We start from the raw sequence: 72089 nt of genomic DNA on the forward strand, positions 1-72089 counted from the left end.
AATTCCAATACCCTTTGCCTTTGCTTTCTGATCTGTTTGCTAGGATTAAGGGGGCTAGTTGGTTTACTAAGATTGACCTTCGAGGGGCATATAATCTTGTTCGTATTAAGCAGGGTGACGAATGGAAAACAGCGTTTAATACGCCCGAAGGCCATTTTGAATACCTTGTGATGCCATTTGGACTCTCTAATGCTCCATCTCTGTTTCAGTCCTTCATGCATGATATATTTCGGAATTATCTTGATAAATTCATGATTGTATATTTGGATGATATTTTGATTTTTTCAGATGATTGGGAGTCTCATGTGAAACAAGTTAGGATGGTATTTCAGATCCTTCGTGATAATGCCTTGTTTGTGAAGGGGTCTAAGTGCCTCTTTGGAGTTCAGAAGATTTCTTTTTTGGGCTTCATTTTTTCCCCCTCATCTATAGAAATGGATCTGGTTAAGGTTCAGGCCATTCATGATTGGATCCAGCCCACATCCGTGAAGAGCCTTCAGAAATTTTTGGGCTTTGCTAATTTTTATCGCCGTTTCATTGCCAACTTCTCCAGTGTGGTTAAACCCCTGACCGATTTGACGAAGAAAGGCGCTGATGTGACGAATTGGTCCTCTGCGGCTGTTTCTGCCTTTCAGGAGCTTAAACGCCGATTTACTTCTGCCCCTGTGTTGCGTCAGCCGGATGTTTCTCTTCCTTTTCAGGTTGATGTTGACGCTTCTGAGATTGGGGCAGGGGCCATTTTGTCTCAGAGGAATTCTGATGGTTCCTTGATGAAACCGTGTGCCTTCTTTTCTCGAAAGTTTTCGCCTGCAGAACGCAATTGTGATGTCGGCAATCGTGAGTTGTTGGCTATGAAGTGGGCATTTGAGGAGTGGCGACATTGGCTTGAGGGGGCCAAGCACCGTATTGTGGTATTGACCGATCATAAGAATCTGATTTACCTCGAGTCTGCCAAACGGCTGAATCCTAGACAGGCCCGATGGTCCCTGTTTTTCTCCCGTTTTGATTTTGTGGTCTCGTATCTTCCGGGTTCTAAGAATGTTAAGGCTGATGCCCTCTCTAGGAGCTTTTTGCCTGATTCTCCTGGGGTCCTTGAGCCGGTCGGCATTCTGAAGGAAGGGGTGATTCTTTCTGCCATCTCCCCTGATTTACGACGGGTTCTTCAGGAATTTCAGGCTGATAAACCTGACTGCTGTCCAGTGGGGAAACTGTTTGTTCCTGACAGATGGACTAGTAAGGTGATTTCTGAGGTTCATTGTTCTGTGTTGGCTGGTCATCCTGGGATTTTTGGTACCAGAGATTTGGTTGGTAGGTCGTTTTGGTAGCCTTCCTTGTCACGAGATGTGCGTTCTTTTGTGCAGTCCTGTGGGACTTGTGCACGGGCCAAGCCTTGCTGTTCCCGCGCTAGTGGGTTGCTTTTGCCTTTGCCAGTCCCTGAGAGGCCTTGGACGCATATTTCTATGGATTTTATTTCGGATCTTCCGGTTTCCCAGAGGATGTCGGTTATCTGGGTGGTTTGTGACCGGTTTTCTAAGATGGTTCATTTGGTACCTTTGCCTAAATTGCCTTCCTCTTCTGATTTGGTTCCGTTGTTTTTTCAGCATGTGGTTCGTTTGCATGGCATTCCGGAGAATATTGTGTCCGATAGAGGTTCCCAGTTTGTTTCTAGGTTTTGGTGGGCCTTTTGTGCTAGGCTGGGCATTGATTTGTCTTTTTCTTCCGCATTTCATCCTCAGACAAAAGGCCAAACCGAGCGAACTAATCAGACTTTGGAAACTTATTTGAGACGCTTTGTGTCTGCTGATCAGGATGATTGGGTGGCTTTCTTGCCATTGGCCGAGTTTGCCCTTAATAATCGGGCTAGTTCTGCTACCTTGGTTTCACCCTTCTTTTGTAACTCTGGTTTTCATCCTCGTCATTCTTCAGGGCAGGTTGAGCCTTCTCATTGTCCTGGGGTGGACTCTGTGGTTGACAGGTTGCAGCAAATTTGGGCTCATGTTGTTGACAATTTGGTGTTGTCTCAGGAGGGGGCTCAGCGTTTTGCTAACTGTCGTCGGTGTGTTGGTTCTTGGCTTCGGGTTGGGGATTTGGTCTGGTTGTCTCCCCGTCATGTTCCAATGAAGGTTTCTTCCCCTAAGTTTAAGCCTCGGTTTATTGGCCCTTATAGGATTTCTGAGATTATCAATCCAGTGTCTTTTCGTTTGGCCCTTCCAGCCTCTTTTTCCATCCATAATGTTTTTCATAGATCTTTGTTGTGGAAATATGTGGTGCCCGTTGTTCCCTCTGTTGATCCTCCTGCCTCGGTGTTGATTGATGGGGAGTTGGAGTATGTGGTTGAGAAGATTTTGGATTCTCGTTTTTCGAGGCGGAAGCTTTAATATCTTGTCAAATGGAAGGGTTATGGCCAGGAGGATAATTCTTGGGTTGTTGCCTCCGATGTTCATGCTGAGGATTTGGTTCGTGCCTTTCATTTGGCTCGTCCGGATCGGCCTGGGGGCTCTGTTGAGGGTTCGGTGACCCCTCCTCAAGGGGGGGGACTGTTGTGAATTCTGCTCTTGGGCTCCCTCCGGTGGTTATAAGTGGTAGCGCTGCTGTCTCTGGATCGCAGCATTCATCAGGTGGGTCCACTTTTTGCAAATTCTGACTGGGCTATTTAGTCTTGCTTGACCCTTTAGTCAGTGCCAGTTGTCCATTGTTCCTGGAGGATTCACATCCCTGCCTGGTCTCTCCCGCTTTGCTGTTCATTTCAACAAAGATAAGTTCTGGCCTTGATTTTTGCTGTCCACATGCTGTGGCCTTATTGTTCAGTTCTTTTCCATGTTTTTGTCTTGTCCAGCTTGGTCTGTATAAGGATTTTTTTAGCCAAGCTGGTATCTCTGGAGATGCAGATATACCCTCCATATCTTTAGTTAGATGTGGAGATTTTGTATTTTCTGTGGTGGATATTTTCTAGTGTTTTAATACTGACCGCATAGTACTCTGTCCTATCCTTTCTATTTAGCTAGAAGTGGCCTCCTTTGCTAAATTCTGATTTCAGTCTGTGTATGTTTTTTCCCTCTCCTCTCACAGTCAATATTTGTGGGGGGCTGTCTATCCTTTGGGGATTTTCTCTGAGGCAAGATAGTTTTCCCTTTTCTATCTCTAGGGGTAATTAGTCCTCCGGCTGTGTCGAGATGTCTAGGGAGTGAAAGGTACATTCCACGGCTACTTCTAGTTGCGGTGTTAAGTTCAGGGTCTGCGGTCAGTACAGGTACCACCTTCTCCAGAGTACGTCTCATGCTGCTCTTAGGCCACCAGATCATAACAGCCTACATACAGTGTTTGCTACCAAGAACCTGGTGATTCCCTGACTGCTTTGGCCTTGCGATGATACCTCCACATTTGCTGCAGGTGGTGTCCTAAACGGTGGGCTTACAGTGAGGGAAGCAATGTAGCGTTGCTGACTACCATCATTCTGAGCGGGTGCACCAACGTTACTGGACATTTGGTGGTTAGTCCAGGCTTGCAAGTGCATGCTGGTTAAATGTCTATGCATGCACGTTGTATTTAAATTTAGGGGATTCTTCCCTCTGCTAAAGGTCTTTGAGCATTTCTTACAGATAACTTTGAACTGATCATTCGGATCTTGGTTAAAAAATTGCCACACTGCACTCTTCCTACTATCGAATACCTTTTCAGGCATTGCACACTGTGCTACTTCCACCGGATGGCCACGCTGTCCTAAAACTGTTTTTGTTTTAGACACACGTTTTTGGCCTGATACGGGCCTGCCAGATGACAGCTGTTGCGATGTTGATGCCTGCTGCGGATCATCCTCCTCCGCTTCAGAGCTACTGCCAGCAGCACCCTGTTCCCCCAATGGCTGCCAATCTGGGTCAACAACTGGTCATCTATCACCTCCTCTTCAATGTCCTGTGCACCTTCCTCTGTGTCACCGTGTAAGGTGCTATAGCGTTCGGGACGGGGCACCATAGTCTCATCAGGGTCAGATTCTGGCTCAGTACACTGCGAGGGCAATGTAGTGATCTGAGTCAATGGAACAGCATAATAATCTAGCTGTGGCTGTGCATCTGTGCACTCCATGTCCGATTCATCTTGTAATGGGCTGTTAACTATTTCCCTTTCTAACCCTGGCACAGTATGTGTAAAGAGCTCCATGGAGTAACCTGTAGTGTTGCCTGACGCATCCTTCACTTTTGCTTTGGGTGAAGGACACAAGGAAGCGACTTGTTCCTGACCGGGAGCATCCACTGACGACTCACTGCTTTTATATTTCGAACTTTCTGAAGAGGAGGCGAAAGAGCTAGAGGCTGAGTCAGCAATGAAAGCCAAAACTTGATCCTGCTGCTCCGGCTTTAAAAGCGGTTTTCCTACTCCCAGATAAGGGATCCTTCGAGGCCTTGTGTAGCCAGACAATGACGCTGTCTGAACAACTCGAGCCTTAGGTGCTATTTTGCTTTTCCCACTACCACCAGATGCTCCACCACCACCACCACCACCATCATTACCAGCTGGCAATGACCGCCCACGGCCTCTTCTACCAGACTTCCTCATTTTTGGGAAAATGTAACCAAACTAACAACCATTATATGGTACTGTAAAACAAGGTAGAAGGTGTATATAAACTTGTTGAGAATTTAAATCTCCCTTTTTTGTGTGGGAGACTGCTGCAGAAACCAGGCCCACTGTATTACACTACACAATGTAAGTGGCAGAACGTGGCTGGGAGATATACGACAAACAGAACTGATGCAGATCCACTTACTGGCAATTTAAATCTCCCTTTTTTGTGTGGGAGACTGCTGCAAAAATCAGGCCCACTGTATTACACTACACAATGTAAGTGGCAGAACGTGGCTGGCAGATATACGACAAACAGAACTGACGCAGATCCACTTAGTGGCAATTTAAATCCCTTTTTTGGGGGGTGAGACTGCACCCAAACTCAGGGCCAGTGTATTACACTGCACAATGTAAGTGGCAGAACGAGGCTGGCAGATATACAAAAAACAGAACTGATGCAGATCCACCTAGTGGCAATTTAAATCTCCCTTTTTTGTGTGGGAGACTGCTGCAAAAACCAGGCCCACTGTATTACACTACACAATGTAAGTGGCAGAACGTGGCTGGCAGATATACGACAAACAGAACTGACGCAGATCCACTTAGTGGCAATTTAAATCTCCCTTTTTTGTGTGGGAGACTGCTGCAAAAACCAGGCCCACTGTATTACACTACACACTGTAAGTGGCAGAACGTGGCTGGCAGATATACGACAAACAGAACTGACGCAGATCCACTTAGTGGCAATTTAAATCTCACTTTTTTGTGTGGGAGACTGCTGCAAAAACCAGGCCCACTGTATTACACTACACAATGTAAGTGGCAGAATGTGGCTGGCAGATATACGACAAACAGAACTGACGCAGATCCACTTAGTGGCAATTTAAATCTCCCTTTTTTGTGTGGGAGACTGCTGCAAAAACCAGGCCCACTATATTACACTACACAATGTAAGTGGCAGAGCGTGGCTGGCAGATATACGACAAACAGAACTGACGCAGATCCACTTAGTGGCAATTTAAATCTCCCTTTTTTGTGTGGGAGACTGCTGCAAAAACCAGGCCCACTATATTACACTACACAATGTAAGTGGCAGAACGTGGCTGGCAGATGTACGACAAACAGAACTGACGCAGATCCACTTAGTGGCAATTTAAATCTCCCTTTTTTGTGTGGGAGACTGCTGCAAAAATCAGGCCCACTGTATTACACTACACAATGTAAGTGGTAGAACGTGGCTGGAAGATATATATAAAAAAAAGGGACTGTACTACAATAACAATCTCCCTACAATGATCTCAGGAAAAGTATGGCAGCCAGCAATAAAAAGGATTGCTGCACACAAAAGTGTGGACAAATAAACAATAGAACTGTGCAGAAAGGAGCAACAGGATTTTTGCTTTTAAAAAAGCAGTTGGTTTGCACAGCGGCATACAAACAGCAATGCAGCTATCAGGGAGCCTTATAAGGCAGCCTAATAAGCTACAGAGCTGATGCACAAAAATATAGCCTCCACTTTCCCTGCAAAAAAAAGGTGGTGTTGGACAGTGGAAATCGCTACAGCACAAGCGGTTTGGAGATTAATCTTCCCTCCCTAACTATATCCCTGCTTCTGACGAAGCTGCAGCAACCTCTCCCTATGCTCAGATCGGCAGAAGTAAGATGGCGGTCGGCGTGCATGCCCCTTTATAGCCCCTGTGACGCCGCAGAAAGCAAGCCAATCACTGTCATGCCCTTCTCTAAGATGGAGGGGACCAAGACCTATATCATCACGCTGCCCACACTCTGCGTCCTCCTTCATTGGCTGAGAAATGGCGCTGAAAGCGTCATATGAAACGCGACTTTGGCGCAAAGATCGCCGACAGCATGGCCGATCCCACACTGGGATCGGGTCGGGTTTCATGAAACCCGACTTTGCCGAAAGTCGGCGATTTTTCAATTTGTCCGATCCGTTTCGCTCAACCCTAATCCTGAACGTGTCCCCATTCCTCATTCGCTCTCTCCCCAGAGACAGGGATAATGCGCAGGCCTCCCTTCTTGACTTGGCCGCAACCACTGAGGTCTTAAACTTACGAAAGTCTGGGGTTTCCTCCTCTTCGAGTTGCTCATCGAGATCCCCCATTGGAGTCTCCACAGTCTCTCTTGACAGCCCATCAGCATTTGCATTTTTGGTAGCAGAGCGATAACGGATGGTAAAGTCAAGCTTGGCTAGGCGAGCCACCCACTGTTGTTCTAAGGCCCCCAATTTAGCATTCTCAAGGTGGGCCAGGGGATTATTGTCTGTTCGAACTTGAGTCTTGGTCCCTGTCAAGAAGCCCGCAAACTTCTCTGTCATGGTCCACACCAGGGCCAGGAGCTCTAACCGGAAGGAGCTGTAATTGTGAGGGTTTCTTTTGCTGTCTCACAGGGACCTGCTGGCATACCCGATGACTCTCTCATGTCCATCCTGTATCTGAGAAAGTACTGCACCAAGTCCATGAAGGCTACCATCTGTGTACAACAGGATGGTTGATCGAAGTCTGCGCAGGCCAAAATCAGGGCTGAGGTAAGGGCATTATTTATAGCCTGGAAGGCCTCATCTTGTCTCTGGGCCTAAGGGATGTACTGGGTCTTCGGTACTCCAGCGGTCCCCCTCAGCAGCTCATTGAGAGGACCCGCCACCTTCGCGAAGCCTTTAACAAACCGGCGGTAGTACCCGGCGAGCCCCAGAAAGGCCTGGAGTTCTCTCACTGTTCGAGGGACTGGCCACTTCTGAATAATAGCCACTTTTTCTGGTGAGGGTAGAACTCCATCTTGTGACACTATGTGGCCCAGGTTCTCGAGCTCTCTCTTGAAAAGGTGGCACTTCTTTGGCCTCACCTTCAGGTTATGAGCCCGGAGTCTTCCTGATAAAGGCCCATTAGGCCGAAACGTCGGTGTATTAAATGACTGGTCATAGTTTATAATAAATCAATTATTTTTCAACATCTATTCTTAGTAGTTCTCAGATTATTATACTATACTAGCCACACTGCAGTTACAGCTCATTGCCAGCGGGAAGGGGGAACTGATATTAACCCCTGCTGGACCTGAAAGGAAAAACTATAATTTAAAACAGAGTGAAACCACAGCTGCCACAAATCCAAACATGGATTGTGACAGTACCCACCATTCAATGAGGGGCCTCTGGACCCTCAATACCAGACCTCACCAGAAACGATATACGGTGGGGATTCCTCAATCCACCAGAGTCCATCTCTGCAGGCACCTGATCCTCAGGTTTCCAGCAAACACAGCCCAATGGAGATGGAAATAACGTAGACTCCGGAGGTGCCAGAAATCTCCAGAGCGCTGACCTGGGGAGCATGTTGTGTATGTGCATTACTGGGGTAACTCCAGCAGGAAAATCTCCGGGCTGAGAATGACCAACACCCGATATGGCCCAATCATCCTAGAACTCTAGGTCCCAGAAGCATGCTTTCACCTGATGTTTTTGGTGGACACCCACACGTACTCCTTCACACCCAGGTCTGGACCTGAGTGATTATTGCCACGCATGTGTTTGCCACAAGATGATGAACTCTTTGAGGAACCGATAACAGAGGTGTCCCCTTGTGTCACCAAACTCATACCCCCACTACACACAGAGGGAACCACCACCCTCCCCTGACCACACCTCCTAAGAGGACTCTGAGACTCAGGGTTTACTTGTGGTGAGGATTGAGTTTTGAACCTACACCCTGGCAGCTCCATAGCTGCCTCCATTGGAGACGAATGGGTAGGTTTAAGAAGGACAGTAGAGACAGTAGCTCTCAGGCAGCAGTCTTTGCAAGACTGGTCCCAACTGACCACCTCCCTGGACTGCAAATCTATGACCAGGTTGTGTTTCTTCAGACAGGGAAGGCCTAGGATGATGGGAGTTGGGATACCCTCCAAGACATTGCATAACAGGGACTCCTCATGAAGAGTTCCTACACGCAGGTTACTATCTACGACTTGGGTCACTCTCCCCTGCCTGAGAGGAACAGAGTCAATTGCCTGAACCCTAATGGGTCTCGCCAGCGTCATACCCATCAGGCCATGGGTCTGAACAAAGCAAGCATCCACCCAATTGACTCCTGCTCCACTTAGCCTCAACTTCCTCTGCTGCAGCGCACCGCACAGCAGAATAGAGGCACCAGGATCATGAGCTCACAAAACCAGCTGATACACCACCGCAGTCAGCGAGCTCCTTCCGCCGCCGCTTGGTCACTGTCGATTGCTCTATTAAAGACAGTCAGCTGATGCATCAGGTGACCATTTAAAGAATGGTGGGAGTCACCGCCCACATCAGCTGACGTAGCCACACTGCAGTTTCAGCTCACTGCCAGCAGGGGGAGAAAACTGATATTGACCCCCTGCTGGTCCTGAAGGGAAAAAGCTATATTTAAAGGGAACCTGTCACCACGTTTTTGGAAGATGGGATAAAAATAGCGTTAAATAGGGGCAGAGGTGGGCGTTACATTAGTGTGTTTGTTATGCGTTTATTACCCACCTAAGTTGCCGAAATACCTTTGCAAAGTCTCCGTTTTCGCCTGTCAATCAGGCTGGTCTGGTCAAAAGGGCGTTGTCTTCCCCCAGATTTTGCGTAGTTTTCCGTTGGTGGCGTAGTGGTGTGCGCATGCCCAAGGTCCCGAATCCTCTGCCAGGGGATTTAAAAGAGCGCGCTGTTCGTTATTTCATTGGTGATCGGTGGGCGCGGCCATCTTCCTTTGGCCGCGCGTGCGCAGAAGCGGCGCTCTGCTGGCCGCGGCTTCAGGAAAATGGCCGCCGCGATATCCATCTGCGCACGCGCGGCATCCCGCGGCCATTTTCCTGAAGCCGCGGCCAGCAGAGCGCCGCTTCTGCGCACGCGCGGCCAAAGGAAGATGGCCGCGCCCACCGATCACCAATGAAATAACGAACAGCGCGCTCTTTTAAATCCCCTGGCAGAGGATTCGGGACCTTGGGCATGCGCACACCACTACGCCACCAACGGAAAACTACGCAAAATCTGGGGGAAGACAACGCCCTTTTGACCAGACCAGCCTGATTGACAGGCGAAAACGGAGACTTTGCAAAGGTATTTCGGCAACTTAGGTGGGTAATAAACGCATAACAAACACACTAATGTAACGCCCACCTCTGCCCCTATTTAACGCTATTTTTATCCCATCTTCCAAAAACGTGGTGACAGGTTCCCTTTAAAACAAAGTGAAACCAGAGCTGCCACAAATCCAAACATGGATCGTAACACAGTGCCTGGTTTTCTCCACACATACCGCTTAGAATTATCACCCAAAATCTCATCAGACCATAGAATTTTATTTCTCATAGTCTGGGAGTCCTTCATATGTTTTTTAGCAAACTGTATGCAGGCTTTCATATGTCTTGCAATGAGGAGAGGCTTCCGTCGGGCCACTCTGCCATAAACACCCGACTGGTGGAGGACTGCAGTAATAGTTTACTTTGTGGAACTTTCTCCCATCTCCCTACTGCATCTTTGGAGCTCAGCCCCAGTGATCTTGGTGTTCTTCTTTACCTCTATCACCATGGCTCTTCTCCCATGATTGCTCAGTTTGGCTGGACAGCCAGGTCTATGAAGACTTCTGGTGGTCCCAAACTTCTTCCATTTAAGGATTATGGAATTCACTGTGCTCTTAGGAACCTTGAGTACTGCAGAAATTCTTTTGTAACCTTGGCCAGATCTGTGCCTTGCCACAATTCTGTCTCTGAGCTCCTTGGCCAGTTCGTTTGACCTCATGATTCTCATTTGGTCTGACATGCACTGTGAGCTGTGAGGTCTTATATAGACAGGTGTGCGCCTTCCCAAATCAAGTCCTATCAGTTTAATTAAACACAGCTGGACTCCAATGAAGGAGTGGAACCATCTCGAGGAGGATCACAAGGAAATGGACAACATGTGTCTTAAATATGAGTGTCTGAGCAAAGGGTCTGAATACTTGTAATACTTATGACCATGTGATATTTCAGTTTTCTTTTATAATAAATATGCAAAAATGCCTACATTTCTGTTTTTTTCAGTCAAGATGGGGAGCAGAGTGTACATTAATGAGAAAAAAAGTGAACTTTTTTGAATTTACCAAATGGCTGCAATGAAACAAAGAGTTAAAAATTTAAAGGAGTCTGAATACTTTCCGTACCCACTGTATATATATATATATATATATATATATATATATATATATATATATATATTCACCCCTCCGGTCCATCACTGCCAGGGTTCCCCAATAACACCAGAACGGTATGATGCTACCAGTTCCTCATTAGATATAAGTCCGGTACGTTAACAAGCTTATATCTGGCCAGAAAGCAACCCCAGGTAGCGTATAAGTACTTGCTGGACTCACAGACGTGGGAAATCAGGATTCGAGGTAAAAAGCAGCCCAAAATTGATTGATATTTTAATTGCCAAATGGAGCACTAGATAATACAAATATATACAGAGTACCATACAGATATTACAGCCAGAAGTACATATAAAGGTAAGGTACAGGTATGGGATTACAGTTAGCTGTATGTGTCAAGTTACCTGTTCTTGTAGCATGTGGATCCAGGGAAGCACTCGTATCCATAGGTACGTTCTTAGTTTCTGGTCCGTCTCCACACATGAGGTGACGTGGCTTCTGTGGGAGAACAATAACAGTGGCTATATGTGTGTAGCCACTTATCAACTGCATCTTCTCCATTCCCGGTCTCGCGGTAATCGGGCTGCACAGAGATGACATCCAAGTGCAGTTTGATGTTTCTCATGCACCCTTAGAATTGTATTGGTGCACGTGATCCAGCTATCAGATGCACTCGCAGCATGCAGCTATTGGTTTCTCATGCCAAATCGGCATCAGAAAGAAATCACAAATCTGCACTGTTCCACAGCATAACATTGAATAAGGCGATGAAAATGGAGCGGCCCCCAAACGCAGGGCAGCGGGGTACTCGGTACTGGGTCCCTCGGTCTCGGTTCTGGGGGTGTCATGGTGGCCCGACCTGGTCCGTGGCCCTGCTAAGGGGCACCCAATTAAAGGTGTAGGTGAGAGTTTGTCAAGTGTTCATGACGCCACCTGTGGTATTCGGTCAGGGTGACCGACGCTGCCAGGGGTCCGCTGGGGTGATGGAATGGCAGCTAGATGGTAACCTTCTCACAGGTGAAGTAGGTCCCCAGGGCTTCCCTTGATGAGTAGATGGTGATGGTGTAGGTCGCAGTAAATGACGAGGACACAGGGTTGCAGTCTCTTTACCTCTTTACTGAAGGCTTCGGCATCCGCAATCCAGAGCACTGCTAACAGGGCTGGCTGAGACCGGCCGGTCCGAAAGCACATCCAGAGTTCCCTTTGCAGGTGGAAATCAGTGTCCTTCCTACCAGCGCCTGGGTGTTGTAGTACTTCCCTGCTGAGCACCACGGGATAGTCCTCACAACTGTCGTGTATGTTTCTGTTCTCTCTCTCCGTCCCCCAGATAGTTTGGATAGGACGCACCCGTATGACGGGGTAGGCCTGGAGTTATTTTATAGGGACCCTAGAGACACCCCTCTCCCACAATTGCCTCCATTGTCTGCATAGGTGTAAAGGTGAGACAGCCAACCTAGAGTTAACTGCCCTGCCGCAGTTCAAAGTAATGCGTAGAGCCTATTACTCCCTCGGCGCTCCGGCCGGCGGCTACGCGCCTCAGAAGGATGTTGCCGATTTTGGGGCACGACTCCTCCTGGTTCTATCTCCTTTGTGCTCTGATCTCGTTTCTCACTTCTCCACAATATACTTCGCTTCGTGTCCTTTCTTACGATGCCGCCGCAATGAGGTGCAGGCACGGCTCCGTAACGTTCTATCTCTTGCTAGGCCTCTGTCAGGATCCCACCCCTGACAGGGACCTCCCTGAGTCTTCCCAAGCAACTCTCTCTCTCACTAGATGTTACCTGGGCAAAACCCAGTCAGCTTCTCCCTAACTTCCTATCCAGCCCCCAGTTTTACCCGAGTGTGAGGAGTGGCCTAATACATAGAACCTTTTGCTCCCCCTGGTGGCCGGAGTGTGAAGTGTAGTGTGTGACTGTGATACCTGGTCAGGTGAACTCCTTTAGTGCCATCAGACATACCATCACTCCCCCTTGTGGAAGAGCGACAATACTGCAATGACCAGGACTCTGGGGCGCTGCAAAAACATCATATCTATCCTTAAATTGTATAATTAAAAATGTCTGCTCAGAGTACAAAAAACAAGCCCTCATACAGCCCCATGTCCAGAAAATGTAAAACATGATGACACAAGCAAAAATTTATTTTTCTTACATATTTCCAGTTTTTTGCTACCACTTTCTGTTTTGCGTTTCCGTTTTTTGCTCTCTGTGTTCATAAAGCCAAAACTTTTTTTATTTTTCATTCAATATGGCCATTTAAGGGCTTGTTCTTTGCTGGACGAGTTGTTACTTTTGAAGGACACCATTGGGTTTACCATATCTTCAAAGTGCGGTGAACTTGCAAAACAGTGTAATTTCACAATTTTTGTTTATTTTTTTTTCTTACAATATTCACTAAATGCTAAAACTTACCTGACATTACGATTCTCGTACGACTGTCAGTGGAAGAATAAAAAAAAAGTTATGAAGCTTAGAAAAAGGGATAAAAGTGCAAAAATAAAAAAATGGAAGTTATAGGAAGGGTTTAAAAAAAATGTATATATATTTTTTTTATTAATGACCTCACAAGTATTTGTAATAGGTGCATGTTTTATTGATCAGTTGTGACTCAGTATTCTGTTTCCTGATGAAGCTGGAAAGACAAAACTACTCTGGCTCGATTCATACATTTTTTAATGTTCTGCAATTATAGATATGCAACGTGATGAATTTTAATCTTGGAAGTTTTGCAAATAAAGGTGGAGATGGATTATTATTTTTTAATCAGGTGCCAACCTTAGTCTGTGTTATCGCTTCTGTATTTATTCTTCCGTCCGCACCACCATCCACCTCTCATTGGACCCAAGTGTTGAGCAGATCTGCATTACTAAGGGAAAACTGTACTGAAAGGAAAATCCACAGTTTGACAGCAGCAGAGGAGAGAGAGCATCTTTAAGAAGCACACCGACGCAGAAGGACAACCTCAGAAGTCAGGAAGCTCTACTGATGGATATCATGGAGTGGTGAGAAATATAAAACTGACCACCTCCTGGACTTAATTACTGGGGGAAAAGATTCTTTATTACTGTCCGCATATTCTTATTAGCTCCAAATTATTCCATATCAGATCTTATTGATTTATATTCCAAACAATTCTGTTTTTGCGTTTCCGTTTTTTGCTCCCTGTCTTCATAAAGCTAATACTTTTTTCATTTTTCAGTCAATATGGCCATTTGAGGGCTTGTTTTTTGCGGGACGAGTTGTTACTTTTGAACGACACCATTGGTTTTACCATGTCTTTTACTGGAAAACGTGAAAAAATTCAAAGTGCGGTGAAATTGCAAAACAGTGTAATTTCACAATTTTTGTTTGTTTTTTGTTTTTACCATGTTCACTAAATGCTAAAACTTACCTGACATTACGATTTTCGTACGACTATGTCAGTGGAAGAATAAAAAAGTTATGAAGCTTGGAAAAAGGGATAAAAGTGCAAAAATAAAAAAATTGGAAGTTGTAGGAAGGGTTTAAAATAAATTTATATTTTTTTTTATTAATGACCTCACAAGTATTTGTAATAGGTGCATGTATTAGGGTACGTGTCCACGTTCAGGATGGCCGGCGGTTTGGACGGAGTGGCAAACCTGCTCCACCCAAAGCTCCACACCCTTCTGTAGACGCGATGATGCCGGATGTGTTCATTACACACATCTGGCATCATCGCACCCCACACATAGGGCCCTGTGTTTTACCTTGCGGCGGCGCAGCGTCACCGCAAGGTAAACGGACATGCTGCGATCTTAAAAGATGCGCCGCATGTCCGGAATCGCAGGGCCGACGGGTGCGTGTTACCACGTATAGTGGAGACGGGATTTCATAAAATCCCCTCCACTATGCTGTAACATCTGGACGCTGCGTGTTTGATGCTGTGGCTCTACGCAGCGTCAAACACGCAGCGTTTCCTGAACGTGGAAACATACCCTGATTGATCAGTTGTGACAGTATTCTGTTTCCTGATGAAGCTGGAAAGACAAAACTACTCCGGCTCGATTCATACATTTTTTATGTTGTGCAATTATAGATATACAATGTGATGAATTTTAATCTTTGAAGTTTTGCAATAAAGGTGGAGATGGATTATTATTTTGTAATCAGGTGCCAACCTTAGTCTGTGTTATCGCTTTTCTTTTTATTCTTCCGTCCGCACCACCATCCACCTCTCATTGGACCCAAGTGTTGAGCAGATCTGCATTACTAAGGGAAAACTGGACTGAAAGGAAAATCCACAGTTTGACAGCAGCAGAGGAGAGAGAGCATCTTTAAGAAGCACACCGACGCAGAAGGACAACCTCTGAAGTCAGGAAGCTCTACTGATGGATATCATGGAGTGGTGAGAAATATAAAACTGACCACCTCCTGGACTTAATCACTGGGGGAAAAGATTCTTTATTACTGTCCGCATATTCTTATTAGCTCCAAATTATTCCATATCAGATCTTATTGATTTATATTCCTGAATTTGGGTAGTTCTTGATTTGAGCTGTTGTATTTGTACATCTCTATTGTTTATTGCTTTATTATTTCTATGATACTTAAGGCAATTGGCTCTGACCAACGGAGATCTATTTTATCAGTCTAAAGTCTAGTTATGATTGGTACATTGTGATATTGCAATATATTACAAGGATAAAAACTTTGATGGAGTGTTTCTTAATAATAATAATAATTTTATTTATATAGCGCCAACATATTCCGCAGCGCTTTACAAATTATAAAGGGGATTTCTTAACCCCCGAGGGTGGTGTGCACGTTAATTACCAGGCCAATATTTGCAATTCCGACCACTGTCCCTTTATGAAATTATAACTCTGAGACGCTTCAACAGATCCCTGTGGTAAAATTTATTTCGGTATGACTTGCGTTTATTTGTGAAAAAACAGAAATTTGGTGAAAATTTGGAAAATTTTGCAATTTTCAAACTTTGAATTTTCATGCCCTTAAATCATAGAGATATGTCACACAAAATACTTAATAAGTAACATTTGCCACATGTCTACTTTACATCAGCACAATTTTGGAACCAACATTTTTTTTTGGTTAGGAAGTTATAAGGATTAAAAGTTGACCAGTGATTTTTCATTTTTCCAACAAAATTTACAAAACCATTTTTTTAGGGACCACATCACATTTAAAGTCACTTTGAGGGGTCTATATGAAGGAAGATACCCAAAAGTGACACCATTCTTAAAACTGCATGCCTCAAGGTGCTCAAAACCAGATTCAGTAGACCCCTCAGGGAACTGCTCTAGATGTGTGGTGAGCACATTGAACCCTCTGGTGCTTCACATAAGTTTAAAACGTTGAGCCGTAAAAATAAAAATAAAAATCGAATTTTCCCAACAAATATATGTTCTCAGCACAAAATATTGCATTTTTATAAGGGTAACAGGAAAAATTGCACCAAACTATTTGTTGTGCAATTTCTCCTGAGTACGTCGTTACCCCATATGAGGGAGAAAACCACTGTTTAGGAACACAGAAGGGCTCGGAAGGGAAGGAGCATTATTTGACTTTTTGAATGTAAAATTTCCTGGAATCATTAGTGTATATTATGTCCCATTTGCAGAGCTCCTGATGTGCCTAATCAGTGGAAACACCCACAAGTGAACTCATTTTGGAACTAGATGCCTCAAGAAATGTATTTAGATGCGTGGTGAGTACCTTGAACCCCAGGTGCTTCACAGAAGTTTGTAACGTTGAGTCATGAAAATAGTAAAATCACATTTTCCTCACAAAAATGTTGTTTTATCCCCAAGTTTTTAATTTTTCTAAGAGCTAATAGGACAACATACTGAGGTCCATTTTTTCCTGAGTGTGCCAATACCCTACATGTAATCGGGAAATAATTTTCAGGCACAGTGCAAAGCTCAGAAGGAAGGAGGGCCAGATTTTACTGTTATGGTTTGCAGGTGCCATGACCCACTGGGAGAGCCCGTGAGGTGCCAGAACAGCAGAACCCCCCATAAGTGATCCTATTTTACAAACTAAACCTCTCAATGAATTCATCTAGGGGTGCAATAATCATATTGCCTCCAGGGGTATGTCACATAATTTTATATCATTTCGTTTTAGCCCAATATTTTAAATTTTCACACAAGAAGTGGGTAAAAATGGAACCAAAATTTGTCCCACAATTTCTAATGAATGTGGCAATACCCCATATGTGGCTGTACAGCACTGCTTAGCCATACAGAGAGACTCGGGAGGAACGGAGTGCTATTTGCCTCCTGTGTCACTATAATGAGGCAGCAGAGTTACTCTGGACTCCATCTAGCCTCTGTTCAGCGGCGTCCTTCTTTTCAGAATTGCACAAAACTGTGGCCGACAGCACCACCATCGGATCACAGGTCAGATGGCGTCAACAGTGCCTCCATCTGCCTCAATACAGGGAATCTTCCGAAAGAGGTTCTGTCTGAATCACGTATTTCAGAGATTTCCATGGAAACCCTGGTATAAGTGGAGGGCCCGCTAGGACCGTGGGGTACTCGGTACCGGGTCCGGTGGTCATTAAAGGGGTAGTCATGTTGAAGAGAGGAACCTGATGCATCAGCTGACTATCGGTGACAGAGCAATCTACAGTGACGAAGCCTGTAGGAAGGAGCTCGCTGGCTCCTGTGATGTATCAGCTGGTTTTGTGAGCTTTTGATCCTGGTGCCTTTATTTTGCTGTGCGATGCGCTGCAGCAGAGGAAGTTGAAGCTAAGTTGTGTTTTTACCACTTCCCTTTCGTGTTTTTCACTATATCTTGTGTGGTATTATCTGCAGTGGGGAGGCTAGCTCCCCTTGCCAGCCAGCGCACTAGCCAGAGCAGTATTAGGTGACAGCGAGGGATGAGGGTCCTGATGGGGTTGGGGAAGGACCCACTTATGGCGTTAGGAGAGTGCAGGGACAGGCTCAGGTTTGAGCTCAGGTGGTGACCATTCCCCATTTCCCTATCAGAGGGCCTTCCTCTCCCCATTTCCATCCTGTTGTTAGTGTGTTGCACAGTCCACTGACCGAACCCCTGTTGGGTCGTGTCACATCATGACATACTGCTCATCACCTGCCCAATACAATCCCAACAGTGAAACCTGGTGGTGGCATCATCATGCTATGGGGGTGTTTTTAAGCTGCAGGGACAAGATGACTGGTTGCCATTGAAGGAAACATGAACGCGGCCAAGTACAGAGATATCCTGGATGAAAACCTCTTCCAGAGTGCTCTGGACCTCAGACTTGGCCAAAGGTTCACCTTCCAACAAGACAAAGACCTTAAGCACACAGCTAAAATAACAAAGGAGTTTATTTTTTTTTTAACATATTTCAAATTTTTTGTTACCACTTAACCCCTTCACGAACTTGGGTTTTTCTGTTTTTGCATTTCTGTTTTTTGCTCCCTGTGTTCATAAAGCCAAAACTTTTTTCATTTTTCAGTCAATATGGCCATTTGAAGGCTTGTTTTTTGCGAGACGAGTTGTTACTTTTGAACGACATCATTGGTTTTACCATGTCTTTTACTGAAAAACGTGGAAAAATTCAAAGTGCGGTGAACTTGCAAAACAGTGTAATTTCACAATTTTTGTTTGTTTTTTGTTTTTGCCATGTTCACTAAATGTTAAAACTTACCTGACATTACGATTCTCGTATGTCTATGGCTATGTTCACATTTGCGTTGTTGTGTGCTGCGTCGGCGACGCAACGCACAATGCACGCAAAAACGCATGCGAAATGCAGCAAAACGCAGCGTTTTGTGATGCATGCGTTCATTTTTTTTGCGAAAAAAAATGCAACATGCTGCGTCCTCTGCGCCCTGACGCTTGCGCCAAAAAACGCATGCATCACAAAACGCAACACAACGCATGTCCATGCGCCCCCATGTTAAATATAGGGGCGCATGACGCATGCGTCGCCGCGGCTGTGCCCGACACAACGCAAATGTGAACGTAGCCTATGTCAGTGGAAGAATAAAAAAGTTATGAAGCTTGGAAAAAGGCATACAAGTGCAAAAGTAAAAAATTGGAAGTTGTAGGAAGGGTTTAAAAAAAATTAAATATTTTTTTTATTAATGACCTCACAAGTATTTGTAGTAGGTGCATGTTTTATTGATCAGTTGTGACTCAGTATTCTGTTTCCTGATGAAGCTGGAAAGACAAAATTAGTCCGGCTCGATTCATACATTTTTTAATGTACTGCAATTATAGATATGCAACGTGATGAATTTTAATCTTGGAAGTTTTGTAAATAAAGGTGGAGATGGATTATTATTTTTTAATCAGGTGCCAACCTTAGTCTGTGTTATCGCTTCTGTATTTATTTTTCCGTCCGCACCACCATCCACCTCTCATTGGACCCAAGTGTTGAGCAGATCTGCATTACTAAGGGAAAACTGGACTGAAAGGAAAATCCACAGTTTGACAGCAGCAGAGGAGAGAGAGCATCTTTAAGAAGCACACCGACGCAGAAGGACAACCTCTGAAGTCAGGAAGCTCTACTGATGGATATCATGGAGTGGTGAGAAATATAAAACTGACCACCTCCTGGACTTAATCACTGGGTGAATAGATTCTTTATTACTGTCCGTATATTCTTATTAGCTCCAAATTATTCCATATCAGATCTTATTGCTTTATATTCCTGAATTTGGGTAGTTCTTGATTTGAGCTGTTGTATTTGTACATCTCTATTGTTTATTGCTTTATTATTTCTATGATACTTAAGGCAATTGGCTCTGACCAACGGAGATCTATTTTATCAGTCTAAAGTCTAGTTATGATTGGTGCATTGTGATATTGCAATATATTACAAGGATAAAAACTTTGATGGGAGTGCTTGTTAATAATAATAATAATAATAATAATAATAATAATTTTATTTATATAGAGCCAACATATTCCGCAGTGATTTACAAATTATAAAGGGGATTTCTTAACCCCCGAGGGTGGTGTGCACTTTAATGACCAGGCCAATATTTGCAATTCTGACTAGGGTTGAGCGAAACGGGTCGGCCATTTTCAGAAGTCGCCGACTTTTGGCAAAGTCCGGTTTCATGAAACCCGACCCGACCCCTGTGTGGGGTCGGCCATGAGGTCGGCGATCTTCTGAATCTGGTATCGGAATTCCGATACTGAGTTCCGATATGTTTGCGATATCGGGAATCGGTATCGGAATCCATATTTAAGTGTAAAATAAAGAATCAAAATAAAAAATATTGATATACTCACCCTCGGACGCGCCCTGGTACTAACCGGCAGCCTTCCTTCCTAAGAATGAGCGCGTGAATGACCTGCGGTGACGTCGCGGCTTGTGATTGGTCGCGTGAGCGGTCACATATACCTAATAGGAATATACTCACCCTCGGACGCGCCCTGCTTCTTTCCGGCAGCCTTCCTTCCTAAGAATGAGCGCGTGAAGGACCTTAGATGACGTCGCGGCTTGTGATTGGTCGCGTGACCGCCCATGTGACCGCTCACGCGACCAATCACAAGCCGCGACGTCACCGCAGGTCATTCACACGCACATTCTTAGGAAGGAAGGCTGCCGGTTAGTACCAGGGCGCGTCCGAGGGTGAGTATATCAATATTTTTTATTTTGATTCTTTATTTTACACATTAATATGGATCCCAGGGCCTGAAGGAGAGTTTCCTCTCCTTCAGACCCTGGGAACCATAGTATCCCATTGCACTGCATTGGGTTTCGTGTTTCGGCCGACCCCGACCCCGACTTTTTTATAGGTTCGGCCGATTTCACTCGACCCGACTTTTGAGAAAGTCGGGTTTCGTGAAACCCGACCCGATCCTATAAAAATAAAAGTCGCTCAACCCTAATTCTGACCACTGTCCCTTTATGAAATTATAACTCTGAGACGCTTCAAAAGATCCCGGTGATTCTGAGAATGTTTTGTCATGAGATATTGTACTTTATGATAGCGGTAAAATTTATTTCGGTATGACTTGCGTTTATTTGTGAAAAAACTGAAATTTGGTGAAAATGTGGAAAATTTCGCAATTTTAAAACTTTGAATTTTCATGCCCTTAAATCATAGAGATATGTCACACAAAATAGTTAAATAAATAACATTTGCCACATGTCTACTTTACATCAGCACAATTTTGGAAGCAACATTTTTTTGGGTTAGGAAGTTATAAGGATTAAAAGTTGACCAGTGATTTTTCATTTTTCCAACAAAATTTACAAAACCATTTTTTTAGGGACCACCTCACATTTGAAGCCACTTTGAGGGGTCTATATGAAGGAAGATACCCAAAAGTGGCACCATTCTAAAAACTGCACCATTCAAGGTGCCCAAAACCAGATTTAGTAGACCCCTCAGGGAACTGCTCTAGATGTGTGGTGAGCACATTGAACCCTCTGGTGCTTCACATAAGTTTAAAACGTTGAGCCGTAAAAATAAAAAAAAATAAAAATTTTCCAACAAATATGTTCTCAGCACAAAATATTGTATTTTTATAAGGTCAACAGGAAAAATTGCACCAAACAATTTGTTGTGCAATTTCGACGATATATCACCGTGCTACTCCATACATGTGTGGAGGACAATGGTAGTAGGGGGGTAATGGTGAAGGTGAAAAATTTGTAAAGGAAAAGAAACTTACTGCGATTATGTCAAAATAACGGTTCTGATGAAAAGGTACTAGGTTTAAGAAGGTGATGGTCCCAGCATTTGGTGGAGTAGGGTCTAGTGTGCCCTATAAGCAAAGGGAGTTTTTGATATTAACAATAAAACTTTTAGGCTGTGTGCACACGTTACTGATTTTTCGTGGGTTTTTCACGTTTTTTCGTGATAAAAACACTATAAATCCGCAAAAAAACAGCATACAATATGCATCCCATCATTTAGAATAAATTCCGCAATTTTTGTGCACATGATGCGTTTTTTTCCACGAAAAAAAAAGCATCGCGGTAAAAAACGCAGCATGTTCATTAATTTTGCGGGTTTTTTGCGGATTTCCCACTATAAAATGCAGTGGGAAATGTCCGGAAAAAAACGCACCAAAAACGCATGCAGATTTCTTGCAGAAAATTTCAGATTTTTCTCAGGAATTTTCTGCAAGAAATCCTGAACGTGTGCACATAGCCTTAATATGCAGTAAATAGTGGTGGTATGTCTGTAATCGTACTTACTGGAGTGCCGTGAGGCAGTGTGACCCCTTAAAGAATTGGTGTAGATAGATAGGTTGGTAGTTAATCCGTTGATGCTGCGTTAGTATGCTGCCATTCACAGGGAGGTATGATGTCCTGTTAGCATAACGTGTGGTCGCTAGGACTGGCTGTTCGGAGTATAGTGAACTCAGTGATTAAGTGGTTCTGCCGTGAGTGGAAATATCAGGATTCAAAAGCAGAGACCTGTTATACTTAATCGGGCTTCTACGCGGTACTCACTGTGTGGAGCCTGGATGCAGAGGAGGCGAGCGATGTGCCTATGTCTGGATAAGTAACCGTTGTGCTGCAGAAGGTGTCCGCATTAGGTGTGCGGGGAACCGCTGCCCTGGAAGCCGGTAATGATCACAGGTGCCCCGGCCGGAAGCACGCTGTGTCTGCGGCGGGAATTAAGTGAGCGGAGTTTCGGGGTGACATCACCTAAGTGTGGACCGGTGTGCAGGAGGAACAGAAAACCAACGCGTTTCGAGGGTCAGCAGCCCTTTTCGTCAGGGTAGTTACTGCCTGCGTCTTACATCGTTCTTAATATAGGTGCAGGGTTGTCGGTTTTTTTGTTGTTTTTTTTTTCTTCCTTTTTCCCTTCCCTTTCACTGAATGCAGCTGCGGTTAGTTTGGTATAGGATGGAGTTCAATAAAGGATCAATGAGTGTAAATGAGGGAAATTAGAAGACTGAAGTGTTGGAAGAGGTGCTTGTTAAAAATTGTCCAAGAAAATAAACAAAAAAACAAAAAAAGGAAACTAGGCACTATAAAATCAAAAACTTTATTTCTATGCTGTTAAAACGTATAAAACATATTGTGGCATGTTGTGACGGGTGAATAAAATGAGAAGCTGTCGCGAGACAGTAGTAAAAATAAAAATAGTACTATGTGTGTATTTACCTTCATAAAAATATAGGATGCTAAAATGCATAACCTTATTTGTTAGATTAATATCATGTGCATATATAGGGGGCTTTAGAGGGGTTAGGCTACTTTCACACTAACGCCGTGCACTGCAGGATGCGTTTTTTTCTCCATTGACTTGCATTAGCGACGCAGTGTGACGCATTGCCACACGTCACAACCGTCGTGCGACGGTTGCGCCGTGTTGCATCGGACCGTCGCCACCAAAAAACGTTCCTTGTAACGTTTTTTGGTGCGTCGTTCCCGTCTTTTCCGACCACACATGAGCGACCGGAACTCCGCCCCCTCCTCCCCGCACCTCACAATGGGGCAGCGGATGCGTTGAAAAACAGCATCCGCTGCCCCCGTTGTGCGGCGCTTGCACAGAATGCGTCGGTGCGCTGCAACGTCGCATTGTGACGTGCAGTGCACGACGCTAATGTGAAAGTAGCCTTAATCCTCGGTCCTAACACTATATTGCCATATGGATAAGATAATGAAATGATAAAATGATTAAAAAATAAATAAATAAATAAATAAATAAATAAAACGATAAAATACAATTTCTTTGTAATAGGGGCTATATAATGGTTTTCTTTGGTGCATTCTATTCAGTATTAGGGAAAAGTCGCATTAATAGTCCCCAGATCTGGGTTTGTAATAGCCCAGGTCTTTTACTGCATATTAAAAGTTTTATTGTTAATATCAAAAACTCCCTTTGCTTATAGGGCACACTAGACCCTACTCCACCAAATGCTGGGACCATCCCCTTCTTAAACCCAGTACCTTTTCATCAGAACCGTTATTTTGACATAATCGCAGTAAGTTTCTTTTCCTTTACCAATTTTTCACTTTCACCATTACCCCCCTACTACCATTGTCCTCCACACATGTATGGAGTAGCGCGGTGGTGATATATTGTCGATTTTTTTCTTCTTCTTTTTAGGCTTTGCTTTCCAGCAGGCACACACAGAACCTGCTCTAATCACCAGCAGCTCTCTACACTAATCTCACCCTTGGGCCAGTCCTTTGCAGAGCACCAGAGTTTACATTTATACTGTTGTGTAATTTCTCCTGAGTACGTCATTACCCCATATGAGGGAGAAAACCACTGTTTAGGAACACGGAGGGTTTCGGAAGGGAAGGAGCATCCTTTGACTTTTTGAATGTAAAATTTCCTGGAATCATTAGTGGATGTTATGTCCCATTTGCAGAGCCCCTGATGTGCCTAAACAGTGGAAACACCCACAAGTGACCTCATTTTGGAAACTAGATGCCTCAAGAAATGTATTTAGATTCGTGGTGAGTACCTTGAACCCCATGTGCTTCACAGAAGTTTGTAACGTTGAGCCGTGAAAATAATAAAATTACATTTTCCTCACAAAAATGTTCTTTTATCCCTAAGTTTGTAATTTTTCTAAGAGCTAATAAGAATTTTTTTCCAACATACTGAGGTCCATTTTTTCCTGCGTGTGCCAAGACCCTACATGTAATCGGGAAATAATTTTCAGGCACAGTGCAAAGCTCAGAAGGGGAGGAGTGCCAGATTTTACTGTTATGGTTTGCAGGTGCCATGACCTACTGGGAGAGCCCATGAGGTGCCAGAACAGCAGAACCCCCCATAAGTGACCCTATTTTACAAACTACACCTCTCGATGAATTAATCTAGGGGTGCAGTGATCATATTGCCACCATGGGTGTGTGACAGAATTTTATATCATTTCGTTTTAGCCCAATATTTTAAATTTTCACACAAGAAGTAGGCAAAAATGGCACCAAAATTTGTCCCACAATTTCTAATGAATGTGGCAATACCCCATATGTGGCTGTACAGCACTGCTTAGCCATACAGAGAGACTCGGGAGGAACGGAGTGCTATTTGCCTCCTGTGTCACTATAATGAGGCAGCAGAGCTACTCTGGACTCCGTCTAGCCTCTGTTTAGTGGTGTCCTTCTTTTCAGAAGTGCACAAAACTGTGGGCGACAGCACCACCATTGGATCACAGGTCAGACAGCGTCAACAGTGCCTCCATCTGCCTCAATACAGGGAATCTTCCGAAAGAGGTTCTGTCTGAACCACGTATTTCAGAGATTTACATGGAAACCCTGATGTAAGTGGAGGGCCCGCTAGGACCGTGGGGTACTCGGTACCGGGTCCGGTGGTCATTAAAGGGGTAGTCACGTTGGCAGTGACCCGGTCCGTAGCCCTTGGCATCCAAGTTAAAGTTTAAAGGGATTGTTGTGAATAAAGAATAAAGTTTGTTTGTGACGCCACCAGTGGTATTCCGTCAGGGATGACCGACGCTGCTTTAAGGGGTCCACTAGGGATGATGTTATTGCAGCAGGGATAGTATGGCTTCCCACAGGTGAAGCTTAGTCCCCAGGGCTCCTGGTGTAGTAGTCAAAGATGGTAGATGGTGTAGTGCCAGAAAGAATTAGCGGACACAAGGTTGCGGTCTCTTTTCCTTTACTGGTAGTATGCAGCCACAGTCCAGGGTACGGATCCCAGGTGATGGTGAGGTCCTGCCAGCCAGGAAGTGATTCAGAATTCCCCTAGCCAGGTGGGGATGGAAGCCTTCCTTACTGCACTGTGGTGTAGTCTCTTGCTGCCTAAGGCTTCCCACAAGGACCTCACTTTCTCTCTCTGTCCTATTAGCAGGACAATAATCCGCATGGCAGGCAACTCGAGCCTTTTTACAGGTGTCCCTACTTGGGGCGATTCCGGGCTCTATATGCTGCTGTAATTTCGGATGTAATGGTGGACAGGCGATTTGAAATCTCCTGCCCGCCGATTTCTGCTGTGGGGCATATAGTTACCCCCACAACCTTGAAATTCCGACCTCCGGTATTCTGTGCTGATTCTGGAGTGAGCCCTCTCACAGCTCCCCTCCAGCTCCTCATTTCTCCTGTGCTCCTTTTCCCTTCACAGTCTCTTACAATCTGCTCTGTCTCTCTCTCTTCTCTTTCCAGGAGCTGCAGAACCTTGTGTCTGCACGGCCCTAGCTTTCCTCTCAAAATGCTCTCTCAGGAGCTGCAGAACCTTGTGTCTGCACGGCTCCAGCTCTCTTATTGACTCTCCTAACTCCTCCTCCAGCCAGAATATATAGGGAAGACACCCACAAACTGGATCAGAGCTCCCCCTTCTGGCCTGGAGTCAGAACAGTGTTGTATGTACATGTGACCTGTTAAAGGGATCCTTGTCGCTTCCTAGCATGGCATCACCCTCCCCATGGGGAAGGCAATACCACTGTGACAACCGAACTCCTGGGGTGTCACATAAGCGCTCAAAGCAGAGCGCAGGATAAATGTGCGCCGAGCCTTACTGCGATCTTTGGGAGGCAGAATGGAAAAATTAATAGTAGGTGAAGCATTGGTTTATTTATTTTTTACGCTGCTCCTCATGCGGTATAAGTCATTAGGCAACTTTATTCTTCGGGTCAGTGCAATTACAGCGATATCAAATTCATCAGATTAATGTTTGACAGCTGTCACACACTAAAAGACGATTTTTATTGCAAAAACTAGTTTTTGCATCACCACATTTTGAGAGCATTAATTTTTCCATGTTTCGGTCAATAGATTCATGTTATGGCTTGTGTTTTGTGGGACAAGTTGACGTTTTTATTGGTACCATTTTCGGGCACATGACATTTTTTAATTGCTTTCTATTCCGATTTTTTCGGAGGCAGAATGGAAAAAACAGCAATTCAGGAATTTCTTTTTTTTGGGGGGGGGGGGGTTTATGCCGTTCCGTGTGTGGTAAAATTAATAGGCAGTTTTACACAATAAAAACTATTTTCTAGAAAAAAATATTATTTTTGCATCCCTTTATTGTGAGAGCTATAACTTTTTTATTTTTCCGCTGATGGAGCTGTATGGTGGCTTGTTTTTTGAGGAACAAGATGATGTTTTCAGCGGTACCATGTTATCAGCGGTATGATGATAAAGCATTGTTCTTTGCCATATTTTTTATTTTTTTATGGTGTTCACTAAAGGTGTTAACTAGTAAGGGTAAGGGGTTAGCAGTGTGCCTCAACTCCAGTCCTCAAGAGCCACCAACAGGTCATGTTTTCAGGATTTCCTTAGTATTTCACAGGTGATGAAATTCCTGCCTATGAAGGTGATGTAATTATCTCCTGGGCCATACTAAGGAAATCTTGAAAACATGAATTGTTGGTGGCTCTTGAGGACCAGAGTTGGGGAACACTGGGTTAGAGTCTCAGCTCCTATCAGTGAGGTTATTAATGGTTGTTTGAGACTCATTCTGTCATGCCGAATGCACTTGGTAAAATTAACAAGATTGGCTGCTGGCAGCTCTGTTTGCAATTGCAGACCAAAGATGTTCAAGATGTGCTTGATGGGAGACAAGTTTGTAGATGCTGCAGGTCATGGTAGTACCTTCAGGCCATGCAGGCTGTTCACAGTAGCACCAGCAACATGCGACTTGGTGTCATGTTGAAAGACAACTCCTGGGATACATTTGAATTCTGGCTGTACCACTGGTCCTGTTGAGGGAGGATCTAAAGTGATCCTTCACGGTTAACCCAGTGATTTCCAAATTAATATACAAGGTGTTGCCAGCAACTGAAAATGACCAGACGGAGACGTGTGTCTCTGTATGGGGGATCGAGCAGATCTCTGGCCCCCGTTTATTTTGTATATGATTTTTCATTGTCATAGAAATTATACTTCAATCAATCAGCATAAGAACACGCTCACAGTTCTTAACCTATAAGAATGCAGGAAAAAATGGAAACTACAGATATGGTCATGTCTTTTTGGCATAGTATGTGTTTTTCTAACAGATGCCTCAGTCTTGTATAGTGATACACCCCCGAATCTATTATCTGGCTCGAGACAGAAGACTCAAGGTCTTTATACCAATTATGAACAATAGCCTAGTTGCATACCAGGCTTGTGAACAACAAGATAAAATTACTTCATGGCAGCTGTAACCTTTTACCTAATTAAATAACAGAATTTATCTTAAAGCAACAAGAAAATGGAGTCAAAAGCACAAAATGGAGAATCTAACACAAAATGGAGAACCTTTCATAATTTGTTCCTTCACATTCCCCCCTAGATAAATTTTGTTAATTAATATCCAGCATCAGAGATACTATCCCAAGCTCTAAGCTCGAGGGGTACTGGTCTTCACATGACTGGTGCCATGTTACCAGCCATTTTAAATACAGTTTCATTAATATCTACAAGCGAGGGAAAAATCTTATTATTTCACAGTATAAGATATAGAAGTACAAAAAGTATATAAGAAAATATATTTTCACCTTGACAATCCCCCCTAAACACTAAGTTTTTCCCTTAAAGAAAGATCCTTCGAGACTGTCCATGTGATGGGAAAAGGGGAGGTGGATTTCTTCATCCAGACACCTCAGTAGCTCTCCCCTAGTGAGAGGCCTCCAGGCAGCTGAACCCTTCACTAACCTCACATGGAGTTCTCCCACTGTCCCTAAACTAAATCTCTTAGCATCATCTGAGAATGGGGGGTTCTGTCTTCTCTCTTGAGGGGGACATACTTAGGGATCTCCCTTGGATCAGTACCATCATACTCTGGTGGGTCTACTTCTTGATTGAGGAAGGTGCCAGTCGGGATTGCATTCACTAACTACCTAGGCCTGCCCAGGTGTACTTATACATCTATCATATTGTCTTTGTCTGTAAAATGGGAAAGGTTGGTTCTCAGGGTCAGCCAATTGTTTTTGCGTAGCTAGCTAGTCAGGGGGCCTCCAGGGATAATACTCCTGTATCTGTCTTACCCTACCTGATGTGGTTGGTTCTCTGGTGGTGGGGGCGACATGACATGCTGGTCTACAGCTCCTTCCCAAAAGGATTACTGTCAGCCTACTCCCAAAAGTTAATGTCTCCACTATCCACCAACCACAATCCTGTGTCAGCTTCTTATATCACTGCATGTGATCTTGTCTGGACAGGATTCAGTGTAATTCTCTTAGGTCGGGTTGCAGCACGGGTCATACAAGTGTTAGGGCCCAAATCCTCAACTATACCCTGGAAGGCATCACAGCTATAATTGACAAATCTTTGTTCACTGTAATATATATATATTTGATCTATTCAACATTTTTATTAATCTGCACTTGTGGGATTATAGAAGCAAAGCCGGCATAAATCTGGTTCTGGGCTTTAAACTGGTCAGGCACCCCCCTTGGCACTCCAATGGCATCAATATATACTAGTGGATCTTCTTCATAACTCATGTGGAGCTGATCAAGGCTTCTCCTCTTTCTGGTAGGTTCATCAGGTATCTTTGGTGTACATATATTGTGTATGTTTAATTAGCAAATCAGTATCTAGAGAACTGTTCTCTTTGCAGAAACTTGTCTCGGAGATCTCTACTGGTATACCTGTGGTGTCGTGGGAATTATAGCAGGTGTAATTATCAGCTAATACGGTTACTTCTCCTGGGACCTTTAGTTTAGGTTCCTTATGAAATAGTGGGACATAATCTGGGCAATCAGTGGACTTCAAACCTTTCAACAAATTCATGACACAGGCGGTGGTGTTGTCATCAGGAAAAAGCAGTGCATGTGTGTATAGGTGTGTATTCGCAGCAGCACAAGCAATACATCCTACAGAGATATTCTGGACTCTTACATTGTATCTCACCCATTCTAACCACAGGTTTTTCCTTGGGGCTGTTTGTGTTTCTTATGGAGAAAACCTCTTGCCAACTGAGACCTGGAATGGGGATCACTTCATTAACTACATTTTGCAAACGCTCACCTGGGCCTGTTTTAGGTGTACTGGTAACAGGGGCCTTGGTTGGTCTAGAGCTAATATCCTGGAGCTGTATATGGCCTAAATTCCCATGGTATCCACTACTAAATATATAATTATAATGCCTTCCCAGTACAAATGTCTGCAGGTCAGCAGATTGGGGGCTTTCAAGATTTAGGAGGAGGGGGTGACAACTTTTACCCCATTTACAGCCCCTAAGTGGTTGCAGAAGGGCTGTTAGATGCATTCTCTCACGAAGACTCCTACCCGTCCCATCCTTGGGAACATGGCTTCACTAGGTTTATATCCCCAATCATCTCCCGTATTCCAGGCAGCATCTGTCCAATAATAAAAGTTATTGTTATCATTTCTGGTAACACATATATAAAACTGGATGATTCTCTCTACCACCCGTTCAGTCTCGAGGCACTTGACTACATCACAGAAATCAAATCGCCAGATATTCACCGGGGCTGTCAGGTTTACCCAGAGAATAGTGGGACCAGAATTCTTATTTTCGCAATAGGGGCCGAAAAGGTAGGGGCGAGGATAGCCCTCAGTTCCAGGATCAAAAACAACAGCAACATTTCCCTTCAGTCACTACTGTGACTAAACACTGGTTCGGTCTCTTTTACAGTCTGAGGCGTGGATCCAGGTGCTCTTTCCTTCAAGTTTTACTGCAGTGGGGGTGACCAGAATCACCGTGTGGGGTCCTTCAAATCTCGGCTGGAGACAATCTCTGCGCACAAACTTTTTCACATACACCAGGTCTCCTGGCACAAAGTCATAGTGTCCAGGAACCTTGTCTGGGTCTGGAAGAGAACTGAAGACAGTTAAATGCACGTTGGCAAAGTGTCCATGTAAGGCCTGCACATAACTAGTCAAGTCCTGGTACTTGAGCTTCAACTGTTATGGAAAGAAACATTCTAGATTGGGGCCCCTGCCAAACAGAATCTCATACGGTGACAGTCCTGTCTTCCTGTTTGGGGTATATCTTACTGAAAACAAAGCTAGAGGAAGGCATTCTGTCCATGGTTTACCAGTCTCTGTCATTGCCTTCTGGATTTTAAGCTTAAAAATTCCATTTAGTCTCTCCACTCTTCCACTACTCTGCGGATGGTATGGAGTATGCAATGCTTGACTTACCCCCAGTGCTGCCATTACCTCTGACATGATCTCTCCAGTAAAATGGGAACCCCGATCACTTTCAATGACTTCAGGAACTCCATACCTGCATATGATCTCAGCCATCAGTTTCTTCGCCGTTGTCTTTGCCGTAGCTTTGGCAACTGGGTAGGCTTCTGGCCAACCTAAAAATAAATCAATGCAGACCAACACATACTCATACGTCCCTACCCTGGGTAACTGAATTTAATCAATCTGCAGTCTCTGGAATTGGTTAAAGGGCCGGGGAGTGTGTTTGGATGGAGTTTTCACTGTCCTACCCTGATTATGTGTGGCACATATCATGCAGCTCTGTACCTGCCTTTCTGCGCAGGTAGAAAACCCGGGGGCAATCCATTGTTTCTGTAGGGTGTCACACATGGCCGTCTTCGAGTGGTGCACATTCCCGTGCAGAACCTGTGCCATCTTTGGGTACAGTACCTGTGGTAGGCAGACCTTTTCACCCCTCCCCCATAGTCCAGTGACGGTATCAGAGCAAGCCCCTATCTTTTGCCACCTATTTTTCTCCTCCTTACTTGCCTGTTCTTGTAACCGGGCTAAGATGTCTTTCAACACAAGTGGAGATGGTGGGGTGTCTAGGTGATGTACTTCAGAGGCTACAGGAGTGCTTGCTGCTTTCTTGGCAGCCTGGTCTGCCAGTGCGTTACCCTTTGTCCATCCATCAGTGCCTTTGGTATGTGCCTTTACCTTTATGATGCCTGCTTGGGTGGGAAGCTGTAGTGCATTCATAAGTTGCTGGACTGCCTCAGCATGTTTAAAGGGGTGGCCATTTTCTGTCAGGAAAGCCCTGGCTCTCCAGATAGGCCCATAATAGTGTGCAATGCCAAAAGCATACCTGGAATCAGTGTAGATATTTACAGTCTTACCTTCTGCTAGTTTGCACGCTTCTATGAGCGCCTTGAGCTCTGCTTCCTGTGCAGACATATGAGCTGGCATTGACTCTGCCTTGATTACCTCATGTTCTGAGACCACAGCATATCTGGTACAGTAGCGTCCTTGGTCATTTTGGTGACGGGATCCATCTACAAAAAGCTCAAAATCAGCATTAGAATAGGCACACTAGAGACCAGCCGTTTCCTGAGACATCAATTCCGGACAATCATGTGGTTTGGAAACCTAATCTTGTTCCTCTGGATCCATTCTAGAAAGAAAAAGAGTGTCCTTTTTCATGTCACCTACTCCTCCCCCCTTTGCATCCATAGGAACTAGGAGGAGTAGCGGGGTTTAGGACAGTGCACCTTTTCAAAATCACATTAGTAGGCATGAGAATAGCACACCGAAGTCGCAGCTGTCTAGCCATGGACATGTGGCTAGGTTGTACTTGATTAAGGATACTATGTACATCGTGTGGGGTGGCCATAGCCTCTCCTGGTTGCAAGGGGCCATAAGCGGCAAGGTAGGCCTGACACTCTTGGACTATGACTGGGCTTCCCTGTTGGCTATCTGTTGGGCCAAACCACCTCTATGTGACAGGGTAGAATTAGCTGGGTTCACTATGGCTCCTACCTGGTGGGTAATCATGTCCCCATACCCCACTGAGAAAAGAACCTGGGAGCCCTGAGGTGTAATGTAGTAGCGTGAATGACAGGGGAACCAAACTTCAGGTTCTTGGAGAGTCTGGCCTTGTAAGTGTGAAGGTTTCATGGGAAGAGGAGATGTAGGGGCCTTTCCGGGCTGGGGGGGTCTGCCATTTACACCGATTAAAACAAGCTCTTGGTCTGAAAATTGACATGACGAGGCTGGGGAGTGAGATTCCCAGACATAGGGTTAAAAGAAATATTTGAGTAGGGGACTGAATTCATATAAGGTGGGAGGACTGGAGTTGGAGTCTGTTACATGAACCGCTGATAAGGGGAGCTGTTTCATTGCAGCTGTGAGGGGGGGGGGGGGCTGGAATTGGAGCGGGGAATTGCTGTGGCTGGTTCTGGCAGTGGCCGATAATAGATACTGTCAGCGTTTAGCAAGGGAAAGGTGGGGGCTACAACCCCGGATCTCCTTGCTCCACAATTGTAACAGACCTCTCTACACTGAGAATTAGTAACTCCGCATACATCACAAATCCACCCGTCAGGATCATAGGGTGGAAGCGCACTAAGTTTTGGCAACCCAGTATATATTGGTGCTTTGGGATTGAGGGGCACGGAGCTTACAGTCGGGAGTAGAGGCTTGATTTCCTGGGGAGGGACCATATCATCTAACAGGGAGACCCCCTGTTCCAGATCATCATTTTTAATTGTTTGTCTTTCTGACACATTATTCTCAATCGCTTTCTCAATACCTTCCTGCACCACAAAACATCCAGACTTTATCATAGGAGTAGACAGCTTTCCTTTTTCCACGTAGCAATAACAGAGACAATCAGAACTCACTTCCTCTTCTACCTCCACATACCCTTCGTCACATAATTCATGTGCCAGATCACGGAATTCCACAGCATCTTTAAACAAACCATTATCAATCTTTCAATTACACTGATAATTAAACACTCATTTACAAATTTCCTTCTAAAACTAGGCACTAGATTTCATTTTCATTTTACAATATTTCTTTGTACTTCAAAACAATATTGTCGCTTTAAACAAAACACATATCTACCAGCGCGTACTACACTGAGAAAACAAAGAGAAATTCAAGAGCGCAGGCATATGCCCCCTCCTTTTTCAGAAACAGAGATAAGAAAAATCACAGCATTCCTCAGCGCAGAGAAAGGAGTCTACGAAACCTTCATCACACAATTCAAAGACTTCTTTTCCTTCCACAAAAACGGATTCTCCTTTAGAGTTAAATATCCTTCTTAGTTGTGCATAATACCGACGGCCTTACGGTTTTATTCCACTGGGTCTCTCTGTCCCCCGCTGGGACAACCCAAAAACGCAGTACTCAGTGAAAGGAGGAGGGCGTCTTAGACTTAACCCTCCGGACACCCCTGGAAATACACATATATATCTATGTATTCCTGAGTTACGCATCCTACCCAATCTTCGATCACCTCACTGCGCCTGATTCTAACAGTGATCAGGAATTCAGGATATTTTGACTGTAAAGAGAATTACATCACTGGTCAATCCAGGGTGTCCGTCCCTTATGAGGTACGGTTCGAGCACTGGGCTTCCAACGGAACTACACCTCTATATGATTCCACCCAAAAATCATCCCACCTCCGGGGACAAACCTCAGATCCTCTTTGCAGCAACAAACACAGGAAAACCACACCAAACGGTCAGTCTGGACAGTATAACTGCCAACTTACCGTGGTTGTTGTGGGGGATGATCAGTCCCAATTTTCCAGTGCCTGTGTCCGGTCCGAGGATCCTTTGTCTTGTTGTCCTCTGGGGGGAAGAAGCGTTCCTGCTTGGAGCCCCACGTTCACGGGCGCCAACTGTTGAGGGAGGATCTAAAGTGATCCTTCACGGTTAACCCAGTGATTTCCAAATTAATATACAAGGTGTTGCCAGCAACTGAAAATGACCAGACGGAGACGTGTGTCTCTGTATGGGGGATCGAGCAGATCTCTGGCCCCCGTTTATTTTGTATATGAGTTTTCATTGTCATAGAAATTATACTTCAACCAATCAGCATAAGAACACGCTCACAGTTCTTAACCTATAAGAATGCAGGAAAAAATGGAAACTACAGATATGGTCATGTCTTTTTGGCATAGTATGTGTTTTTCTAACAGATGCCTCAGTCTTGTATAGTGATACACCCCCGAATCTATTATCTGGCTCGAGACAGAAGACTCAAGGTCTTTATACCAATTATGAAACATAGCCTAGTTGCATACCAGGCTTGTGAACAACAAGATAAAATTACTTCATGGCAGCTGTAACCTTTTACCTAATTAAATAACAGAATTTATCTTAAAGCAACAAGAAAATGGAGTCAAAAGCACAAAATGGAGAATCTAGCACAAAATGGAGAACCTTTCATAATTTGTTCCTTCACAGTCCCACGACTAAATGAATATAATGCTGAGCTATTAGTGAATCTGGAATGAAGACTTGAAGGATCTAGCTACAATACATTCAGTCAGCCTGCACCATAATCCTCGAAGTAGGAGATATTTGCACGATATTGAACTATGAGCCAGATGTCCAGCTACAGATATCCCATTGATCTCACACCAATGCTCTCAAAAACTATGATGATGTGTGCAAGACAGCAATGGAGGCTGCAATGAAGGTCTATTCTCGTCGGCCATAAGTTCCACTTTTATCTTGGATTCAATTGCAGCCAGATATTGGTCTGAAGGCCATGTGGATAATGCCATGAAGAGGCCTTCATGAGGGAATGTCGCACTGGTCCTACTTCTAGGATTATGCGGGGTGGCATAATATACTTTAGCCGGATCCTTCTAGTCTTGCTTCCAGGTACACTAACACTTTTAATCAATGATTGCATTGATTTAGTTGAGGAACCAGTGGTATAGCAATTTCTCTTAAATGTCCTATTGTCAACACAATGACACCAGGTCACATGTTGCTTGTGCTGCTATGAGTAGACAACATGGCCTAAATATGCTACCATGGCCTGCAGTGTCTCTGGACTTGCCTCTTATCAAGCACAACTGAGACATCTTTGGTAATCAATTGCAAAGGAGCTGCCAACAGCGGATCTTGATGATTTGCCCAAATTCATTCAGTGCAGCAAATATTCCTCAAACAACCAATAAAATGTTCATTGGTTGTAGATAAGGCAGTAAGTGCGGGGATATCTGCACGCCACTCTCATACTTCATACTGAATGAATCGACATGTTTTGAAAATGTTTTTAACCCCTTTCTGCCATCAGATGTACTATTCCGCCCATGTGACCTGGGACTTACTTCCCATGGACGGAATAGTACGTCATCGCGATTGGCCGCGCAGCGGGGGGGGGTGCGCGGCCAATCGCCGCCGGGTGTCAACTGATTCTCAAAGCTGACACCTGGCACTAGGTGCCAGGAGCGGTCACAGACTGCTCCCGCCACTTTAACCCCCAAAATACTGTGATCGAACACAATCGCAGCATTTCGGAAGCCGGCGCAGGGGCTGACAGCCCCTCTGCCTTTGGATTGGAGACCCCGCAGCGTAAAGCGGGGTCCCGATCACTGCCATGGTAACTCGATGTTGTCATGACAACATCCGGGTTACCAGAGCTAAGAAGCCTCTTGGTCATGCGCAGTGCATGTCAGGAAGTCTCTCTGTGTCAGTGTACAGAAGCTGCGGTGCTGACAGCTTCTATAGCATGCAGATCTGCATGCTATAGAAGCAATCAGCCTGCTAAAAATGATTGTCCCATAGTGGGATAAAGTGTAAAAATTAGAATGAAGTAAAAAAAATGTTTAAGTAATTGTAAAAATATTTTTAAAAAATAAAATAATAAAAAAATCTATATTTATTCTATCACTAAATAAATATTTGAATAAAAAAAAATCTAAACAATAAAAGTGCACATATTTGGTATCACCACGTCCATAATGACCCTATCTATAAAACTGCCCCACTAGTTAACCCCTTTAGTGAACACCAAAAAATAAAAAAGGCAAAAAAACCAATGCTTTATCATTATACCGCCGAACAAAAAGTGGAATAAGACGCGATTAAAAAAGGGATATAAATAATCATGGTACCGCTGAAAATATCATCTTGTCCCGTAAAAAAAAAGCCCCCATACATCTCCATCAGTGGAAAGATAAAAAAGTTATAGCTCTTAGAATAAAGCGATGCAAAAATAATTATTTTTTATATAAAATAGTTTTTATTGTATAAAAGCTCCAAAATATAAAGAAAAGATATAAATGAGGTATTGCTGTAATCGTACGGACCCGAAAAATAAAACTGCTTTATCAATTTTATCACTTGCGGAATGGTATAAACGCCCCCCCCCACCCAAAAAAAAATTCATTAATTGCTGGTTTTTGTTCATTTTGCCTCCCAAAAATCAAAATAGAAAGCGATCAAAAAAATGTCATGTGCAGGAAAATTGTACCAATAAAAACGTCAACTCGTCTCACAAAAAATGAGACCTCACATGACTCTGTCGGTCGAAATATGAAAAATTATAGGTCTCAAAATGTGGTGATGCAAAAACAATTTTTTGCAATAAAAACCATCTTTTAGTGTGTGACAGCTGCCAAACATAAAAACCCGCTATTAGGTCTCTTTCACACGTCCTGATATTTCCGGTACCGGAGATGTCAGTGTCCGTGCGTGTAATACTTGCGGCACACGTGTGGCATGCTTGTGCCGTATCAGTACCACAAGGACGGGCGCCGGCAGAGCAGGGAAGAATGAGGGACGCCGTGTTCAGCACCCGGAGTCGGGGAACAGCGCTTACTGTTACACTTCTTCCCCGGTAACGATGCGTGTCACATTGATGACATCCATGGCCCATACTGACATTAAAAAATGGACATGTCAGCATGTTTTGCCCATGGACACACCGTCCGTGGAAATACACTGACGTGCACAGACCCATTCACTTGAATAGGCAAATAGCGCTCCTTTCCTCCCGAGTCTCTCCGTATGGCTAAGTAGCACTGTACAGCCACATACGGGGTACTTCCACGTTCAGTAGAAATTGTGGAAAAAATGTTGCCATTTTTACCCACTTCTTGTGTGATAATGTAAAATCTTTGGCAAAAACAAAATTTTGATGATAAAAATGAAGTTATTTTGTCCTCACTGCCCAATGGTATAAAATTCTGTGACACACCCATGGTGTCAATATGATCACTGCACCCCTAGATGAAATCATTGAGAGGTGTAGTTCATAAAATGGGGTCACTTATGGGGGGTTCTGCTGTTTTGGCACCTCGTGGGCTCTCCCAGTGGGTCATGGCACCAGCAAACCATAACAGTAAAATCTGGCGCTCCTTCCCTTCCGAGCTCTGCCATGCGCCCAAACAGTGGTTTACTCCCACATATGGGGTTCAGCGTACTCAAGACAAATTGCACAATTCCTTTTGGGGTCCAATTTCTCCTGTTACCCTTGGTAAAATAAAAAATTAGGGGCAAAATGATCACTTTTGTGGAATAATATGTTTTTTTATTTTTACGGCTCTACGTTATAAACTTCTGTGAAGCACTTGGGGGTTCAAAGTGCTCACCGCACATCTAAATAAGTTCCTTAGGGGGTCTAGTTTCCAAAATGGTGTCACTTGTGGGGGGTTTCCATTATCAGGGGCTCTCCAAGCGCAACATGGTGTCCGATCTCAATTCCAGCCAATTTTGCATTGAAAAGTCATACGGCACTCCTTCCCTTCCGAGCTCTGCCATGCACCCAAACAGTAGTTTACTTGCACATATTGAGTATCAGCGTATTCAGGACAAATTGCACAACAACTTTTGTGGTCCATTTTCTCCTGTTACCCTTGGTAAAATAAAAAAAATTTTGGTCTGAATTAAATTGTTTGTGAAAAAAAGTTAAATGTTCACTTTTTTTAAACATTCCAAAAATTCCTGTGAAGCACCTGAAGGGTTAATAAACTTCTTGAATGTGGTTTTGAGCACCTTGAGGGGTTCAGTTTTTAGAATGGTGTCATTTTGAGTATTTTCTGTCATATAAACCCCTCAAAGTGACTTCAAATGAGATGTGGTCCCTAAAAACAAAATGGTGTTGTAAAAATGAGAAATCGCTGTTTAACTTTTAACCCTTATGACTTACTAACAAAAAAAATGTTGGCTGATGTAAAATAGACATGTGGAAAATGTTATTTATTAACTATTTTGTGTGAACTATTTCTCTTTTTTAAGGGCATAAAAATTAAAAGTTTGAAAATTGCGAAATTTTCCACATGTTCCCCAAATTTCCATTTTTTAAACAAATAAACGCAAATTGTATTGAAGAAATTTTACCACTAACATGAAGTACAATATGTCATGAGAAAACATTCTCAGAATCACCAAGATCTATTGAAGCGTTCCAGAGTTATTACCTAATAAAGGGACAGTGGTCAGAATTGAAAAAAATTGGCTTGGTCATTAACATGCAAACCACCCTCGGGAGTAAAGGGGTTAATGGGTTTTTGCATATCACTAACATGTCTATCCATCCTATGATTTCCATAAATCCAAAAGTTTTACTTCTTGGTGTTAAAATTTCAGTGTTGAGAAGTATAAAAAATATCAAGACCTTCTCATTGCAAGACACTCGTTTCTGAAATTTACAGATTTTGCATTGGAGCCTTACAGCTTCAAGTCAGTCTTTTCCCTCTAGGCCTGGCATACATTGGTTGAGGGAAACTTTCCACATTTTGCAGTCAAGCCTCAAAGCCGTAAGTTATGCCTCTGAGCACAGCTCATCGTTATGTACATGATAGGACAGTAAATAATGCAGGCTGGTGAAATGTATTGCCCAAGTTTTTCCATAGTTTTTTTACATTGTCTCTCATTTTTTACAGAGTTTAATCTTCAGAGGTCAAAATGAATGGCAGATTCTGCTTTCAGAAAATTCTTACATTATTTTTCGGGATCCTTATGTTCATGTCTGGATACCATGAAAGGAAAACGAAAATGATCAACAAATGGCTTCAAAAACCTGTAAAATTACAAGAGAGAAAGAAACCTGTGAATAATTTGATTTTCCCAATGTTCAAGCACCCCCTGGCTCCTCCGTACCCATTTCCATACAAGTTCCTCATTAACCAGTCAGACAAGTGCAAGAACAGGAAGCCTTTCCTTGTATTAATGGTGCTAGCAGAGTGCCACGACTTGGAGTCTAGACATATAATCCGAGAAACATGGGGTAATGAAAGTCTTTATGATGTTGAGGTGGTCAGGATTTTTCTGGTGGGTCTACCTCGACGTGCTCCTGAGCGAGTCCAGGATTTATTAGAAGAGGAAAGTGAGACCTTTGGAGACATCGTACAACAAGACTTCATGGACACCTACTACAACTTGACATTGAAAACCTTAATGGCTTTGGAGTGGGTGACCAAATTCTGTCCTTCTACCAGTTATGTCATGAAAATAGACAGTGACATGTTTCTTAATGTAGACTACTTGATTCATAATGTTCTTTATCCACACGTACCAGTTCGTACAAATTACTTCACAGGAGCCCTAGTTCTAAATGCTAGACCATTCAGGAACAAGGCTTCAAAATGGTACATACCAAAGGAAATATATCCGAATGATACCTACCCTCCCTATTGCTCGGGTCCTGGATATGTCTTTTCAGCTGACATGGCAACAAAAATCTATGATGTGGCCCAAGAAATTAGAGTCATCCCCATGGAGGATGCCTTTTTGGGAATTTGTTTGTATGAGCTCCACATTCCACCTTCTGTACCCCCTAAAGGTGCATTTAACATCTACAAATTTGATTACGACCCCTGCAAATTTAGGAAAGTAGTCATGGTGCACCATTATGGTGGAGAAGAGCTCCGAAATATATGGACAGACTTTCGGGCTAAAAAATCTCAGAAGTGCTAAGAAAATAGAAAATAAAAATGGACTAGAAAAAAATTTTATTTGAGGAAAACTTCCCAAGATGAAGACTTTTTTTTTCAGAAATGTACACATATGTCAACTAATTTGACAGGAATTAAAAACTTTCTATATTTTATATTTATTTAAATTCTACGGACACATTTGCACTGATTTTTTTTTATATTTATTTTAATTGTCTAAGTGCTACACATAGCTGATGTTTCTGATACTCATGATATAGACTAGGTAGCTCCTGGCTGTGTCAGCTCTCTCTGCTCTCACAGGCTCACCCAGAAGTTTGACGGTTTATACAGACCGTGATGCATGGACTGGCTAAGGGTCTCCAGACCTTAAGTGGAAGCTACATGTTTTTTTTCTGTTCCGTGGCCAGTGTGAACGTGCATTTACACTCTACACCAGGTTGTATCCCAGTTCAGATCTTCAGGTTTTTTTCGGTCTGTTTGCACCGTGTGCATATAAAGGTGTGGACTGCCTATTCTCTGAGATGGACATTATATTGAGGTGGTTCCTCGTGGCTGTGTGTCTAGTAGTTGGGTCCAGCCCTTATCCACATACATGTCACTTGACAAACAGTAAGGTTTTTAATATTAGAGTAAGTACCATCCCAATTAGGGTCACCGTGAAGTAGCAGGATGGCTTTTGCATTTTTTTAAATAAAAAACATGGTGAATAAGTACCGTATATTATTTTCATGCATTATGCTATTTATTTATTTATTTACTGCAGGGTATTTAATCATTATATTTCTGTCTTTGATTTTTTTATGCTTGTAAGGCTATCAAGTTCAGGTCTGGAGACCAACAGCCAGTCCGTGCATTGCGGTTCATACTCGGATTGTAATAAACGAATATCTGAATGAGTTATTATTTCACTCTATATTAAAAGGAAGTTGTCATCAGAAAATAATCTTTGGTTTATATCCAGTTTTTGAATTGCACAAATTTGTTTTTAAAATATCGTCCTTTATTTTCTTATTATGATCTTTATGGAAAAAAAATCGTAATCTTGCAATTTTCACACAGGCCATTGGGGCATTTGTAGACTCGTACTTCCTGTCCTTACAGGAAGAGTTTACAGCAGGCTCCTTATCATCAGAGGCAGAATTACAATAACTGACAACAGCTACATAGACAGCTCATAATGTAATGGGAGTGGTGGAACCACTGTGCCGTGATCTGAGGAGAGCCTGGAGGGGTGTGACTAGGAGAGCACCTGACTCTTCACTACAGCCCCTGACAATGGCATTAGGCTTGGCTTCCGATGGACACCAAGTGCTACTCTAGGACAGACCTCAGATGCTCGGCAGCTGACTCCCAAGAGAAAGGTGGCTGGAATGGCCCAGCAGAAAAGTACAACTGATACAGGAAGGCACAGTAGGAACCCAGGAACCACACATGCAGATGGGTCTGGCCGGTGTACAGATAGGCACTGGCAGGTGCAGACAGGTCAGGCTGATGTACAGATAGACATAGCAAGTGCAAGCGGGACCGGCTGAAATAGAGGATGGCAAAGCAGGTGCAGGTGGGTCTGTCTGATACACAGATTGGCACAGCAGGTGCTGGTGGTTCCGGTTGGAATGCAGACTGACAAGGCAGGTACTAACAAGGACTGACAGGAACAAGGCAAGAACCAGCAAGTAGGGTTAGAGACAGGCAGACACTAGCAGAACTAGTGGATACAAACAGACAGGGACCTGAGAACTAGCAAGCATCCACAGACTAACAACATTGCACAGGCACCTCCTTGCAGGTGGAGATGCCTTAAATAATAAGTGTCTCCCAGCCATTGGCTGGAGTAACTTTAGGACAGAGCGTGCGGCCTCTATAAGATGAAAAGAGTGCATGCATGCCCTAAGCACAGTGCTCGGGGATCTGAGAGCAGTCGGAGAGGAAGGAGGAAGAAGTGCGGGACTGGGGCCATGGCGGTGAGGGAGTTAGAGTCCCTGCTGAGGCAGAAGTGAAGCTTGAAGGCACACTGGAGCTACAGATAACACAGTACACAATGCTCACAATAGATTTTTCATTTTTTGACATTGCACCACCTCCCATCACAATGACTCTTGCACAAGCCCATTAGACACTTCAACACAAAAGTTCTGCACACTGTGACGAGTCTCCGTTGCCAGTGCTGGGAACGTCGGTTATGTGACTGCAAGTATGTGATATGCATACTTCTGGCCACATTTTGGCTAAATGAGGGCGGCCTCACTCAATGCAAGTGCATTAAGCGAGACTGGAAACAGTCTAGTCAGTATGTGGCCAGGAGTAATCATATTGTATACTTGCAGTTACATGAAAAAATGTTCCTGACGCCAGCACTGCAGAATACTCACAGAGTGCAGTGCTGTGACTTGTAGGTTAAGACTGGAAAACTTTAAATTACAGATTATTTTCTATCTTTAAAGATAGCAGGTTGTAGATAGAAAATTCTAGTGCAGTCCCAGTTTTCTGGGAGGGCAGACAACACAGGCTATCTATAGGGATGAAAACATACATTAGCAATTTTGCAGGGTAAATTTAGGGACTGTGTATGAGTCTGTAGCGAAAGCAGCAGAGCACCATAGCAAAAAAACGTGAAAATCAGCCTGGGCAACATTTTGTGATCTCCAGAAACTAAACACTTCCAAAGTACGAATAGGGAAGGAAGAAATGAAAGAATATGGGATTAAATGTAATATATACTCTCCAATTCTGAGCTAGTTTTGGGTGTGACCATATGGGGTTAATGGGTTTGGATCAGAAGCGACTTGTTTGGTTGAATGCACAGTTTGCAGTAAAAGCAAAAAAGCGTTTAATGTACAACTTATCTTCATCTTATTTGGGCCACTTTTAGTATTTCAGCTTCTTTTTTACCTCCTCTTCTTCCAAAAGCCATAACTATTTTATTCCTCATTGACATATACATGTGAGATGCAGTTTTGAATTACATCAATCCCTCTACTAAAATGCTGCAAATAGTAGTGGGTCATGGTGAAAAAAATACAATTTTGTTACGGATTTTGGGAGATTTCGTTTTTACAACTTTCATTACGCAGTAAAAATGACTTGGCAAACTGATCCTTCAAGTTATTGTCTGTGAATTAAATGTCCCACATTACGCTCTCCAGACCCCAGAGTGTGCAAAAATGAAAAAAAAAAGTATACTCACCACGCATCTCACTGCTCCGGTTGTTCCACATCATGCTCCTTGTCTGGTGTCCGGTCCTCGGCACCTCCATGGCTTTGTATCTCTAGCCTGGTGCTCACTCTAATCCAGGGCTTCTGGCCATAAGCACCAGTGCCCATGCGTAGTGACTTCTGGGGGCTACAGTCAAGTGTCGTGGACAGAGGTGCAGAGAACCAATCAGTGGGCAGGGAACAGAGGGGTTGGGAATTTATTTTATTTTTTAACTTTTTCTCTGACATCTTCAGCTAGAAAGAAAATGCAACTGACCGCTATGTTGCTGAATTTGTGCGGAGAATCCGTAGAATGTGGATTTTTGTGAAATTTTAGTAAAATTAAACTCCAAATGAAGAAATTCCCCCATCTCTAGTTACTTCCTAATTTTAAAAAATGCGTAGGGGCGGACACTTACAGGTCAGGGCCCCTGTGTAAGACATGTGTCTGGGCCCGCTCCTCTCATGGCAACAAAGCTATCGACTATATATAATGTGTGTGTACACAGTCAAGGCCGAAAGTGTTGGCACCCTTGAAATTGTTCCAGAAAATGAAGTATTTTTCCAGAAAATTATTGCAATTCCACAAGCTTTGTTATACCCATGTTTATTTCCTTTGTGCGTATTGGAACAACACAAAAATCAGACAATTAGGAACCAAAGTGTTGAATTTCGACTTTGGCTCAAAGTCCCTAAAAATTGGAGTGGGGGGTGACAATATATAATTAATGTCTCCCATTGAGTCAAAGTGGATATTCGATCTCAACACTTTCTGAAGTATGACATTGAATTTTTGCTTTTCATGAAGAACAAAAATGAGAGCAATAAAAAAATTGTAAAAAAAATATAAACACCTGCTATGGGTTTATCATATCATCTAAAGTTTATTCACCTTATTATTATCATTTTTTTTTTTTAATTTCTTTATTCTCTTTTTCATTTTTTTATTCATTTTTAATGATATACCGTATTGCACTTATAATATACGGTATATATTTTATTTCTACTGGGGTCATTTTGGCTTCAATTATTTTTTAGGATTTATAACAAAAGTAATTTTTTATATATTTAGATTTTTGTATGGTACCACAAATACTGTATATATGTCCTTACACACTCAATATTAACACTGGGTGGAACTGCGAGCTATATATAACTGTATGTAGCAGTGCATCTTCAATGGCCTCTGATGAAGGAAATAGCACTGATTCCGAAATGCGTAAGGGAGAAGTACGGCATCTCCAGGAATCCGTACCTGGCGAAGAGTGTGTGGTCGCACCCCATCTGCTCCGGCGCGCTGTTTCCAGTGTCAGGTGAGTCACCGGCCGGGATTCAGTTTATCTGCGATTTACCCATGGATTAAATCCAATTTTCAATAACTATTAATACATGTACAGTTGTATCATAGGCGTTGCTCAATTCCAGAAAGGTGAAAGCCACAGCACCTCCTTTATTAAACACTTTAACGAGAGATTAAAATGACATAAAGTGCCTGGTAATTTCATTGAACATTACCAATCACATATTATTCTGCCACTGTGAGCTGGTCTACTTATCACTTGAGCACTTTGCACTTTTTCCATCAAACATTTGAAGGGGCCTACAAGGCCAGTTTGCTGTGGGCCAGAACTGAGTTCTCTTTGTCCTGAAACCCCTCTTTTAAACAGAAATCTGATGTGTGTGTGAAGGGCTGTGGGGTTTGTTCTGTACTCACTTGTTTGGGAGCCCTTGTTACCTCCACATCCTTGAGGCTGGCTGCAGCTACAGATATGACAGGAGACCAACTGTCCATAGCTCCGGTTCAGCAAGTTCAGCTTTACTATGCAATACGGATACAAGCAGTATCCATATATATAAGCATTTATATTGAGACAAAGTCCCTTTTTGGTGATATTCCCTTTGTCCTGTATATTATTAGTCCTTGACTCCGTTCTGCCCGACAAGCCCCCGCCTCACTCAATATCTTCTGTTGGTCCCAGGAGCTTCCTTTCCAGCAAAACAGTTCCCTGAAGCACAACATCTTTCCTTTTTGCTGTGACCAGGCTAACATCTTTCTAACAGGGAAGACAGAAATATGACACTCAATACCTCTTCCGGGCCCAAGACTGCCCCGACATCCACACAAAATTTCGGATGTGTCTTCATACTGTTAGGAGACTTGTACTGAAAGAAACTTTTCACCTCTGCTGCGTCCCCTTTCTGGGAAACTGTTGGTGCCCTCTTTATCTAGCACTTCCTCAGAACCACCAAAAAGTTACTGAATAATACTACATGCAAGTAACAAACACCACCACACCAGACCACATATTACCATGATGTAGTGACGGAATACTACAATACTGATCATTAATGAAAAGAAAATGATACTAATATTACCATAAGTGCCACTATACCCAAGAGCTCTGTACATAGTATACAGTGTATAGGGTCAGTGTACAGGTAATACAGTGATCACCGGTGACATTATACACAAGAGCTATGTATATAATATACAGTGTATAGTGTGCATGTACAGGTAACACACTTACTCACCAGTGACATCTCTAGTTGAAGTCCTTCATCTTCGCTTTTCTTCTTCATCCAGCACAGACCGCTATCACTTCTTGCAGCCAGAATTCATCTCTGTGAAAAATGATACAGTTATCTAGAGCACTGCTTGCATTGCACACCAATTATTTTTTTCCCAACGTCTACACTACCCCAGATGAAGAAAAAAAGGTGACATAGTGTCGCCCTGCACAGTACCAGCATCCCCCATTGAAAACAGTATACTCAAAAATAAAATACATCACTGCCATAATAATATCCCTTAATTAGCCCCTACAGTAATAATATCTTAGCCCCCTTGTGTCTCATTCCTGGCTCCAGCCATATGTTCACCCATTCTGCCCCTTGTTATGTCCCATCCTGTCCTATATGTTCTCCAAATCCTGCCCCATCTGTCCCATGATCCTGCCCCATCTGTGTTCCATGATCCTTCCCCATCTGTGCCTCATGATCCTTCCCCATCTATGCCTCATGATCGTGCCCAATCTGTGCCCCATGGTCCTGCTTCATCTGTGTCCCATGATCCTGCCCCATCTATGTCCCATGAACCTTCCCCATCTGGGCCCCATGATCCTGCCCCATCTGTGTCCCATGATCCTGCTTCATCTGTGTCCCATGATCCTGCCCCATCTGTGTCCCATGAGCCTTCCCCATCTGTGCCCCATGATCCTGCCCCATCTGTGTCCCATGATCCTGCTTCATCTGTGTCCCATGATCCTGCCCCATCTGTGTCCCATGAGCCTTCCCCATTTGTGTCCCATGATCCTGCCCCATCTGTGTCCCATGATCCTGCTTCATCTGTGTCCCATGATCCTTCCCCATCTGTGTCCCATGATCCTGCCCCATCTGTGTCCCATGAGCCTTCCCCATCTGTGCCTCATGATCCTTCCCCATCTGTGCCTCATGATCGTGCCCAATCTGTGCCCCATGATCCTGCCCATCTGTGTCCCATGATCCTGCTTCATCTGTATCCCATGATCCTGCCCCATCTGCGTCCCATGAGCCTTCCCCATCTGTGTCCCATGATCCTGCCCCATCTGTGTCCCATGTTCCTGACCCATCTGTCTCCATCCTGCCCCATGTTCATGCTTCCTGAGTCTCCACCCTGCCCTATGTTCCTGCAACATCTGTCTCCATCCTGCCCCATGATCCTAGACCATGTGTCTTTATCCTGCCAAATAATCCTGCACCATGTGTCTCCTTCCTGTTTCACGCTCCTGCCCCATGATCCTGCACCATGTGTCTTTATCTGGCCAAATGATCCTGCACCTTGTGTCTCCATCCTGTCCCATGTTTCTGCCCCATCTGTCTCCATCCTTCCCTATGATCCTGCACCATGTGTCTCCATCCTGCCCCATGTGTCCCTTGATGCTGCAGCTGCCCCATCTGTCTTCATCCTGCTCCATTGGTCTGCTTCCATTCTGCCACATCTGTCTCCATCCTGCCCTGTGTCCTATGATCCTGCCTGACCTGTCCCATATTTTACGTTTTGCCACTTCCAATAAAAAAGAAAAAAGAAAAAAAAAACACTTTCTACTTACCTGGCGTTGTCCCCTTTGTGCATGTGAAGCATGAACTCGCGGGTGCACGACAGTGGCATCAAACTCCGGCGATGTACCGCTGACGTCACCTGGCAGTTGGCTGGTGGCTTTTATTGCATGCGGGCCCGCGCAACAATAGATTTGAAACTGAACGTGCATCCTAGGACCCACCTTCAGTTGCTGCATCAGCAGGATCCTGCTCCGGAGGCCCAGTGAGCAAAGGGTCGCCCGGTTCAGGCCTCCTCTGCTCACCGAGCCCCATATGCCAGTAAAGGCAGTAATGCCCTGATGGTGGCCCTGCGTATAGACATGGCCGATCCAGCTGAAAATGGCAGACTCAGCAGATGTTCATCAAATTTGTGTAGCTAGCTTAACTGTATCAGCAGTCAGATAACTCACCTTGTGTGTATCAACAGATATAGGATGGCAGACATATATTATGAATGTCATTAATCCATTTCTCGTCCCTCACAGTATCTAGATGTAAAAGGGTGTACTGTGGTTCTCCTTTTGCAGCAATTCACCCTTTATTTACTTTTCTTTACTGTACTAGTTGCTTTTCTTTGATTTTGTGAAGGTATTTGCCTTGGTAAAAAGCCAAAGCTACTACATAGATAAAGATTAGATGTGGACAAAAGGTTGGCGGGTTCTGCCATTTCTCCAGCCCATACATTCTTAATCCTTAAAATCATAAAATCTGAAAAGTTGAGCATATTTTTCAACTGTGTGAAAAACTCTCTCTGTTCAGTAATTTATAAAAAAAAATACCGTCTTTTTTAAATTATAAGATGCACATTTTTTCACAAAAAATTTGGAAGGAAAATAAGGGCGTGTCTTATGATTTAAATGTACACTACCGTTCAAAAGTTTAGAGTCACTTAGAAATTTCCTTATTTTTGAAAGAAAAGCACAGTTTTTTCCAATGAAGCTAATATTAAATGATTCAGAAATACAGTCTATATTTTGTTAATGTTGTAAATGATTATTCTAGCTCCAAACGTCTGGCTTGTAATGCAATATTGTCATAGGTTTCCAACAACCATCACTCCAGTGTTCTTATGGTACTTTGTGTTTGCTAACTGTGTAAGAACACTAATGGATGGTTAGAATACCCTTGAAAACCCTTCTGCAAGTATGTTAGTGCAGCGCCCCAGAGTCCTGGTCGGTGGAGTACTGATGCCCTGCCGCTAAGGGGGGTATTGGTACGTCTGATGGCACTGAAGGAGTTCACCTGACCAGGTATCACAGACACCATTACACTTCACAGTCTGGCCTCCAGGGGGAGCTAAGGGTGCTATGTATTAGGCCGCTCCTCACAATCTGGTAAAACTGGGGGTTAGATAGGAAGTTAGACAGAAGCTGACTGGGTTGGAACCAGGTAACATCCTGTGGCAGAGGGTGTTGCAGGGGAAGATTCAGGGGGGTCCCTGTCAGGGGTGGGATCCTGACGGAGGCCTAGCGAACAGAAAGAACGTTACGGGACCGCGCCTGCACTTCATTGCGGCGGTACCCAAGAAAGGACAAGAAGCGAGGTTTATTGTGAAGAGTGAGAAACGAGATCAACGCAACAAGGAGAAAACACCAGTAGGAGTCGTGTTGTAAGACGAGGCAACATCCTACTGAGGCGCGTAGCCGGTGGCCGGAAACGCTGAGGAAGTATTGAGCTCCAGGCCTTACTTCAAACCTACGGCAGGACAGTCAGTTATAGGCGGGCTGTCTCACCCAAAATCACCTAAGCAGACATAGGGGGCAACAGTTGGAGAGGGGCGACTCTAGGGTCCCGGAAGACCTCCAGGCCTACCCGTCATACGGGTGCATCCTAGCCATATCATCTGGGGGACGAAGAAGAACATCAGAATCAGTTGTGAGGGAACTTCAGAAACAGACACAACAGTTGTGAGGACTATCCCATGGTGCTAAGCAGGGAAGGACTACAACACACAAGCGTTAGAAGGTAGGCACAGATTTCCACCTGCAAAGAGAACTCTGGAGGTGCCATCGGACCGGCCGGTCTCAGACAGCCCTGTTAACCGTATTCCGGATTGAGGATCCTGAATCCTTCAGTAAAGAGATAAAGAGACTGCAACCTGGTGTCCTCGTTATTTATCGCGACCTGCACCACACCACAACACCGTCACTCTCCACTTTCACTGGACGCCCCTCAGCAGGGTCACGGACCGGGTCTAGCCACCGTGACAACCCCAGAACCGAGACAGAGAGGCCCAGTACCGGGTACCCCTCGGCCCTGCGGCAATGGGGGCGCTCCATTAGCACAGCTGAAAACAGTTTGGCTTATTAGAGAACCTATAACCCTGACCTTCCTTTGAGCTAGTTGAGAATCTGGAGCATTACATTTGTTGGCTCCATTAAACTCTCAAAATGGCCAGAAAAAAATAACTTTCATGTGAAACTCAACAGTCTATTCTTGTTCTTAGAAATGAAGGCTATTCCATACGAGAAATTGACAAAAAACTGAAGATTTCCTACAATGGTGTGTACTACTCCCTTCAGAGGAGAGCACAAACAGGCTCTAACCAGAGTAGAAAGAGAAGTGGGACGCCCCGCTGCACAACTGAGCAACAAGACAAGTACATTAGAGTCTGTAGTTTGATAAATCGACGCCTCACAGGTCCTCAACTGGCAGCTTCATTAAATAGTACACGCAAAACACCAGGGTCAACGTCTACAGTGAAGAGGCGACTCTGGGATGCTGGCCTTCAGGGCAGAGTGGCAAAGAAAAAGCCATATCTGAGACTGGTAACAAAAGGAAAAGATTAATATGGGCAAAAGAACACAGACATTGGACAGAGGAAGATTGGAAAAAAGTGTTATGGACAGACGAATCCAAGTTTGAGGTGTTTGGATCACACAGAAGAACATTTGTGAGATGCAGAACAACTGAAAACATGCTGGAGAGTGCCTGATGCCATCTGTCAAGCATGGTGGAGGTAATGTGATGGTCTGGGGTTGCTTTGGTGCTGGTAAAGTGGGAGATTTGTACAAGATAAAAGGGATTTTGAATAAGGAAGGCTATCACTCCATTTTGGAACGCCATGCCATACCCTGTGGGCAGCGCTTGATTGGAGCCAATTTCATCCTACAACAGGACAATGACCCAAAGCACACCTCCAAATTATGCAAGAACTACTTAGGGAAGAAGCAGGCAGCTGGTATTCTATCTGTAATGGAGTGGCCAGCGCAGTCACCAGATCTCAACCCCATTGAGCTGTTGTGGGAGCACCTTGACCGTATGGTACGCAAAAAGTGCCCATCAGGCCAAACCAACTTGTGGGATAGGCTTCTGGACGCATGGGGTGAAATTTCTCCAGATTACCTCAGCAAATTAACTGCTAGAATGCCAAAGGTCTGCAATGCTGTAATTGCAGCAAAGGGAGCATTCTTTGACAAAAGCAAAGTTTGAAGGAGAAAATTATTATTTCAAATAAAAATCTTTTCTTTGAACCTTGTCAATGTCTGTACTAGATTTTCAATTCATTAGGCAACTCACCTGATTAATAAAAGTATGAGTTTTCATGGAAAACACAAATTTGTCTGTCACCCCCCAGTAAGTGTAGCTTACTGGGGGGTGACTGTGGTAGAGCAGGATCACAGGAGGCAGTATCACTGCTGCAGGAGGTCGGCGGTGGCAGGAGTGGAGCAATGCTGCAGGCAAAGTGCAGCCACGGTCCCAGGCTTTCATAAAATGTCAGCAGTGACGGGAGTTCTCTTCCCATTGATTTCCCTGTGATATGCTTCAGGAAAATGGCCACTAGAGGAGCTGTAAAGTTGTAACAGTGAGAGAACTTTCTCACGCTCGCAGTGATGTCAGTCAGGTCATAGGAGTTCACCATGAGACACTGAGTAGTGCTAGCACATGCTGCTCAGTGTCTCTGCTGGATTGAAAGACTAGTGCTGAAGCTGCTTAAAGTAAACTTGTAAGCTAGATAGGATCCTGTTCTGTGTGAAATCAGTCTTCCAGAATCTAACTAGATTGTGCTAAAACTGAGTTGCAGGCTCAGGAAGCCCCAAATCGCTTGGGATTAAACTGTGTTGCAGTGAGGAATTAGGAGGCCACATTTCCTCTCAAAAATCGTTAGGCCTAATATAGAGGTTCAGCCAGGAGGCCATATTTGCTAATCCAAATCATTTGTGATAAAACTGTGTTTCAGGGAGGAATCAGAAGGGCAGATTTCCTCTTAAAAATCTTTAGGCCTAATATTGGGGTTCAGCCAGGAGGCCATATTTGCTAAGCCAAATTGTTTGGGATAAAACTATGTTGCAGTGAGGACTCAGGAGACCACATTTCCTCCTAAAAATCATTAGGCCTAATATAGAGGTTCAGCCAGGAGGCCGTATTTGCTAATCCAAATCGTTTGGGATAAAACTGTGTTACAGTGAGCAATCAGAAGGACACATTTCAACTTAAAAATCATTAGGCCTTATTCAGGGGTTCAGCCAGGAGGCCCTATTTGCTAATCAAAATCATTTGGGATAAAACTGTGTTGCAGTTAGGAATAAGGAGGCCCCATTTGCTCATCAAAACCGTTAGGTATAAGAGTGTTGTTCACGCACACTATCTAAGAAAATAAATAGTGATTCTTCATTTGGTGACAGGTGACTGACAGATGTGTGTCTAAGGATGTGAAACAGCAGGTTAAAACAGGGAAGGGTTACATACAACATGAGTAGAAAAAATGAGAGGTTGTAGTGGAAAGGGGAATAGGCTTGGTGTTCAGCATGTACTTGGGTTAGGTGTTAATGTTGATGAAAGATCAACTGAACAAAAACGCAGTCTCGCCCTATCCAAAGACTACTGACTAGTGTTGAGCATTCCGATACCGCAAGTATCGGGTATCGGCCGATATTTGCTGTATCGGAATTCCGATACCGAGATCCGATACTTTTGTGGTATCGGGTATCGGTATCGAAACAACATTAAGGCTACGTTCACATTTGCGTTGTGCGCCGCAGCGTCGGCGCCGCAGCGCACAACGCAAACGAAAACGCGGCAAAACGCACGCTAAAACGCTGCGTTTTGCGCCGCATGCGTCGTTTTTGGCCGCAAGTTGGACGCAAAAAAAATGCAACTTGAAGCGTTTCTTGCGTCCAACGCTTGCGGCCATGCGGCGCAAAACGCAGCACAACGCATGTCCATGCGCCCCCATGTTAAATATAGGGGCGCATGACGCATGCGGCGCCGCTGCGGCGCCCGACGCTGCGGCGCTGACCGCAAATGTGAACGTAGCCTAATGTGTAAAATAAAGAATTAAAATAAAAAATATTGCTATACTCACCTCTCCTACGCAGCCTGGACCTCACCGAGGGAACCGGCAGCGTTGTTTGCTTAAAATTCGCGCTTTAACTTCCTTACGTGAAGTCCCGGCTTGTGATTGGTCGCGCGCCGCCCATGTGGCCGCAACGCGACCAATCACAGCAAGCCGTGACGTAATTTCAGGTCCTTCAGGTTTTTAAAATTACGTTCCGGCTTTGTGATTGGTCGCGTCGCGGTCACATGGGCAACGCGACCAATCACAAGCCGTGACGTCATGGGAGGCTGGACACGCGCGCATTTTAAAAATTACGTCACGGCTTGCTGTGATTGGTCGCGTCGCGGCCACATGGGCGGCGCGCGACCAATCACAAGCCGGGACTTCACGTAAGGAAGTTAAAGCGCGAATTTTAAGCAAACAACGCTGCCGGTTCCCTCGGTGAGGTCCAGGCTGCGTCGGAGAGGTGAGTATAGCAATATTTTTTATTTTAATTCTTTATTTTACACATTAATATGGTTCCCAGGGCCTGAAGGAGAGTTTCCTGCTCTGGATACAGCAAAAACACCCCCCACACGGTGTAAAACCCTTATTAAAATCGGGTTGATGACTGCGCCCTTTTGCTGTATCCATACAGCTTTCAAAAAAACGTGTCAAGTCTCTTTTGGGAATTCTGATGGCACTGAGATATTCAGGATTCAGGATAGGATTACATGCTTCTCAACGGGGATAATCTATTTAATCCAATGCCCATGCAAAAAAACTGTATGTGGGCAGGACTAAAAGGAAATTAACGGTACGAGTAAAGGAGCATTTGAGAAATATCCAAAAAGGGTTCCTTTCCCGCCACTTCAAAGAGAAACACAATAGGAACATTAAGGATATACAGTTCTGTGGGATACAGAAGGTCCGACAAAATCTGAGGGGGGGTGACTTTCTGAAACAGATGTCAAGAATTGAGTCAGAATGGATATTTAGGTTAGATTGCCTCACCCCCAAAGGCCTGAACCACGAATTTGAATTATATGCCTTTTAATTAGTATATGTGGGGATTCGGGATAAAAAGAATTCTTTTGATACACTTTGGGCTCAAACGACTATTGTGAATGAGGGACTGAGATCAATTGGTTTTAATAAAATTTTAAAAAATTTTAAAAAATTTATTTAAAAAAACAAAAATATTAATTTTTTTAAATAAGTTTTAGTGGTAGTTTTTTAGTACACTACCTATTCTGAATGTCACAGTCCGTGGACTTTTCCATGGGGATCGTATGTTTTGCATGTCTTTTAAGTATTTTGTAATAATAAAAGTTTTTTATATACATGTTTATTCATTTTTTATCAATTTTTTACTCGTTTTCATATATATTGGTTGCAGTAATAGTATTAGTTCATTAAAAATATTAAGATATTAAAATAAATTTTAAGGTGTACATATAGCTCTTATTAGAAAAAAACCTCTCCAAATCATAATTTACCATATATATTGCGATGTCTACCTAACATCTATATGCCAATTGCATATTGTGAACATAAGCGACTCAGGGGCTGCATATTATACAAAAAAAGGAAAAGAGTCATAGCTAGATAAATAGAAAATAGATACCAAATTTTATTAAATACAAATTAAACACACCATACAAAAATTATGTTTAAAAGAAGCAACGTATAGAGCAATCAAAAATAGGCCAGTAAATGTATATTGGGTTAGTGACAAGATATCGCCCAAGATAGTGAGTGCCAGCGGACCTGCAGCACAACTAGGGATGTAAAATCTTAATTGTCACATAAAAAGAAAAACAGAACACTGGATAGTGACTAGTTAGTATAGCTTAGGGTGGACAGAGTAACTGTCATAATCAGGCTCACAGGTGCAACCAGCTACCAGCGGCTGATTTATAAAGCATATCCACCCATTAAAGTGTACCAAACTAACAAACTCCAGCGGCAAAAGTATATCAGCTGACAAAGAAAGATAATAAATATACATGTGAAGTCACATAACATTACCCGTCATGGTGTAGTGCAGGGCGGCTGGGACTCTCCCCAAGAGAGAGAGTCCCAGCCGCCCTGCACTACACCATGACGGGTAATGTTATGTGACTTCACATGTATATTTATTATCTTTCTTTGTCAGCTGATATACTTTTGCCGCTGGAGTTTGTTAGTTTGGTACACTTTAATGGGTGGATATGCTTTATAAATCAGCCGCTGGTAGCTGGTTGCACCTGTGAGCCTGATTATGACAGTTACTCTGTCCACCCTAAGCTATACTAACTAGTCACTATCCAGTGTTCTGTTTTTCTTTTTATGTGACAATTAAGATTTTACATCCCTAGTTGTGCTGCAGGTCCGCTGGCACTCACTATCTTGGGCGATATCTTGTCACTAACCCAATATACATTTACTGGCCTATTTTTGATTGCTCTATACGTTGCTTCTTTTAAACATAATTTTTGTATGGTGTGTTTAATTTGTATTTAATAAAATTTGGTATCTATTTTCTATTTATCTAGCTATGACTCTTTTCCTTTTTTTGTATAATATATAGCTCTTATTGTAGCCCGCATGTAGTAATATCGTGCAGGGTGTTTCATAATAGTTTATATTAGTTTTGCAATCTTGGAGTTTTTTCTATACCATAGGTTATCGTACTGAATGGGTTGGCAACAGGCTGGTATCTTAGTGCAATATATATTAAGTCATTTGGGGCGGTATTGAGAGATGTAGGGGGCAGGCTCATTGGCGCAGTGGAGGCATAAAATAGCGGAGCTCCTGGATTGGGCTGTAACCCTGATGAAGAAGGGCGTTTTCCCTTCGAAACGCGTTGGTCAGCTTTTTTGGTCCTAGCGAGGCTCCGTAGGTCAGTGACGTCACACGCTGCTTGTCAGCGGCGGCCATTTTTTTCTCTCGGTGCAACCAGGGGCGCCTCCGGCCGGGACGTTCCCTGGCCCTGCACTGAACAATCACACCTCGCACCCGTCCAGGCGGCACGAGCAGCCGTGCACCCACTCTCTAGGTGCCACCCGTAGGTCATCCTACCCACACATCTGCAGCGTGCAGCAGTGAGACACCGCACACTACTTCCGGCATCCATCACGAACAGGGGTGAGAGTCCGGCACAACAGTCATCGTCCACCGACTACACTCCCACATGGTAAGAGCTGTTGTCTCTCAAAGTCATTCCAGTACATATATGTGTTTAATTTACCAACAACGGATATTTTAGGCTATTCCTGTGGAAGTATATATATATATACATATATACCGGTGGGCATTGTACTTTTTTGAGTTAGCAAGCAGGCAGGTAGTATAGGTAATTGTTCATTTGACTTATCATAAAGTTCAGTGGGTCATCTTTAATAATATCATCTATTGCTGCATATATTCATGGTTTGGCTGTATTCTTACAGGTAGGGGCAGCCTCTTTCTTTCTCTCTTTTTTCCCAAGCGCGGTATCAGTTGGTATATGTACTAGTTTACTTACAGAAGGGGCGCATTTTCTGTGGATACCAGCAGCTGGGAGATTCCTTGGTTCATTTCCTTAGTGGACACTAGTGGTGAGCGCCAGTGATATCTGTTTGTTTATTTAAGCTTTCAAGACTACTCAGGTCTCTTCATCAGGCATAGACTAATAGAAATTCTGAAGAATCACATATTTATGCACAACACAGCACATAAAAATGCCATAGATAAGACAGGTGACGTTAAGCAAAATTACCATTATGTGAGTGATTAACAGTTATGTCCATAAATATTGGAACAGTTCAAAGATGGCTAATATGGTACCAAGATATACTGTATATCTTTCCTGTATCAAAATGTTTTGACGTTGGATTCGGGGTCGGACAAAGTAGAGTCGAAGCAGAATCCAGACCCTCATCACCAGACATTAACCACTTGGGAGTGGAGGTGATCCTGATTAGATTCAGATATCACAGGCACACGCGGACTGTACCGTTGTGTCAGGGCAAGAAGAGGAGAAGGGTGACTCTCAGGATGAGAAGTGTGATAACAGAGAGGATGATGATGAGGCTGAAGATCCGACTTGATGTGAACCCATAGGTACGCATCTGAGTAGCTCAGCAGAGGAGGTGGAGGAGGTGGAAGATGAAGAGGCTACGTTGTGGCTTCCAGCACAGATACCGGAGTGATACAAGCACTGCATCCTCAGCCACAACTCTGGCTGTGGCCAACACCAGTCATGAGTCTGCAGTTTACAGGGGTGGCAAGGTTTGCCTAGCCTGGGCCTTTTTTGAGACTTCAAAGGGTGACCCAACTCACTTATCTGCCAAATTTGCCAAAAAACTCAGTACAGTCAAAAATTGCAATAATTTTACATGTATGAACTGACACATGCACAATCAACATGCCTTAGTCTAGAAATCTCAGTGCGCTAAAATGACAACTAGCGGACCTCACCAAACACAGGCCATCCCATCAACCACATCTGCTGCTTCTTCCTCCTCCATCGCCATGCCAAGTGTTCTCATGCAGGTCTCTGACCGCAGAAACTCCACTTGTTTATCCCCTACAGTTGGGGAGACTGAGAGCCCATCAACTGTTACGGAAGCAGAGATGCCTGCTGTTTTTGTGTCACCTAGCACAACACATTTTTCTCAATCCACCATAACATCTCTACCTGCACCTTACTCACAGTCCAGCAGTTTGTCCTGTTCACACTACCCCACCCTCTCTCAGCACAACAGCCAGCCTTCAATCCCATAGTTGTGGCCACGAAAAAGAATGATTCTTCCTACACATGCCAAAGCTAGGAGTTTGAACTCCACTATCTCCAATCTGTTGGCTACAAAAATGCTGCCTTTCCACCTGGTGGATAGAGACAGTTTCCAAAAGTTTATGGCCGTCACAGTCTCCCAGTACCAGTTGCCCAGTCACCATTACTTCCCTAAGAAAGCTGGGCCTGTGCTACACCAGCAGACAGCATCACTAGTTCTCAGAAAAAATCTATGTCTACCAGGATGCATTTCACCACTTATACCTGGATGTGCAAACAAGGGCAGGGGCGTTACATCTCACTGACTGGGCACTGGGTGACTCTGGTGGCTGTAGGGGCAGGCTGTCAAGGGGATGCTCTACAAGTCTTGGAATCCCCAAGACTTGCGGGACAAACCTCTGTATCTAACACTTCCTCCACTGCTTCTGGCTCCTCCACTTCCTTAACCTTATTGAGTCATGCGTTCCAACAGTGCAGAGAGAATTCCCGCCACCACCGTGCTGAGCAGCCAGGGCTCACCGCAATCAGGCAGTGTTAAAGTAATATGCCTTGGAGATTGCAGTCACACAGCTCAAGAGATGTTGACAGCTATCAGGGCTGAGATAGCACAATGGCTGTCTCCACTGAATCTGGAGCCAGGGAAGGCCGTGTGAAAAACGGTGAAAATCTGATAGCAGCCCTATGCCAGGGTAACCTCACACACGTGCCTTGCATGGCTCACATTCTCAACCTGGTGGTACAGCAATTCCTCACCCACTATCTCGGCCTGGATGCATTGCTACAGAAAAGAGGGTCGCTGTGTTCTCACTTCAGACAATCACACCTGCATCTCTGCAGAGGTCTTTCGGCCGCATCGACAAGCATGGGTGCAGTATGTCCTTTTGCATATCTTGGGCCAATGCAGTATGGACGTGGCACATATCATATATAACCACAAAAACCTCTCTGACATCTTTAAGTCAGAAGCAAAGGCTATAGTTAGCCCATATAGCAACACAAAGTATACCTACTCAAAACAGCATATTGTAACTGGAGAAATAAGAGTTGTACTAGGTATAAGTAACGTGGAAAAAAGTTCAAATTTATTAGAAATTCACATAGCATAGACTAGACATAATACATAAATAGAATAAAAAGGTACATGTGCAAAGAATAACACACTGGGGAAACCATAGCCCTCTCATAACCCTAGTCCCTTGGCGCCTATCAGTGCATATATAAAGTGCATGTGCATAGTACTAAGGCACAGGGGGATAAGTGTGCTGCCAGAATAAAGAGCCAATCTATTACCACAGTGGGGAGACTGATCGCTAGATGAAAAGTTGGCAGACACTTACCACTGACGAGGGTTGGAGGGTCCTAGGAAGGTTGTAGAGAAAAGAAGCCCCCCGACGCGCGTTTCGCGTCACTAATTGACCGCTTTATCAAGGGAGTGTGGCACATATCATGTTTATGGAATGGGCACAGATTAAGGACCTCTGCAACCTTCTGCAGAGTTTCAAAATTGCTACTAAGATGCCTTCATCAGAATCACTATTCCGCTAATCTACATGCTGGAGCACACTTTGAATAGTCTGAGTGAGGAGGTGGTGGTGGTCCCAGAGGATGAGTTGGAAACAGAGGAGAATGCGGAAGGGATAACAATATCTCTAAGTTACGGACTGTCGTTGCACAGGCGGGTGCCATGGGAGCATGGATTACTGCAAGCGACGGGGGCTCACAGTACCAGACAAACTGATGATGAAGGTGCAGGAGCCGAGGAACAAATTGAGGAGGACGAGGAGGAAGAGGTGATGGATGGGCAACAGTCATGAGATGAAGAGGATAATAATCCACTATCTGTTGTCCATGGCTTGCGGGAAGGAAGCAACTGTCATGGTTGTGGACAGGGTTTCTTCCCTGTCCTCTCAGGGTTAATTTTATGTAGCCTCTTTTTGGACTTGGGAAGGTTATATATACCTGCCCCTGTCTGGGATTCCTTGTCAGTTATACATTCATTCTGGCTGAGTGTTTGACCCCCTGGTGTGCTTGCATACTGTTTTGTCTGATTGCCTCTCCTGTATGACCTGGTCCATTTGCTCATTCTGTGCTTTGCTCCGTGATTCTGTTATTACTGTCTCTTCCGGCTCTGACCGTCTGGCTTGATTACTCTTGCTCCGCACCTGCCTACCCCGCTTGTACTGTACCGCTATCTCCGGCTTTCTGGCCTTTGGCTAAATCCTGACATCCCCTTTTCGTCTCACCCTTCGGCACCTCATTGACCTCCTGGCTTGACTTCGACACATTCTGACTACTCTAACCTAACCTGCGGAGAGCACTCTTTAATGCAAACTACCGTAATTGTACATCACAGTTATGGTGGTGCACAGTAGTTCCTCCTACCAAGCCATTACAAGGTTGGCGACTAAAGGGGAGAATTTGGCTCCCATTGAGATACCAACCTAAACATATTAAGAAATGATAGTACCATTGATAGCATATTGGAAAATGGTATTTGAATAGTATCCAGACGAGCACCAATGTTGGGTAATTCTTTGTCCTCGAGTTTTTATAATGCAAATAAAAATTCTACAACGTGAAATTGGTTATCCATAGTAGGTTATTATAAATGTGTGTAATTCCCATGTACAACCTGCCCTCATTCATCCAAAACTTTTGTTTTTTCCAATTCTACTAACAATATAAGTTTTAAAATCAAGGAATTCCTGAAGTGTAACTCAAACTATGTGATATATGCAATTGAATGCAAACTATGCAACCTTAAATAAAGTAACCAGAAAGTAAAAAAATGGAATCCGCGAACATCTCTATGATATAACACAACCTACTATTCGTAATATCTCCAATGTGTCAAATGATTTTATTACTGTTTACAATAGAGAAATAATGCATTGTAATGTATTCACAATAGAACGAATAAAGAAATATTTACGTGTGGAAACAGAGAAGAATTATTGCGCGACAGAGAAGCATTCTGGATCTATCTATTGGACACACGTGTTTCAGCAGGATTAAATCTTAAAAGGGAATTAGTGTTACATTACCAAACATTTGTTTTAGTCCATAATGACTCATTGTCTATTATTATTATTTGTATGATTTATTTCTGACTATGACACATTTTATATTTGCATTATTAATTATTCACTAATCCATTTTCCTGTTTCTTATTTGATTTTCCACATTTGTCTTTTAATTAACATCACCTGTTTTGTCTGTTTGAAAGCCTGGTTTGCTGCATGTGGAGGCAAAACTGAGTCTAAGAACACATTGCGCGTTCGAAACGCGTTCCGGTCCTCACCTGGCACTCTTACTCCGGTAATCCTGGCTGGGTATACATATGGCAGTTATGTTACCATATTAATGGGATTGGCACTCTTCCAGCATTGCCAGCATTTGAATTTTACTTACTGAAGCTGGATCTCTTCACTCGAAAGTGTTCCTCACGGCGTCTGGCAGAGACTTGATCCCTGCTTCAATTTTCGAGTTCCACCGGGACCGATCAGGGGTGAGCTGAATGAACTTCACAGAAGTCCCCACACTCGCCTCCAAACTGTATAATGGCCTCCACTGTTATGATCTGGTGGCCTAGGAGCAGCATGAGACGTACTCTGGAGAAGGTGGTACCTGTACTGACCGCAGACCCTGAACTTAACACCGCAACTAGAAGTAGCCGTGGAATGTACCTAATACTCCCTAGACATCTCGACACAGCCGGAGGACTAAATACCCCTAGAGATAGAAAAGGAAAAACTATCTTGCCTCAGAGAAAATCCCCAAAGGATAGACAGCCCCCCACAAATATTGACTGTGAGAGGAGAGGGAAATAACATACGCAGACTGAAATCAGGATTTAGCAAAGGAGGCCACTTCTAGCTAAATAGAAAGGATAGGACAGAGTACTATGCGGTCAGTATTAAAACACTAAAAAATATCCACCACAGAAAATACAAAATCTCCACATCCAACTAAAGATATGGAGGGTATATCTGCATCTTCAGAGATACCAGCTTGACTGAACAAATCCTTATACAGACCAAGCTGGACAAGACAAAACATGAAAAAGAATTGTACAATAAGGCCCACAGCATGTGGACTGCAAAAAACAAGGCCATAACTTATCTTTGTTGAAATGAACAGCAAAGCAGGAGAGACCAGGCAGGAATGTGAATCCTCCAGGAACAATGGACAACTGGCACTGACTAAAGAGTCAAGCAAGACTAAATAGCCCAGTCAGAATTGCAATAAGTGGACACACCTGATGAATGCTGCGATCCAAAGACAGCAGCACTACCACTTATAACCACCGGAGGGAGCCCAAGAGCAGAATTCACAACAGTACCCCCCCTTGAGGAGGGGTCGCCGAACCCTCACCAGAGCCCCCAGGCCGATCAGGACGAGCCAAATGAAAGGCACGAACCAAATCATCAGCATGAACATCGGAGGCCACAACCCAAGAATTATCCTCCTGGCCATAACCCTTCCATTTGACAAGATACTGAAGCTTCCGCCTCGAAAAACGAGAATCCAAAATCTTCTCAACCACATACTCCAACTCCCCATCAATCAACACCGGGGCAGGAGGATCAACAGAGGGAACAACGGGCACCACATATTTCCGCAACAAAGATCTATGAAAAACATTATGGATAGAAAAAGAGGCTGGAAGGGCCAAACGAAAAGACACTGGATGTTGTGAAATTGGATATTGGGCTCCCCCGGTGGCCACTGGTGGAATTGAACTGGTGTGCATCATCCTCTCTGTTCACCTGTTTCCATCAGGATGTGGGAGTCGCTATTTAGCCTTGCTCCTCTGTCACTTCCATGCCGGTCAACATTGTAATCAGAAGCCTTTCTGTGCATGTTCCTGCTGCTAGACAACTCCCAGCTAAGTTGGACTTTAGTCCTTGTTTATTTTTGCATTTTGTTCCAGTTCACAGCTGTAGTTTCGTTACTGTGTCTGGAAAGCTCTTGTGATCTGAAATTGCCACTCTGATGTTATGAGTTAATACTAGAGTCTTAAAGTAATTTCAGGATGGTGTTTTGATAGGGTTTTCAGCTGACCATGAAAGTGTCCTTTCTGTCTTCCTGCTATCTAGTAAGCGGACCTCAATTTTGCTAAACCTATTTTCATACTACGTTTGTCATTTCATCTAAAATCACCGCCAATATTTGTGGGGGCCTCTTTCTGCCTTTCGGGGAAATTTCTCTAGAGGTGAGCCAGGATTATATTTTCCTCTGCCAGGATTAGTTAGTCCTCCGGCCGGCGCTGGGCGTCTAGGGATAAAACGCAGGCTACGCTACCCGGCTACTGTTAGTTGTGCGGCAGGTTTAGTTCATGGTCAGTTTAGTTTCCATCTTTCCAAGAGCTAGTTCTTACGTTTGCTGGGCTATGTTCTCTTGCCATTGAGAACCATAACAGTTTGACCGGCCAAAAAGGGTTATATTAATTGACAGAGAAAGGAGAGAAAAGAGAAGTCTGCTGAAGATTTTTTTTTTTTTTCCTTCAGTTCTGAGTGTGCTTGTAATTGAATCTCTTGCAAGTCTGCCTATATTGCAGCCTTTCTCTCTCTCTCTCCTTCTAATCCTGGAATGGCTCTGTGTTCACCTGTTTAAAATGGATATTCAGAGTTTAGCTGCAGGTTTGAATAATCTCACCACGAAAGTTCAAAATTTACAAGATTTTGTTGTTCATGTTCCTATATCTGAACCTAGAATTCCTTTGCCTGAATTTTTCTCGGGGAATAGATCTTGCTTTCAAAATTTCAAAAATAATTGCAAGTTGTTTTTGTCCCTGAAATCTCGCTCTGCTGGAGATCCTGCTCAGCAGGTCAGGATTGTGATTTCCTTGCTCCGGGGCGACCCTCAGGATTGGGCTTTTGCATTGGCTCCAGGGGATCCTGCGTTGCTCAATGTGGATGCGTTTTTTCTGGCCTTGGGGTTGCTTTATGAGGAACCTCAGTTAGAACTTCAGGCGGAAAAGGCCTTGATGTCCCTATCTCAGGGGCAAGACGAAGCTGAAATATACTGCCAGAAATTCCGTAAATGGGCTGTGCTTACTCAGTGGAATGAGTGCGCCCTGGCGGCGAATTTCAGAGAGGGTCTCTCTGATGCCATTAAGGATGTTATGGTGGGGTTCCCTGTGCCTGCGGGTCTGAATGAGTCCATGACAATGGCTATCCAGATCGATAGGCGTCTGCGGGAGCGCAAACCTGTGCACCATTTGGCGGTGTCTACTGAGAAGACGCCAGAGAATATGCAATGTGATAGAATTCTGTCCAGAAGTGAACGGCAGAATTTTAGACGAAAAAATGGGTTGTGCTTCTATTGCGGTGATTCAACTCATGTTATATCAGCATGCTCTAAGCGTACTAAGAAGCTTGATAAGTCTGTTTCAATTGGCACTTTACAGTCTAAGTTTATTCTATCTGTGACCCTGATTTGTTCTTTATCATCTATTACCGCGGATGCCTATGTCGACTCTGGCGCCGCTTTGAGTCTTATGGATTGGTCCTTTGCCAAACGCTGTGGGTATGATTTGGAGCCTCTTGAAACTCCTATACCCCTGAAGGGGATTGACTCCACCCCATTGGCTAGCAATAAACCACAATACTGGACACAAGTAACTATGCGTATTAATCCGGATCACCAGGAGATTATTCGCTTTCTTGTGCTGTATAACCTACATGATGTGTTGGTGCTTGGATTGCCATGGCTGCAATCTCATAACCCAGTCCTTGACTGGAAAGCTATGTCTGTGTTAAGCTGGGGATGTAAGGGGATGCATGGGGACGTACCTGTGGTTTCCATTTCATCATCTATTCCCTCTGAGATTCCTGAATTCTTGACTGAATATCGTGACGTTTTTGAAGAACCTAAGCTTGGTTCATTACCTCCGCACCGGGAGTGTGATTGTGCCATAGATTTGATTCCGGGTAGTAAATACCCTAAGGGTCGTTTATTTAATCTGTCGGTGCCTGAACATGCGGCTATGCGAGAATATAAAAAGGAGTCCTTGGAAAAGGGACATATTCGTCCTTCGTCATCTCCCTTAGGAGCCGGTTTTTTCTTTGTGGCTAAGAAAGATGGCTCTTTGAGGCCGTGCATTGATTATCGGCTTTTGAATAAAATCACGGTTAAATATCAATATCCGTTGCCACTGCTGACTGATTTGTTTGCTCGCATAAAGGGGGCCAAGTGGTTCTCTAAGATAGATCTCCGTGGGGCGTATAATTTGGTGCGAATTAAGCAGGGGGATGAGTGGAAAACCGCATTTAATACGCCCGAGGGCCACTTTGAGTATTTGGTGATGCCTTTTGGTCTTTCAAATGCCCCTTCAGTCTTTCAGTCCTTTATGCATGACATTTTCCGTGATTATTTGGATAAATTTATGATTGTGTATCTGGATGATATTTTGATTTTTTCGGATGACTGGGACTCTCATGTCCAGCAGGTCAGGAGGGTTTTTCAGGTTTTGCGGTCTAATTCCTTGTGTGTGAAGGGTTCTAAGTGCGTTTTTGGGGTTCAAAAGATTTCCTTTTTGGGATATATTTTTTCCCCCTCTTCCATCGAGATGGATCCTGTCAAGGTTCAGGCTATTTGTGATTGGACGCAACCCTCTTCTCTTAAGAGTCTTCAGAAATTTTTGGGCTTTGCTAACTTTTATCGTCGATTTATTGCTGGTTTTTCTGATGTTGTTAAACCATTGACTGATTTGACTAAGAAGGGTGCTGATGTTGCTGATTGGTCCCCTGCTGCTGTGGAGGCCTTTCGGGAGCTTAAGCGCCGCTTTTCTTCCGCCCCTGTGTTGCGTCAGCCTGATGTTGCTCTTCCTTTTCAGGTTGAGGTCGACGCTTCTGAAATCGGAGCTGGGGCGGTTTTGTCGCAGAGAAGTTCCGATTGCTCCGTGATGAGACCTTGTGCTTTTTTCTCGCGTAAATTTTCGCCCGCCAAGCGGAATTATGATGTTGGGAATCGGGAGCTTTTGGCCATGAAGTGGGCTTTTGAGGAGTGGCGTCATTGGCTTGAGGGGGCTAGACATCAGGTGGTGGTATTGACTGACCACAAAAATCTAATTTATCTTGAGTCCGCCAGACGCCTGAATCCTAGACAGGCGCGCTGGTCGTTGTTTTTCTCTCGGTTTAATTTTGTGGTGTCCTACCTGCCGGGTTCTAAGAATGTTAAGGCGGATGCCCTTTCTAGGAGTTTTGAGCCTGACTCCCCTGGTAATTCTGAACCTACAGGTATCCTTAAGGATGGAGTGATATTGTCTGCCGTTTCTCCAGACCTGCGGCGGGCCTTGCAGGAGTTTCAGGCGGATAGACCTGATCGTTGCCCACCTGGTAGACTGTTTGTTCCTGATGATTGGACCAGTAAAGTCATTTCTGAGGTTCATTCTTCTGCGTTGGCAGGTCATCCTGGAATCTTTGGTACCAGGGATTTGGTGGCAAGGTCCTTCTGGTGGCCTTCCCTGTCTCGAGATGTGCGAGGCTTCGTGCAGTCTTGTGACGTTTGTGCTCGGGCCAAGCCTTGTTGTTCTCGGGCTAGTGGATTGTTGTTGCCCTTGCCTATCCCGAAGAGGCCCGGGACGCACATCTCGATGGATTTTATTTCGGATCTTCCTGTTTCTCAGAAGATGTCTGTCATCTGGGTGGTGTGTGATCGTTTCTCTAAGATGGTCCATTTGGTTCCCCTGCCTAAGTTGCCTTCTTCTTCCGAGTTGGTTCCTCTGTTTTTTCAAAATGTGGTCCGTTTGCATGGTATTCCGGAGAATATCGTTTCTGACAGAGGTACCCAATTCGTGTCTAGATTTTGGCGAGCATTCTGTGCTAGGATGGGCATAGATTTGTCTTTCTCGTCTGCTTTCCATCCTCAGACTAATGGCCAGACCGAGCGAACGAATCAGACCTTGGAGACATATTTGAGGTGTTTTGTGTCTGCAGATCAGGATGATTGGGTTGCTTTTTTGCCTTTAGCGGAGTTTGCCCTCAATAATCGGGCCAGCTCTGCCACCTTGGTGTCTCCCTTTTTCTGTAATTCGGGGTTTCATCCTCGATTTTCTTCTGGTCAGGTGGAATCTTCGGATTGTCCTGGAGTGGATGCTGTGGTGGAGAGGTTGCATCAGATTTGGGGGCAGGTAGTGGACAATTTGAAGTTGTCCCAGGAGAAGACTCAGCTTTTTGCCAACCGCCGGCGTCGGGTTGGTCCTCGGCTTTGTGTTGGGGACTTGGTGTGGTTGTCTTCTCGTTTTGTCCCTATGAGGGTTTCTTCTCCCAAGTTTAAGCCTCGGTTCATCGGCCCGTACAAGATATTGGAGATTCTTAACCCTGTGTCCTTCCGTTTGGACCTCCCTGCATCTTTTTCTATTCATAATGTTTTTCATCGGTCATTATTGCGCAGGTATGAGGTACCGGTTGTGCCTTCCGTTGAGCCTCCTGCTCCGGTGTTGGTTGAGGGCGAGTTGGAGTACGTTGTGGAAAAAATCTTGGACTCCCGTGTTTCCAGACGGAAACTCCAGTATCTGGTCAAATGGAAGGGATACGGTCAGGAGGATAATTCTTGGGTGACTGCCTCTGATGTTCATGCCTCTGATTTGGTCCGTGCCTTTCATGGGGCTCATCCTGATCGCCCTGGTGGTTCTGGTGAGGGTTCGGTGCCCCCTCCTTGAGGGGGGGGTACTGTTGTGAAATTGGATTTTGGGCTCCCCCGGTGGCCACTGGTGGAATTGAACTGGTGTGCATCATACTCTCTGTTCACCTGTTTCCATCAGGATGTGGGAGTCGCTATTTAGCCTTGCTCCTCTGTCACTTCCATGCCGGTCAACATTGTAATCAGAAGCCTTTCTGTGCATGTTCCTGCTGCTAGACAACTCCCAGCTAAGTTGGACTTTAGTCCTTGTTTGTTTTTGCATTTTGTTCCAGTTCACAGCTGTAGTTTCGTTACTGTGTCTGGAAAGCTCTTGTGATCTGAAATTGCCACTCTGATGTTATGAGTTAATACTAGAGTCTTAAAGTAATTTCAGGATGGTGTTTTGATAGGGTTTTCAGCTGACCATGAAAGTGTCCTTTCTGTCTTCCTGCTATCTAGTAAGCGGACCTCAATTTTGCTAAACCTATTTTCATACTACGTTTGTCATTTCATCTAAAATCACCGCCAATATTTGTGGGGGCCTCTGTCTGCCTTTCGGGGAAATTTCTCTAGAGGTGAGCCAGGACTATATTTTCCTCTGCCAGGATTAGTTAGTCCTCCGGCCGGCGCTGGGCGTCTAGGGATAAAACGCAGGCTACGCTACCCGGCTACTGTTAGTTGTGCGGCAGGTTTAGTTCATGGTCAGTTTAGTTTCCATCTTTCCAAGAGCTAGTTCTTACGTTTGCTGGGCTATGTTCTCTTGCCATTGAGAACCATAACACTGGATTGATAATCTCAGAAATCCTATAAGGACCAATAAACCGAGGCTTGAACTTAGGGGAAGAAACCTTCATAGGAACATGACAGGAAGACAACCAGACCAAATCCCCAACCCGAAGCCGGGAACCCACACACCGACGACGGTTAGCAAAACGCTGAGCCTCCTCCTGAGACAACACCAAATTGTCCACAACATGAGCCCAAATTTGCTGCAACCTGTCAACCACAGAGTCCACCCCAGGACAATCAGAAGGCTCAACCTGACCTGAAGAAAAACGAGGATGAAAACCAGAATTACAAAAGAAGGGTGAAACCAAGGTAGCAGAGCTAGCCCGATTATTAAGGGCAAACTCGGCCAATGGCAAGAAAGCCACCCAATAATCCTGATCAGCAGACACAAAGCATCTCAAATAAGTTTCCAAAGTCTGGTTAGTTCGCTCGGTTTGGCCATTTGTCTGAGGATGAAATGCGGAAGAAAAAGACAAATCAATGCACAGCCTAGCACAAAAGGCCCGCCAAAACCTAGAAACAAACTGGGAACCTCTATCGGACACAATATTCTCCGGAATGCCATGCAAACGAACCACATGCTGAAAAAACAACGGAACCAAATCAGAAGAGGAAGGCAATTTAGGCAAAGGTACCAAATGAACCATCTTAGAAAAAAGGTCACAAACCACCCAGATAACCGACATCCTCTGGGAAACCGGAAGATCTGAAATAAAATCCATAGAAATATGCGTCCAAGGCCTCTCAGGGACCGGCAAAGGCAAAAGCAACCCACTAGCGTGGGAGCAGCAAGGCTTGGCCCGCGCACAAGTCCCACAGGACTGCACAAAAGAACGCACATCCCGTGACAAAGAAGGCCACCAAAAGGACCTACTAACCAAATCTCTGGTACCAAAAATCCCAGGATGGCCAGCCAACACAGAACAATGAACCTCAGAAATCACTTTACTAGTCCATCTGTCAGGAAAAAACAGTTTCCCCACTGGACAGCGGTCAGGTTTATCAGCCTGAAACTCCTGAAGAACCCGTCGCAAATCAGGGGAGATGGCAGAAAGAATCAACCCTTCCTTCAGAATGCTGACCGGCTCAAGGACCCCAGGGGAATCAGGCAAAAAGCTCCTAGAGAGGGCATCAGCCTTAACATTCTTAGAACCCGGAAGATACGAGACCACAAAATTAAAACGGGAGAAAAACAGGGACCATCGGGCCTGTCTAGGATTCAGCCGTTTGGCAGACTCGGGGTAAACCAGATTCTTATGATCGGTCAAGACCACAATACGGTGCTTGGCCCCCTCGAGCCAATGTCGCCACTCCTCAAATGCCCACTTCATAGCCAACAACTCACGATTGCCGACATCATAATTGCATTCCGCAGGCGAAAACTTTCGAGAAAAGAAAGCACACGGTTTCATCAAGGAACCATCAGAATTCCTCTGAGACAAAACGGCCCCTGCCCCAATCTCAGAAGCGTCAACCTCAACCTGAAAAGGAAGAGAAACAGCCGGCTGACGCAACACAGGGGCAGAAGTAAATCGGCATTTAAGCTCCTGAAAGGCAGCAACAGCCGCAGAGGACCAATTCGTCACATCAGCGCCTTTCTTCGTCAAATCGGTCAGGGGTTTAACCACACTGGAGAAGTTGGCAATGAAATGGCGATAAAAATTAGCAAAGCCCAAAAATTTCTGAAGGCTCTTCATGGATGTGGGCTGGATTTAATCATGAATGGCCTGAACCTTAACCGGATCCATTTCTATAGATGAGGGAGAAAAAATGAAGCCCAAAAAAGAAACCTTCTGTACTCCAAAAAGGCACTTAGACCCCTTCACAAACAAGGCATTATCACGAAGGATCTGAAATACCATCCTGACTTGTTTCACATGAGACCCAATCATCTGAACAAATCAAAATATCATCCAAATATACAATCATGAATTTATCAAGATAATTCTGAAATATATCATGCATGAAGGACTGGAACACAGATGGAGCATTAGAGAGTCCGAATGGCATCACAAGGTATTCAAAATGGCCTTCGGGTGTATTAAACGCAGTTTTCCATTCATCACCCTGCTTAATACGAACAAGATTATATGCCCCTCGAAGGTCAATCTTAGTAAACCAACTAGCCCCCTTAATCCTAGCAAACAAATCAGAAAGCAAAGGCAAAGGGTATTGGAATTTGACCGTGATCTTATTCAAGAGGCGATAATCAATACAGGGTCTCAAGGAGCCATTCTCCTTGGCAACAAAAAAAAAACCTGCTCCCAATGGTGAGGAAGATGGCCGAATATGCCCCTTCTCCAAAGACTCCTTAACATAACTCCGCATGGCGGCATGTTCTGGCACAGACAGGTTGAAAAGTCGGCCCTTAGGGAACTTACAGCCTGGAATCAAGTCAATAGCACAATCACAGTCCCTATGCGGTGGAAGGGAACTGGATTTGGGTTCATCGAATACATCCTGGAAATCTGACAAAAACTCAGGAATTTCAGAAGAGGGGGAGGAGGAAATTGACATCAAAGGAACGTCACCATGAACCCCCTGACAACCCCAACTAGTCACAGACATAGAATTCCAATCCAAAACCGGATTATGCACCTGTAACCATGGGAAACCCAGCACAATAGCATCATGCAAATTATGCAAAACCAGAAAACGACAATCTTCCTGGTGAGCTGGCGCCATGCACATGGTCAGCTGTGTCCAAAACTGAGGTTTATTTTTAGCCAACGGTGTAGCATCAATGCCCCTCAAAGGAATAGGACTTTGTAAAGGCTGCAAGGGGAAACCACAACGTCTGGCAAATTCTAAGTCCATTAAGTTTAAAGCGGCGCCTGAATCCACAAATGCCATGACAGAAAATGACGATAATGAGCAGATCAGGGTCACAGATAACAGAAATTTAGGTTGTATAGTACTGATGGTAACGGAACTAGCGATTCTCTTGGTACGCTTAGGGCAATCAGAAATAACATGAGCAGAATCGCCGCAGTAAAAACACAACCTATTCTGACGTCTGAATCCTTGTCGTTCAGCTCTAGACACAATCCTATCACACTGCATAGGCTCAGGGCTCCGCTCGGAAGACAACGCCATAGTGTGTACAACTCTGCGCTCGCGCAAGCGCCGATCAATCTAAATGGCCAGAGACATAGAATCACTCAGACCAGCAGGCATGGGGAACCCCACCATAACATCTTTAACGGATTCAGAAAGACCCTTTCTGAAAATTGCCGCCAAGGCATCCTCATTCCATTTAGTCAGCACAGACCATTTTCTAAATTTCTGGCAATACGATTCTGCCACTTCTTGACCTTGACACAGGGCCAACAAGGTCTTCTCAGCATGATCCACTGTATTAGGTACATCATACAATAACCCAAGCGCCTGGAAAAAGGTGTCTACATTAAGCAAAGCCGGATTCCCAGGTTCCAGGGCAAATGCCAAATCCTGGGGGTCACCACGCAGCAGAGATATGACAATTTTAACCTGCTGGATGGGATCTCCAGAGGAACGGGGTTTCAGAGCAAAAAATAGTTTACAGTTATTTTTAAAGCTCAAAAATTTGGACCTGTCCCTAAAAAACAAATCAGGAGTTGGAATTCTAGGCTCTAAAACCGGAGTCTGAACAATATAATCGGAAATACCCTGTACTCTAGCAGCAAGTTTATCCACACGAGAAGCCAATCCCTGAACATCCATGCCAGCGCCAAACTCCTGAGCCACCCAGAGGTAAAGAGGGAAAAAAAAACACAACAGACTACAGAAAAAAAAAATGGCTCAGCACTTTCCTTCCCTTCTTCTGAGATGCGATTAACTCATTGTTGGCCAGTTGTACTGTTATGATCTGGTGGCCTAGGAGCAGCATGAGACGTACTCTGGAGAAGGTGGTACCTGTACTGACCGCAGACCCTGAACTTAACACCGCAACTAGAAGTAGCCGTGGAATGTACCTAACACTCTCTAGACATCTCGACACAGCCGGAGGACTAAATACCCCTAGAGATAGAAAAGGGAAAACTATCTTGCCTCAGAGAAAATCCCCAAAGGATAGACAGCCCCCCACAAATATTGACTGTGAGAGGAGAGGGAAATAACATACGCAGACTGAAATCAGGATTTAGCAAAGGAGGCCACTTCTAGCTAAATAGAAAGGATAGGACAGAGTACTATGCGGTCAGTATTAAAACACTAAAAAATATCCACCACAGAAAATACAAAATCTCCACATCTAACTAAAGATATGGAGGGTATACAGTATCT

General features: G+C 44.2%; 1 protein-coding gene across 1 annotated transcript; it reads left to right on the forward strand.

Annotated features, from left to right (window-relative positions):
* Positions 1 to 39116: 39116 nt before the first annotated feature.
* On the forward strand, positions 39117 to 40704 carry LOC143773293 (beta-1,3-galactosyltransferase 2-like). The gene has a single exon (XM_077260776.1). The coding sequence runs from the start codon at positions 39134 to 39136 to the stop codon at positions 40142 to 40144; it is 1011 nt and encodes a 336-aa protein (XP_077116891.1). The 5' UTR covers positions 39117 to 39133; the 3' UTR covers positions 40145 to 40704.
* Positions 40705 to 72089: the final 31385 nt, after the last annotated feature.

This window comes from Ranitomeya variabilis, chromosome 5 (assembly GCF_051348905.1).
Source record: "Ranitomeya variabilis isolate aRanVar5 chromosome 5, aRanVar5.hap1, whole genome shotgun sequence".
NCBI classification, from domain to species: Eukaryota; Metazoa; Chordata; class Amphibia; order Anura; family Dendrobatidae; genus Ranitomeya; species Ranitomeya variabilis.

What these genes read in the sequence shown, in the direction of transcription:
- LOC143773293 (XM_077260776.1), top strand. Translation starts at nt 39,134, where the DNA reads ATGAATGGCAGATTCTGCTTTCAGAAAATTCTTACATTATTTTTCGGG.